Source organism: Vitis riparia, chromosome 16 (assembly GCF_004353265.1).
Source record: "Vitis riparia cultivar Riparia Gloire de Montpellier isolate 1030 chromosome 16, EGFV_Vit.rip_1.0, whole genome shotgun sequence".
In the NCBI taxonomy this organism is placed as follows: domain Eukaryota; kingdom Viridiplantae; phylum Streptophyta; class Magnoliopsida; order Vitales; family Vitaceae; genus Vitis; species Vitis riparia.
Window position 1 is genome coordinate 21,468,937 of NC_048446.1, and position 72,089 is coordinate 21,541,025.

General features: G+C 34.8%; 2 protein-coding genes and 1 pseudogene across 5 annotated transcripts; 1 reads left to right on the forward strand and 2 right to left on the reverse strand.

The window, feature by feature from the left end:
• The first annotated feature begins 19,477 nt into the window (after positions 1 to 19,477).
• On the forward strand, positions 19,478 to 20,140 carry LOC117933404 (lysM domain-containing GPI-anchored protein 2-like). The gene has a single exon (XM_034854765.1). The coding sequence runs from the start codon at positions 19,478 to 19,480 to the stop codon at positions 20,138 to 20,140; it is 663 nt and encodes a 220-aa protein (XP_034710656.1).
• A 23,335-nt stretch (positions 20,141 to 43,475) lies between these two features.
• Positions 43,476 to 60,306, reverse strand: LOC117933405 (annotated as a pseudogene).
• On the reverse strand, positions 52,437 to 59,698 carry LOC117934051 (DNA mismatch repair protein MSH3-like). Of its 4 annotated transcripts, none has more exons than XM_034855643.1 (10): positions 59,436 to 59,698; positions 59,020 to 59,267; positions 58,166 to 58,264; positions 57,268 to 57,432; positions 56,813 to 56,911; positions 56,486 to 56,737; positions 55,811 to 56,065; positions 55,562 to 55,693; positions 53,594 to 53,686; positions 52,437 to 52,701 (listed from the first exon to the last, which is right to left on the reverse strand). In XM_034855643.1, exons 3-7 carry the CDS (start codon positions 58,208 to 58,210, stop codon positions 55,949 to 55,951), a joined length of 678 nt encoding a protein of 225 aa, XP_034711534.1. In that variant the 5' UTR covers positions 58,211 to 58,264; positions 59,020 to 59,267; positions 59,436 to 59,698; the 3' UTR covers positions 52,437 to 52,701; positions 53,594 to 53,686; positions 55,562 to 55,693; positions 55,811 to 55,948. The 4 variants fall into 4 exon arrangements, with proteins under 4 accessions (XP_034711534.1, XP_034711533.1, XP_034711531.1 ...); XM_034855642.1 differs by having other exon boundaries at positions 59,020 to 59,286; XM_034855640.1 differs by having other exon boundaries at positions 59,020 to 59,301.
• Positions 60,307 to 72,089: the final 11,783 nt, after the last annotated feature.

The window sequence follows — 72,089 nt, forward strand, 5'->3', positions numbered from 1 at the left end:
GCCCCACTTTCTGAGTGGGACATGGTTCGTATACTATCTCGAGGGACATCTTCAGACAGGATCATTATGAGGAAGGAGCTTCCCCCAGGGATGCTCCTAGTTGATGTGGTGCTTCGCACCAATCTTTTTCCTCTTCAGCATAGAGTGTAGAGGCGAGGAGCCATTCTAAAGGCGTTACTTCGTATCTCTAAGGGCTACTACTTTGGCCCCCATCATTTGATTATGGCTTCCCTCCTCCATTTTGAGGAGAAGGTGCATAAGAGGCGTCTTACGAGGGCAGACACCATTCTTTTACTTTTCCCTCGACTACTATGCCATGTTCTGGCACATACCTTGTAGACCCTCATTCTAAGATCCGCCGCCATTGTCGAGAGAGCTTCTCTCTTGACCAATGGAATCAAGTATTGCTCTATCAGCATTCCCCAGAATTTCCCGAGCCAAGGGAAGTTCCTCCACAGCCCTTACCATTTATATTTGCTCCGTCCACTTCAGCTCCCTCGGAGCCCGTACCAGAGGCAACATCGTCTGATGCCCCACCTGCTGTTCCTCCTACCTTAGAGCCGCCCATTACTATCCCTGGTGTAGAGTATCGTGACTTGCTCGCTTCTTTCTAGACTCTGACCACAACTCAGACGGCCATTATGGAGCGGATGGACCACTTCCAGCTTCGGTAGGACCAGCAGACTCTCATTCTCTGTGAGATTTAGCAGCACCTCGGTCTTTTGCCACCAGCCCCACCTGTTGCTCCTGTGCCCTCAGAGCCTTCTGTTCCAGCTGATGATTTTACTCCAGCTGATGATGCTACACCTGTAGCGGTACCTTCCACAGTTGCAGCTGAGGACCCCTCCTATCCACCAGAGGAGCCTACTACTTGATCATACGATCACTCCTCTCCCTTTTTGTTTTGTACCTATATTCTATGTTTTTGGATGTGATATATATATTGGACTACTTTTATACTGGGATTGGATGTATTCCATGTTTATCTTGTATATTGTACTCTCTCAGTTTATATAGACATCTTCCTTTTTGTGTATTTTAGCTTTTCCTTTTTATTTCCTCTACTCATCACTCTTATGATTTCTTTTTCTTTTACAACATGTGGTTTCTCCTGCCCATTCAGAGTCCCTCACTATCAAGAGGTATCACTTCCTCCCTTTTATTATCTCTTGCTTTTGGAACATTGGGGACAATGTTCATCCTAGTTGGGGGGAGAGTTGAGGAAGTAATTTGTTGGATTTTTGGTTAGGTTATTTTGCTAACAAATTTTTGCAAACTCTCTTTGTTTCTCAAAGATAAATTCTCAAAAGTAAATGGGAGAAATTAAATTCTTATCTTATTGCCATAGTCTCAGAGTTTGTATTATGCTTATTAAAGTTGATAAATTGTTGAAGCTCCTTTTGATTTCAATCTTAAGTCTTCCACTCTAATCTTTTCACACACTGAACACATTAGATTCCAGTTATAAGATGGAAAACTTTCTCACCCCCTGAACTTAGGAAATTTTCGACTTGGTGTCTTTGACCTCATTCTATTAGTGTTGGGACACCTTATAAAAGGCCAATGTGTCTTATGAAAAAAAAATTTGCTTCACTTGCTTTGGAAACCCGAGCAAGGTCCGAGGGGTATATGGTGAAAATCTTTGAAGCCTGGTGCCCTAAGCCTTTATTGGTTGGGAGTCACCGACCTCACTGCTCGTTACATGGGTGGATGGGTGGAGTTTAAAATAATAATAATAAAAAAAAAAAAAGGTGTGTTCTTAGCCTTTTATATGGGGGTTAGTGTTGCTAAAGTTAGAGAAAAACCTTAGTTGGGGGAAGAATATAGTTTGACATACTATAACTGGAAACTAAGCACCTTAACACTTAGATTTTTGTGGAAGATTAAGAGTTGGTCCTTTGGGAGTGGAAATTATTTTGATACTCAAATTTGCATAATGCCCACTCTTTGTATGTTGTGATAAGTAAGTTATTTGATGACTCTTGTTGATGATTGAGTTTTATATCCTTGACTTGCCATGTGAGAGTTTGATCTAATCATGCCACTTGATTATTTTTTAGAGTGATCAGCATGATTTTGTAAATTATTATATTATCTATTTTTCTTTCTTTTTCTCTACTTCATTGCTCAGGGACTAGCAATGTGTCAGTTGGGGGGAGTGATTACTACCCAAAAAGTGCTATTTTGCACCTTTAATTCATTATGTTTTAAGCACTTTTGTGTAGTAGTTCTCCATTTTTATTCCAATTGGCATGTTAAGGACCTAGCAATGACTTTTAATCATATTTTTGTCTAGTTTTAGTGTTTTGACAGCTTTTTGGATCATTAAGACAAGCCAAGTAAAGGAGAGAAGCAAAGAGGAAAACAGAGTGAAGAAAATAGAGGACAGCAGCTACAGTCTTCCTTCGCACTTTTGGAGTACTTTCCGAAGTCCATTTTCTACATGCTATAAACCATTTCAAAGCTCAGGAAGTCAAGAATCCAACGCTTCAAACCATGTACGATTTGGAGCTGAAATGAGGAAGATATGGCCTTCGGAAGACAACTGCATCAAGTTGAGAGACAATTCCGCACCTTGCGAAATTGGAACTTTAACGTGCGAATTTCGCACCAGCCCAAGCAAGTGCGAATTTCGCACCAGCCCATGCAACTTTGGTGCGAAATCTCTTCTATTCTGCCAACTCCACATGAGATCTTTTCTTTTGTATTTTTTTGATGTAAATTCCTTTCTTATCCTTGTAATTAGCCAATCACAGGCTTTGCTTTGTAAAGACTATAAGAGGGGTGGAAATCATCTCTCGAAAAAACTTATGTATATTTTACACTTAGTAAAATTTTCCTCTCAGGAGAAATACAGAGTTCTCTTTGCTTTCCTTTTCTCTTTTCTATTTTTCTTTTTCTTGGAAGCCAAACAACCTCTGAGGATGTTTTCCTAGAGGATGAGAGGTTAAACCTTTGGTTTCTTGGAGTGAAGGAAGCTAGGTGAAAAGTCCAGATGCAAAAGTGGAAAACTCTCGTGCATTAAATACAGGTAGTTGGAGTTCATAAATGGCTTTTAAATCTAAAGTTTTGCTTTAAATCCCTTAGAATCACTTTGAATGGCCAATACATGATAAGCTTTAGGTCTCTGTGGATACTTATTGCTAGATCTACATCAGACCATTAGTTATCATGTATGATCCATTGGAAAGTGGCTCAAGGTGAAGACCCATAGTGTCTAAAGCCATTAATGGAACTTGACCACCATTTCTATTGACTTTTTATGGATTAAATCTTCATTGTTAAACCTATACCGGTTCGGGAAACAACCATCCTTTATGTTGTTGTCCCCAATACGAGGAGAAAAATCCAGAATTTCCCACTTTGCATTCTGAACTTGATCCTAGCAACCTTTAGCTCCGGGAGACTTTCTTTCTTCCATTTTTACCTAGTTCTATGTTAGTTTAGTTCTAAACACCACTTTCAAAACAAATTTTATTTTCTTTTAAACTTTAAGTTTTTGACAAAGGAAATCATCAGATTCAATTTCTAATCTTGAGTCTATCAAGGTAGAATGAAAACCCATCCCAGAGTTCGACCCTAGAGCTGCTATACTATAGTAGCTTTGCTACGCTAGTATGAGGTCATAGGATTTATAAATATTTTTTTGATTAAAATACCCAACTGGGCACGAATCACCAACCTTATATATGTAACCTCTAATCTCCACCAAACGGCCATCAAAGTACAGCCATGAAACTTCATTACATGGCTAAAAATTAGCTAAATCCAATTCCATTGATTTTCAGCTGGGAATTAACATCTTTTCAACTTGAATTTCATCCATTAACAGCCATAAATTTCATAACTCTCCATAAAAAAATTCAACTGCCAAAGATCAATTATAGGGTGGCCTTAAGGGTGGTTGTGGGTGCATGGTGGTGGTGAGGAGATCATGGGTGAGCTATGGTGAAATGCGTGCTGCATGGGGTGGCTTTGGATGAGTCGTGGAGGCCATGGGTGAGTTGTGAGGTGTACGGGCTGCATGTGGGTGAGCGTGCGAGGGTGAGGTGTGCATGAGTGATTACTACTCAAAAAGTGCTATTTGATAGCTTGTAATTAATCCTTTTAAACACTTTTGAGTAGTTGTTATTGCCTTTTAACCCAATTAACATGTTAAGGCCTCTTGCAATCAATTCTAATCAAATTGCTTTAAGTTTTGGTGTTTTGATAGCTTTTTGATCACCAAAGCAATATGAGATTAAGGAGAGTTATTTGGAATCCTTGGCAAAGCAATGGGAAGCTCAAAGGCATGAAGAATCAAAGCTTTTAAGTCCTTTGCCATAAGCAAAGTGGAAATGCAAGGAGGGGAAGCAAAGAGAATCCAGTCATGAGGCATTCTTGATGACAGTCATTTCAGCCACTTTTGGAGCACTTACTGATGTCTAATTTAAGCATGCTATATGTCATTTGAAAGCTTAGGAAGTCAACAATCCAATGCTTCAAACCGTGTACGATTTGGAGCTGAAATGAGGAAGTTACAGCCTTAGGAAGACAACTGCTCCAAGCTGAAGGAAGGATTTAGCAAAGTGCTGCGAAATCACCCTTTTGTTGCGAAATGATTTCGCAGCCTTTTTGCACAGTGCTATGGATTTCCCCTAAAGTTTCAGGACGTGATGGAAGCCAAACACCACAAGATGAAAGCCAACTTCGCAGCGCTGCGGCACCAGCCTTTTGCTGCAAAGTAATTTCGCAGCCCTTTTTGTTTGTCTGCGAAATTTCGCAGACCTCTTTTTCACCTGCAAAATGGTCCTTAGTGCTTCCCGATATTTGTAACCGACACTTGGAGATATTTTTCTTCAGATTTTTGTTGCCTAAATCCCCAAATTCTCCTTGTATCCCTCCATTTATAGGATTCCTTAGCTTTTAAGTTAGGAAAATGGCTAAATATCCATGTAATAGCTATTAATGTAATTTTGATATAAATAGAGCCCGAGGAGCCTGTTCTGAGGGTGATGAACCTTTTGTAAAAGTTTCAAAGGAAGTAAAATACAGAGCTTGAGCTCTATCTTACCTTCTCACTTTGATTGTATTTTTCATTTACTAAGTTATGCACTCTCTGAGGAGCTTTCCCCAGAGAATGAGTAACTAAACCTTTTAGTTCCTTGGAGTTAAGGTTGCCGGGAAAGGTTCCAAGTGCAAGAATCAGAAGCTTTGTGGTTTCAGCTATGAATGAAGAGAAAGTGTGTCCCATGAATAGTTTCTATATTTTTAGTTAACTTAAAACGCCTTGGAGTCACCTGGGTCAACACTTGGTAAGACAAGTGATCTCTAACCATGGAGATGCACTAGTTTACCCCTTGCGAGCCTCTGGGAGGTGACTTGAAGGTAGGATTTTCTAGAATTTCCAACACTTGGTAAGCTTTTGGACTCTAAGGAGACATCCATTAGTTATCTCTTGCGAGCTTGTGAAAGGAAGTCCAAGGTTAAAGATCACCTTGAATGGTAAAGGCTAAGTGAGAGGCTCGAACCATTGCAAGTTGCATCAGTGAGAGAATTAAAACTGAAATCCAATTGAGGGATGCATTTGTGCAGCACCTGTTAGAGAATTGACTTTATGTTAATTCTCTAATAAGAGGGATTGAACCAACTGATCGGAGCTATGCTATTGCATGAGGAACCTCCCCTGTAAACCTGAATCTCCAAGGAATGCTTTTCTTCTTAAGTAATTTTCATCACTTGCTGTGTTGTTAATCTAAGTCCAAACCTTTTTCAACCAAAGTTTGTGTTTTATTTCTTAAGTTAATCTTAAAATGAAACAGCACCAATTCACTTTGAATTGGTATCATTTTCAGCTTGGAAACCCTTCCCAGTGAACGATCCTAGAGCCACTATGCTATAGTAGCTTTTTCTTTGCTACCCTAGTTCATGGTGTAATAGGTTATAAATTTTGTTGATTACTCCCGCCATCAAGGAGCACCAGCTGGACACAAATCAGCTGAGACACCAATTAGACATGAATCAATGGGTGAACCGTGGGCTTCATGGGTGACTTGTGTGGGCTGTGTGAGTGAGTTGTGATGAGGTGTGGCTGCATGGGTGAGCTGTGTGGGCTTTGTGAACAGTCGTGGTTGCATGGTGGAGGTAAAGTCCTGTGGGTGAGCATGTGGTTGGGGGCGGCTGCATGGTGCTGAGGGATGGTTGTGGGTGAGCTAAAGGTGAATGGTTGTGGCCATGATGGCCATGGGATGCATGTGGGCTGCATATGGGCTGTGTGTAGTGGTTGTGGAAGCCGTGTGTGAGCTATGAGGAAGGTGCGGGCTGATCACTTTCAGTCTCAATATCAAGCAAAGGGTTGTACATAGAATTATCCCCTTCACCTTCCAAACCTATTTCAAAAAAATTGCATTTGTACATCCAGGATAGAAGTAGGAAATTGAGTGTCTTCCAAAATAGTTCCAAATCTTCTTTTAATAGTCCATTTTGAGCATACCCAGAAAGTCATCACTATCCTATACCAGAAACTTGAAAAACTAATGATGTCGGGCATAGAGTTGGGGATAAACTAGAGATGATGGTGTGGTGGTGAGTTCGGTGAACGGGTTGAAGGAGGTGGGTATGGTGGGCTGGGAAGATGAGATCAGCAGAATATGATCCATAGAAGTAAGGATAATAACAAGATGTCTAGATGACACAATAAAGCTGAAACAGAGCCATGATGATCTCAAACCAAACTCACAAGAAAAGAAATGAACCAGCAAAAAATCAGCTCACAAGCAATTCGAAAATTACATAGACAAATCCATATCTTCTAACATCCATACCCAACCAAATAATCCACAGATATAGCAACAGAAAGGGGAAAACATGTGACAATGAAAAAGAATAGGGGATTCGTGATAGTCATACATGAGAAAGCTCTCGTTCAATAAGATCAACCCGACTTCAGGTGACTATCCTCCTTTCTCTTCCTTCTCAATCTTTCTTGCTGAATACCTCTTCTTTTCTCCTCAAAATGTCTTCTTCTTCTTCTTTCTCTTCTCTTTCTCCCTTCTCTCTCTGGATGCAAAGCGCTCAGAGAGACCAAGAATCCCACCCACACTTTCAGTCATCCCACAGTAGAGTATCACTCCCCAGAATTTCAAAAACCTTTTTTCTCTTCTCTCTCTGAAATGCCTTTTATACCAAGAGCCCCTCCTCAACATCTGCACCACCTCTTTTTTTTTTTCCTTTAACTCTGGAATCCCCCACCATCAACCTTGGAACCCAAGCTTATTCAACTTCTCCTTCCAGTCACGAGGTGGTTAGTTGCCCCTCATGAATCCCCCATTGCTTACCCATTAAGAATCCACATGGATTTGTGGTGGGTTGCAATCAACCCATAAACTGGTCAATCCAGTTGAGAAAAAATCTCTAATTTTTACAGAATGTTCCTTGAAGAGTAAGGAATCCAAAAAAAAAAATGGTGTCAATTCTAAGCTCGGATGAGGAAGAAAGACTAAAATAAGCCAGAGTGTTCCAATTTGGATGGGCTTCAGTGAGCTACCCCGATGAACCAGTTGAGCCGATTGCAAACCAGTCGAGCCGGTTGTGACTAATTCTCAAATTTTGACAGAATATTCCTTGAAGAGTAAGGAATCTAACAAAAAAAAGCTATGCACAATTTTGAGCTTGGATGAGGAAAAAATGACTAAAATAGTCCAGAGTGCTCCAATTTGGATGGGCTTCAGTGAGCTACCCTGATGAACTAGCTGAGCCGGTTGTAAACCGGTCGAGCAGGTTGAGAAAAATTCTCAAATTTTGAAATAATATTCCTTAAAGAGTAATGAATCCAAAAAAATGGTGCATAATTATGAGCTCGGATGAGGGAGAAATGACTAAAACAGGCCAGAGTGCTCCAATTTGGATGGGCTTCAACGAGCTCCAACTGAACTGAAGTTTTTTGTGGAGACCTTAACCTTTACCCTATAGAATGATATGAACCAAGGAATTGACCATGATGGCAATGACATATAGATGTGTAAAGATCAGTTATATGAATTAGATGTGAAGTGTTTGGTTTGAGAATTTTTAAAAAAATTATATTTGCTCAAAGCTTAATGTCAACCACTACAATGACATGAACAACTAAAGGTGCTATGAACTCATGCTATTGTCTCCATCACCATGTATATTTTAGGGTTGTTCATTGACCGGGTATGGAGAAGGGATAAATAGTCTATCATGAAGACTCTAGGCTTGATGAGCTTAAAGACTCCATATTTGGGTGTAAGTAAAACCAAAAAAACCAATAAATTGATCCAAATGAACCAAAATTAATCCTATTAGTTTGATTTTCAATAATAGAAAAGGTTGGTTTGGTTTGAGAATTTATAAAACCGACCTTCTTGGTTTAATTTTCAATTTTCTTGTCTCATAACCAATATAAATTGAACCAAACCAATATTCTAAAAATTATATATGATTGTTTGATATTTGATAAGTTTTTTTTATATTAGATTCTATTAAAATAATTCATTATTTTTATATTATAGTTAAATTAATTCTAAATGTATTTAATATATTTTTAACATCAAATCCTAAGTAACATAGGATAAGTGGTTGTTAAGAGGTTTTCACTGTTTAATTCATTTTATTTTAGTGCCATGATGGCAATGACCAATGATTCTTCCTTGCCCCTAAACAATATTTATTTATATTCTACTTTAATCTGTAATCTTGTGCTCTAGTTGGATCGGGTTTGTTGAGTCCTATTCATAAGTTGGTTTCTGGTGGCTATGATAATATTGTGAAGGTGTGGAAGTTGTATGATGGGAATGGGAAGATAGACTATTTCTATATAGGGTTCAACCTATTAGTATTCACAGGTGGTGAAACATAGTTTCCTTGTGGAGTAGATGTATTGATGAACTTGTTTTTATGATGCCACTAGAAAATGGGATAGTTAGAACAACATTGAACACTTGAAGAAGGTTACGAAAATGGGAAGTAGTCTTGGGATTACGATGATTTCTAATGAAGTTTTCATCTTTCTTTTGGTAGTAAACCTGAATGACTAGTTTTTTTTTAATGGAAAGGGTTTGTGTTAGGAAATGAAAACCAGATTCTTTTATTACTGTCAGTTTTCAGGTTGTTGCACATTGAGAAGAGAATAATGTGACGGATTTGTAATAGATGAACTTAATCCCACAAAGAAAGTAAAATTGGTAGTCAATGAGAAATTAACAAGTAAGCCTCTCTCTATCGCAGACTACCAGCAAAATCCCAAATCTTTTTCTCTTATTCTTCTAACAGCTCAGAATCCCACTTTTTTTTCCTTTTCTTGCTTTCCAAGCCATTCTCTCACAACCCTTAGCTCGCTCTCCTTACCTCTCACAACTCTCAGCTCATGAAAATCCTAAAATCCCAAAAATCCTCCCAAAATGAAGATTGTACTCTCCTTCCAATACCCTAAAATCCCCACTTCCAAAAAAATCTCGGACATATGATCTCTCCACCTCTAACTAACTAGTCTTTAGAACCCTCTAAATGTAACTGCTACTTCCTCCTTTCAAACGGACACTCCTTTCACCTCTTCTATATTTCTTTCTTTTCCCACCAAGAGATTTCTCCCAAAAGATCAAAGCTAAAAAAAAAACCCAAGATCCTAATTGAAGCCTTTTTCCTTTCTTGAAATGCTCCCCACGTGATATCCATGTCTCACCAACTTTCTAGAGACTTCCTAACTGCTCAGAATTTTCCAGCATGCCACTAGTTCACACATTTTTACCTGAATGCTCTTCATGCTTTTCCACGTGAATACCTTATCTTGCAAAACTCCTTTTCTTCTAGAGTTCTTTTCCCAACTTCTTCTAATTCCCATGTTTTTCGAATGTAACCTCACAAAGAAAATCTATGTATTAATAACCATAAGGCAAATCACACTGATTACTACCAAAAAGTGCTATTTTGTAGACCTAATTATAATGGTTTTAAGCACCTTTGAGTAGTAATCATATTCATTTAACCTAATTAATTCATTAAGGTCCTTAGCAATTGGTTTTAACCATTTTGTGGCAAGTTTACATGTTTTTATCAGCTTATGAATCAATTCAAGCATGTCAAATGATGGAGGAGCTACTTGGACAAGTTAAAGCAAGGATTTTGGAAGTTTACAGGCTTGAATTTCAAGTGGAAACACGAGCACAAACAAAGGGATAGCCATTTCGCAAGGCAAGGCAAAGTACCTTGCCAAAATGCAATTTTCCCAAGGTGAAAATGCACCTTGCCAAATTTGGCAAGGATAATTTACTCATGATGCGAAAATATGGCACTTCGCATCATGAGTAATTCACCTTGCGAAAATTTCGCAAGTAACCTTTTACCTTGCCAAATTTCCTCTGTTTCTCCACGCACGCACCACCGACTTCCCAGATATTTTTAGCTTGATATTTTCTCGTGTAAATTCCTTTTGTAACCTTGTATTCAGCCGACATAAGGCTTTATCTTGTAATTTTTCTATATATAGAGGTGCACAACGCCTCCAAAAGGAAATTATTGGGGGATCGATCCTTTGTACATTAACTTAGAAATATATAAAGCTCCGTTTTTCTCTCTTCTCCGGTTCTTCCCCATTTCTATTTTCTTAGTAGCCAAGCAGCCTCTGAGGACTTTTCCTCAGAGGATGATTGGCTAAAACTTTTAAGTTTCTCAAAGTATGGATGTTATGTGATGGCTTGGATGCAATCCCATGGAAATTTCTCGCACCTGGAAGGTAAGGTAGTCGATTTTCATTAATGGTTCATTAATGCAAAGTTTGGTTTTTATTTCCTTTGGACAACTTCCAACGGCCAATACTTGATAAGTTTTTGGATTTCTATCCATTAGTTATCTCCTACGAGCTATTGGAAGGTGAGGTTTTCAATTCCAAGTTTTGCATTAATCTGTTAGAACCAATTTCAATGGCCATTGAAAGGTGAGTTTATCACCTGGAATGACTTTGAGTTGCCAATATTTGGTAAGCTTTTAGCTTTAGACCATTAATTATCTCTTACGAGCCCTTCAAAGGAAGTCTAAGGTGAATAACCATTGATGAAATTCACTACCATCTGTTTTGCCATTTTAAAGGATTAAAACTTGATTTGCTAAATCCATACCAGTTCGGGAAGCAAGCATCACCATAGTTGCAACCCCAACGCGAGGAGCCTATCCTGAGATTTCCAATTTGCATAAGAGCCAGAGCATAGCTATCCTATCTTTGAGAAACTTGTTTTTACACCCTTTCATTTTAGTCTTTAATGTTAGCTTAAATTAGTTTAAATCTCTCTAAAACATTTACATCTTCTTTTAAAGCTAACATCCATAAGAAAATCACCTATTTTCCTAATTTGAATATCACTTGTGTTTGCGAAAACCCTTCCTAGTGAATGATCCTAGAACCACTATGCTATAGTAGCTTGGCTACTTTAGTAATAGTATTTAAGGTATAAATTTTGTTGATACGCCTTTAAAGCTAAGCTACCATAAGTCGCATCACACACACTAACAAGAATTAGTTCTCATGCAAAATTTAAATATATTACAAGCTAATCCAATTGGTCATGTCGTCCCATTTTATCTGATTAGGATAAAATTAACCAGATCTTCTCAAAAGGTTCAACATGGATGAAGCCAAAACAATGAAGACTCCAATGAGCTCATCCATCAAGCTTGATAAGGATGAGAAAGGTAAATCCATTTACTCAACTATGTATAGAGGCATGATAGGTTCTTTGCTATATTTGACCGCTAGTAGACCCGACATCATGTATAGTGTATGCTTGTGTGCTAGATTTCAATATTGTCCTAAAGAATCTCACTTAAGTGCCGTAAAATGAATTCTTAAATACTTGAAAGGGACAATGGACATAGGCTTATGGTATCCCAAGAGTGACAACTTTGAATTAATTGGATTCTCGGAGGTCGATTTTGTCGGTTGTAAGGTTGAAAGAAAAAGCACTAGTGGCACTTGTCATTTCCTAGGACACTCACTTGTTTCATGGCATAGTAAGAAGCAAAATTCAATAACTTTGTCAACGGAGGAAGCCAAATATATAGCAGTCGGTTTATGTTGTGCACAAATTCTTTGGATGAAACAAACACTTAGTGATTTTAATTTGTCTTTTGAGCATGTTCCTATTAAATGTGATAACACTAGTGCCATAAATATTTCAAAAAATCTCGTGCAACACTCTAGGACTAAGAATATAAAGATTAGACATCATTTTCTTAGAGACCATGCACAAAAGGGTGACATTACACTTGAATTTGTAAGCACAAAATATCAACTTGCAGATATATTTACAAAACCTCTAAGTGAAGAACAATTTGTTGATATTAGAAGACAACTAGGGGTGATTTCTTTATGATCTAATGATTGCTTAATGAATTCTTGATGAATATACCTTCTTATTGCATGAATTTCACGTCATATGCATCATATAGACATATACTTAAATAAATGGTCAATTTTTGACCAAAAATCAAAATTCCCTTGGCATTGGGCATCAAAAATTAAGGATTTCAACTGAAAAGGACAAGGGGAGGATCACGAGACTAGAAAATGCACAAAAATTGAAAAGTCAAAATGCATTTCTTCAGGGTTCTTCAAATTAGATCAGGACCAATCAAGACCAATCGACCAGTTCATCAGGGCTGGGAATTTAAAGAGCCTCTCGCGCTTCATTTTCTCACATGATCGATTCTTGAACGTGAAAAGAAAAGGAAGTATTCATTGTCGCCAAGTGTAACTTACTTACCCATACTACAATCATTTCTCACTAGTCACAAACAATAGAAGAAATGATTCTAGCAATATCAAAACCATAGATTAACTAAACCAAGTAGTATTAAATTTCCCTAGTGTTGGGTTACTTCAGTTATGTTACAATGCAAGATTTAGAAGGTGATAATGATACTTGCACTGTCTTGTCTTGATCTGAAGAATAATGTCACCACTTTGCTCAAAGCTTTTTTGGGGAATGTCAATAACTTCGAGAGATAGTTAACCTAGTAAAAAGTTTCATTTCAAAGCACTTTGTCATTATCCAAATAGAAAATGAATTCAACTTTAACATTGACTCTAAGCTGAATTTCTTGTTTGGTCTAATGGTTTACCCCCTTTTTTTTTTTTGCTAAATAGTGGTTTACCTATTAATTTTACAAAAAATGGTGGGCTTGTGGTTATGATCAAGGTAAATTTTAGACTAATATGGTTAGGTGTTGGACTAACAGGCCTAGTGGATTTTGCCTATTTAGATCCTAACGCATCATCATAAGAATTTACATACCAGACTTTCAATAGGTTTTTTTTTTATAGACCTACTTGTTTTATCTAACAAAGAACTCCCAATTATTCCAATCACATAATAGTTAACTCCTTGTTGACCCACATGACCAAAAAGGCATAGAAATTGTCCTTCTAAATCTCCTTGTTGATAATAACTTATGATTCATTGCCATAAAAATGGGATAAAGAAAATCCACTAGTTTTCACAATCAAAACATATCATAAAAATGCTCTTCTAATGTAACTACTTACCTTGAGCACTACTAGAACCACCACCCCAACACCCATCTTAGGATCATGCCAACTATTAAAGAACCCATGAGTGACTCTCTATGGGATGTAGAAGACCTTCCTCTGAAGTTCTCTCTTGATAGAGACTTTAAGATTAACGAGGATCTTGATGCAGCAACAAGACAAAGGAAACTCATTGAAACTCTAACCCACATGGCTTCTTCTAATAGCAATTATAGTGTTAGCCACAATCCTGGCAAAAAACAGAGGTTATATGTAATAGATTGGTATGGTAGCAATGGAGATAGCATTAAGAGATTACCAACAATTATAAAAATGTGATGAAAGCTATAAGCTCTAGTTCAAGCTGAATAAGATTTGTACTATTAACTGGTTTGAGTTTCCACGAGATAGTAGAAAAGTAAGAGGTTGACAAGTGAACTTAAAAGAATTTGATACATTTGTTTGTAACAGCAAGAGGGAAATTTACTATACATGGAGGGATTTGGTATCTGATTTGAACTATGAATACTTGTCAATGGTTGACATTGTCGAGTGTCCAATATGTAGTTGTAAGTGTTACTCTTATAGAGTGAAACTAGAAGCTAATGTAAGACTGTTATGAACCACTCCTTGTGGAAAAACTTGTAGACGATAGTACCTCGAATATGAACTAGTTGATGCTCTGGTACTATATTTCTAATAAGAATTTAAATAAATAAATGACAAACTCACAGAATTGATGGTTTACACCAAAAAGATGCGGATGAGAGGTTTCCGTTGTTGCCTTGTCCATATGCTAATTGCATCGAGTTTGAATGTGGTACACTTATCTGCGTTAAGGGCCCAAGCATTATTTAAATCACAAAATTTAGCACATCTAATATATTTTAGACTCAATTATCAATGTTAAGAACCAAATAATGATGGAAAGGTAACTCTATATATGTATTACATCAGTCAACATATGTATAGCATCAAATAAAGACACTATCAAGCCCAACATGGTTTTCATAAAAAAACACTATGCATGTTACTCAAATTATCTCTCAAGTCTATCAAGTTTGTTAGGCATCTATTATACTGTTAACCATCTTGTAAAAATTTACCTTTTCAATGTCTCTAAATGTTTATCAAATGCATTCTAAGCAAGAAAACACATTTACCTTTAATTGATTTCCCAATTTGGCCCTGTAAAGAGTGCAAATAATCCACTTCTCCTACTTTACCAAAGAAGACAACTTTGTGTTCCTTTTCTATGTTCTTTTTATCCACTATCCTAAACCTAAGCTACAGTTACACACCCATTAACAATAATATTCTTCCTGTACAATGATTTAAAAAGCTATTGAGGCTTACACCTTGACGTTTGCGTCAAGGCAAGACTATGCAAATTAGCCTTGAGGCTATAGCCTCAAGATAGGGTAATTGAGGCTTAAGCCTCAAAGCTATAGAGCCTTAAGCCACAAATATTCAAAGGATTTTAATAGGTTTAGTTCTTTTTTATACATTTTATAAGATGTTCAAGCCTCAATATTCAATAGAATTAATGAATTGTGCTTTTGTTAGGTTTTGGTATACATTTATATTTTTTTCTTGAGTTTAAGACTAAGGTTAATGGGCACATAGATGATCTTTAAAGATTATGATAAGATTTATTGATTGACTTAGCTCCAAGTAAGGAGAAGGAGTTTGTTTTTTGTTTTCATTTTTTTTTACTTGTCTAATGGTGTTTATTGTATACATCATGTATACTCTAGTGCGCTCTTTTCTTAAGTGTTGTTAATATATATCCTATTTTATCTTCAAAAGAAAACACTAGTTTTAAATGTTTTATGAAGTAAGAGCTTAGTTAGCAACCAATTAATCCTTTAAATGGAGACAGAATAAAGGGAATAGGAAGAAGAACAACCACTATAACTAATGAATGAAGAAGAATGCTTATACATTAACATTGATGTGGAGGATAATATAACAATCAGATATGATTATGATTCTCTAGATGATCCTTACTTGTGATTGTGATACTAGTGTTAAAGAAAATTTGATAAAGCCATGAGAGAAAGTTAGATTATGAAATAAAGAAAGAGGAAATAAATTAGAAACTACTGATGATGACAAGCAAGTAATTTGATTATTATGAATTGTATGATTTTTCTTATTGTTCAATTTTCATTTAATTTTTTTTTTTTTTAGATTTTTTTCTCTTCTTCTTCATTATTATTTATATTTTTTTTCTTTAATTAGAGGCTTACACCTTGTTTCGCCTCAAGGCTTAAGCCTCAATCACCTCATTTGGGAAAAATGACTCAACACCACCTCTACCATTTTAAAACAGTACTGCTTGTGTAGAACATGATATGTATGTCGCATACATGCATCATATGTAAAAGCAACATTAAGATATCCTAATTTTCAATTTGGACCACATAATTATCAGTTGGCTAAAATCAACACAATTGACCAATTCAAATTTTCATTACACTGTTTTGCTCAATGAAGAAAGAAATATAAATTGGCCTTGTATACTAGAATAGGTTCACTCATGTCCTACTTTTGGCTAGTTTGGATATGATAAGCATGCATAAAAATAAATACATGGTGTTTTAGCTCTGTCCTCATTTTAAAAAGTCTAAAAATTTAGGATGAGTGAATATATAGGTTAAAAGGTAAAGATCATTTAGTTTAATGCGCTAAAAGGGTAAGGTCCATGTAGATAATGGCAATAGAAACTGCTAACAGCTAACTGCTGGCTGCTACCCATTTCAGCAAAAGGCATCACAAACTTAAAGTTCAAAAGCTCTTTTTCTTATACACAGTATTACATAGACCACATATATGATAATGATATGCTTTAATCATGAAATAACTAAGAAGACAAAAGGAAGATGAGTTATTAATAAATTTTCATGATAGCTTAAAGTTATGTTTGATTCTCAAAAAGTTTGAGGAAAAATATAAGGAAAAAAAATAGAAAGGAGAAGTAGAATGAAAGAAAAAGTTAAAGAAAATAAAAAAATAAATTTAAAGTCAATAAGTTATTTTTATATCCTATTTCAAATTTATTTTACTTATTTAACTCTTTTGTCAAAATTAAATAATTGCAAAATACATACATCTCTAACTAATTTGAACTATATTTGATTTTATTTTATAGTTTTCATAATAAAAACAAAAATGAGAAAAATCATTTTTCTTGATATTTTCTTTCTTTCCTTCATACTTTTTGAGAACCAAACATAACACATTGGCCTCTAACTAATTTGAATTATATTTGATTTTCTTTTGTAGTTTTCATAATAAAAACAAAAAGGAGAAAATCATTTTCCTTGGCATTTGTTTTCTTTCTTTCATACTTTTCGGAACCAAACATAAAAAAAAAAAAATTAAAAAAAAGTATGAAGGAAAGAAAGAAAATGTCAAGGAAAATTATTTTCTCATATTTAGGTATCCCATGGAAAACATATAAAAAATAAAAAAAAGTCAAATATAATTTAAATTAGTTTAAAACTTATGCATTTTCAAATTATTTAATTTTTATGTTGATAAATTAAAATTAGTTAAATAAGTTAGAAATAGAAAATAAAAATAATTTATTGATTTAAAATTTTTTTTTTTTCCTTCACTTTTTCTTTCCTCATTTTCCTCTCTATTTTCTTTCCTCATTTTCCTCTCTATTTTCTTTCACCTTACATTTTCCTAGAGCCAAACATAAGCCAAAAGAACAAGCTGAAGATAGAGATGGTTGAATATAAAGAAAGAGTTTTGGTGATGTACCTGGTGATCGAGTTTAAAGCTTGAGATAGGTGTTGGATTCTCTCAATTTTTTATGGTATGGCTCCTCTGCTTGGTTATGTGCTGCATCATCATGGCTTCTTTTAATGTCCTTTGCTGTTGATCTGTTGTCATCAGAATTCTCAGGAAAATCTAACAACGAGTTATGATTCTGTTGATGATCTTGAGAGTATATAAGATGGACCCCGCAACTTTTGGTTTTATTCTGGCTACCAAAATTAGAACCATAAAATGAAACCTCGAGGTCCATATATTGATTGGAGTGGAACTTGTCTCGTAATCATAAGCAATTTTATACCATATTTTAGTGGATGAAGAAAGAAAAATGCAAATCCGAGGAACTGGTCATCTTCATACCAATTCATAGGAAACTCTATTCTTATTTTCCTTCTCATTTTCTGATGCAGTACCCACCCTAGAATTCCATGACTTCCTCGATAAATTTCTCTCCTTTGCAAAGGAGGCTGTACAGTTAAAAGTAGCATGTAAATTAAAAGTATATGTGGTGAGTTAAAATAAGTAGCAAAAAAAGAAAAAAAAACAAATGTGTAGTAAATTGGTAGTACTTGGTAATCTTTATTGTGATTGAACTAGTGGCTAATGGAATGTAAACTCAAAAAAAAAAAAAAAAATCACCCAATTTACTAAATTATGTATTTTTAATAATATCTAGTAATCTCTACTATGATTGAACTAGTAGCTAATTGAATTTAAGCCAAAAAAAAAAAAAATTCAATTTACTAAATTTCATATTTTTAAGTATTTTTTCATTTTATGAAGCATAATGCAAATGAGAAAAAAAGTAAAAAAAAAACAAAACAAAACTTTCCCTACTTAAAAAATGGGGGTGGGGAAAAGTAAAATTGTGGCGTTTTTACCTTCTTTCCCTCAATATTTTCTTTTTGTACTATTGTCTATATTATTCAAAAATAAGGAAATCATTTCTCGTAACATTTTTTTTCCCTTGGTTTTTTAAAAACAAAATATAGCCTTAGTGAAAAGTTAGGTTTCTAATATTTAGGTTTTTATGAAAATTTGTTGATCATTTCATTTATTATAAAAAGTTTTTTTATTGTTTTAAGAAGAAAAAATTATTATAATGCCTAACAAATGGGTAGCTACAAAATCGTCATATTAATCCCATGCCAACATGGTAGGAATAAGAAGATTTTATGCTTATCTTGAATAAGTAGATCAACAAGAGAGACTAATTGCGGATTTCTTTTGGAGTAATAAAAAAAATTTAAGATCAAAAAATAAAATTAAAAGATCCTAAAAATTCAAAAGTAAATATTCCTAAAGAAAAATTGGGATAAGTTGTAATGAGATGAAAATATTTGAAACAATTATTGATAATTTTTCACCTTTTTAATCTAGAAAGTTTAAAATGTATTTCATTTTATTAAAAAATTAAATTAAATTAATTGCCCTTTGTAGACCCCCTTTGAGGTTGATATACCGGGCAGCAGTGGGGGCCCTCTTCTCCCGAAAAGACTGGCAGCATGGGCATGGCAGAGGCCATGCTGGAGTTGGAAGAGCCTATACCTGCTGAGAGATGAACAGGGAAGCAGGTCCATGACTTGCGGGAGGAGTTTTGACCGAGAAAAAGAAGCGGGGACATCCAAAAAGGAGGGGGGGCTTCGACTAGAGAGGAAGGAGGAAAAAGGCTTGCCAGAGAGAAGGAAGGGTAGAGGGAGGTCACGCGTGAGGCTTTCAGGTAAGAATATCTTGAACTTGAGGCACCCACATTTGCTAATGTCTGGTATATTTTCTATCGATCTGTGAGTATGTCTCTGTTGCTTGCTGTGGGCACTGAGGGCCACAGGTGTGGTTCTGATTGAATGGGGTCACTTGAACGAAAGGCTCTTTTCTCTTTTATTGTTTCTCGTTGATGCCTATATTTTGTGTACATGCATGGCTATCCAATGCTCTGCCCAGAATTCATTTTTTTTAATACCCTGAAATTCCCCCGCTCCCGTGCATGGAGCTTTATGTGCACGGTCGTCTTCGCCCTCTTATCCTCCACTTCTCCCATAGTGTCTATATATATCACCTCTCTTCAAGACCCGGCTTCCAGATTTTCCTTTTCCCCCATCACCTTTTCTTTCTCCATATTATCACCATACCCATACTATGCCCGTTTTCCATTAACACCTACCCCCGACCATGGGTTCTACTACCATGCTTCTCGCCCTATTCTTCATCTCCTTGCTCACCATTGTGCCCATAGTTCAGGCAGCCTTCACCCGTGTCTCCATCACCAGATCCGCCACTCGCAGCGTTCTCATCAGCTGCATCTCCCCCAGCACCACTACTCTATCCGCCATCCAGACCCTCTTTGACGTCAAACACCTTCGAACTCTACTCGGCACTAATTCCTTTCCGACCTCGACCTCACCGCGCCAAAGCATAGCCGCAAAGGATAAGGTCATCATCCTCTTCCGCCGCCGCTGCTCGAACGGAACCAGAACCTCGAACCATCGACTGGTGTGCGCTGTGCAGAAGGGCGACGGGCTGTACCATATCGTGGCGGAGGTGTTCGCGAGACTGGTGGCGTATCAGGAGATTCGAGCAGTGGACGATATTCTGGACGTGAGCTTGATTGGAGTAGGATCAGGGCTGTGGATTCCGGTGTCGTATGGCTGTGGTGAGGTGAACAGATCGAAGACGGTGCACCACGAGCACGTAGCGGAAGCCGGGAGCTCCATGGGGATGATTGTGGAGGAGTGTGACACCTATCATGAGACGTTGTTGAGGCTCAACGGCACGGCATCACAGATCCCAAGGATCTTCAGCCGTCTAACGTGCAGGTGTGATTCTGGGGAATAATTGGGCATTACAACGTGAGCCATCCCAGTCCGAGCATATTGATAGAGGACACTGTTCTCTTTAACAAATGGGCTGTGTTGGTGATGCTTTGGGCTTGTCCATGGCACGAATGCGGGCTTGAGTTGGGGCTCATGCCCAAAGTTGATGATGGAAGGCCCCATTGCTCTTTGTGATTGCCACTCTCATAGCCTAGGTCCATGGTAAGTGAGCCCATATAGCTACCTCATGTCTTAACAATTGTTAGTTTTAAAACTTTAGTTTTAGTAAGCTATTAATTTACTCATGCATTTCCATTTTCCTTTTATTTATTTATTTATTTATTTATTTTATTTTTATTTTATCTTCACTAATTTAGTTAGCTCAAACTTATTGACAAATTACTGATTATATTTTCATCTCAAAATTTATACTATTCAACTTCACCAACTTAAACATTATGATTATTAATTATTATTATTATTCCGTATGTATCTATTCATCATATTTTAAATCTCATTCGTTAAAACCTAATTCTAATTCTTCAAAATATTTGTTTAAATCATATTTTCATAAATCAAATCATTATCCCGTATTATTATTTATTCAAAGTCCAATCTATCAAAAAAATCACATGTTTTAATTTAATTCCTCAAATACTCTTTCAAATCTCATATTTATCAACTAGAATTATTATCCTATATTCTCCTATCTATCTATGCCAATCCTTCAAAAATCCTAAGTTTTAATTTAATTCTTCAGATGCTTGTTTAAATCTTATTTTCATAAATCGAATTATTATCCCATGTTTATTTAGTTATTTAAAATCTAATCCTTCAAAAACCCCTGTTTTAATTTAGTTTCTCCAGATACTTGTTTAAATCATATTTTCCTCAATTAGGATTATTATCTCATATTCGTCTATTTATTTAAAATCTAGTTCTTCAAAAATCTCTTGTCTTAACTCAAATTTTCAAATCCTAAAAATTCTATAGTTCGTCTAAATTTTATCCTCATCAATTAGAATCATTATTCCATGTCTCTTCAAAGTCCAATCTTCCGAAAGTCCCATGCCTTAATCAAAACTAAAATCCCAAAAATTATACTATCCATCTTTGTTCGCTTAAATATTATTCTCGTTAATTAGTATTATAATCCCCTACCTACTTATTTATTCAAAGTCATATCCTTTAAAAATCCAACGCCCTAATTCAAATTCCCAATTAGAAAAATTCCACTATTCTCCTTTTTATTCGTTTAGACATTATTTTTGTTAGTTAGTATCATCATTCCGTGCTTATTTATTTATTTCAGTCATTAAAATTCAATTCTTTGAAACCGGATTTTCATATTTAACCTTGAGACTCAAAAATTCCGCCATCCATTTTCATTCATTCAAATATCATCTTTGTTATCATTGTTATAAATTTCACGTTTGCTTATTTCTTTCTTCTAAAAATTCCAATGATTAGAGTCCATTTGTTCAAAGATCCGACTTCCCAACTCAATTTTCAGAATCTCACTATCCACCTTCATCCGTTCAAATATCACTTTCGTCAAAAAAATCCAATTTTCCAATTCAATTTTTAATCTCACAGACCCCACTATTCGCTATTCATCCGTCCAAATATCGTTTTGATTAATTAATAACATTATTCCATACTTACCCATTTATTTCTCTCAAAAATTTCAATCATTAAAGTCTAATTCTTCAAAATTCCGATTTCTAAATGTAGCTATTTGAAAATCCAATTGTCCTATCTCCGAACTTAATCTTCAGTTTCCCATGCTCTAATTCCCGTATTTACTCTGCTACTTATTATTATCATTATCATTATCACCTTATTTATTACTTCTATAAATTCTGCCATCAAATGATTTCTAAGATCTTCGTTTTTTTATACATCAACTTTCATAATTTCTACATCCCAAATAACTTACGATTCTGATCCCTTAAAAAAAATTTAACTCCCATAATCCCAATTTTCGTAACTTAATCTTTCTTAACAATCCCGAACTTTCAAATAATTCTTCAAAATCCCAATTTTCTTTCAAATTTAATTTCTAAAGGTTCTCATTCTTACATTTAATTCTTAAGAATCCAATTTTCAAATAATCTCTAAGATTCCGATTCTCAAATGAATTTCAAAAATCCAGTTTTCCTTCGAACAATTTTAATCTCTGTTTAGTGATGCATGTGATATGTTTTGTGCCCTATATGGTGTACTAACCCTCTCTATTGATAGCACATGGTGGCTCGTAGCCCGGGTATGTACTCATTTTCTCTCTAATCGTTGTCTATACATGTCTCGATTTTTAAGTGTGCTTGATCATTCAGGATATTCATTGATTTACTCATCAATTGCCACGTCAGCTTCATTTTATTAGTAGAGACCCGACTTTAGGGACTTAAAGGGGTGCTACGGTCTGTACCGTACCTTCCCGATAAGTAACCTGACCTCCGAACCAGATCCGGTTTTTCGCAAACCGCCTTTTCCAAAATAAGGAGTCACACTTAGGGTTTTTCTTTCTTATTTTGTTTACCCTTTTAAAAATAAAACAAAAATAAGTGGCGACTCCAAGTCAGTTTTCATAATCAAATAAAAATCAATTTTTCAAACAAAATTCGAGCTCGCCATCGAGTGGAAAACGCATGAGCCGAAATGCGGGGTCCACACCCTTATTTTTTTATAATGACTAAAACAAACTGATTTTAACTTTTTATAAATATGAAAGAAATAATTAATGTGATATAATCTATATCATTTCAATCTAAAAAATTATTAAAATAATAAAAAATTCTAATATTTTCTAATTTAATTGTAATAAAAAATACAAAAATAAACCATAATTTTTATTATCTTAAATTAAAATATTTTTTAAACTCTTTCTTTGTTCTCTATAAAGTTATTAAGGTTATACTCCAGTAATTTTTCTATTTCATTTTTGATAAAGTTGGTTTGAGCATAATAATATTCTAATATTTCTTTTTCTTTTAGTTATCTATATCTATAAAACTACAATAAGGAGTATCACTTTGTCAGCAAGAAGTTTAAAAGTAGAAAATAAAGATGCATGTAGATCACTTTAAGTGAAAAAAATTTCCTTATTCAGGAAGTGTTTGATATGTATACTCTTAATTAGCACTATAATATTTCTTATTAAACCACCTCATCATCTTATCATATGAAATTAGAATTTTAGGAAGCCTCTCACTAATTATCTTGAATAAAAATTAAATTAATTAAAAAATATATATTACGTTTCCTTTTTATTATTAGTGAGAGTTAAATAAATAAATAAAAATTGAAATAATATATTAAAATGATTTATCGATTTTAAATCTATTTTAAATTTTCATTCATTTTATTTTTTATTTCTATTTTCTTTATATTTTCTTTCAAGCTTTCCAAGAACCATAGTCCAAAGGTAATAAACAGGGCACATGGATGAGGAGAAATGGAAAGAAAGTTGTCATCTACCACCGTATTGAATGCATTTATAACAAAAACAATTTTTTTTCTAAACTTATATCCTTATTAAAATTTGTAAGTATTGTTACTAAATCTCAAGATGCAACTCTTTTTAATACTACATTTCTTAATTTTAAAAAAAAAATTATAAAAGAATCCAATGTGACAAAGTATCTAAGAAGAAGAAAATAAAAAAGAAATAAAGCGAAATTCCATCTACAAGGAATAATGGCTTTTAGTTTTATTTTCTTCTATTTTTATTTTTTCATATTTAGTGTTGACACGGTGGTTGATATTGAATAGACTTTTAATTTATTTTTATTTTTATATTTATTCAATTTTATATAAGCGAATTGATGAGTGAATTTAGAAGAGGAAGAAGGAGGAGGAGGAGAACAAGAGATGATTTGGGTGTTTGTGGAAGTCATGGTTGTTTTTTACCCTCCTTTTTGTGTCAAAACTACGAAGAGATTTTGAAGCTTGATTTCTCTTCAGGCTATGAGGCAGGGGTGGCTTAGCATTTAAGCTATCTCTTGAGAACAGTTAAGGGAGGTATGTAGGGAAGAAGGTGGGAGGAACTGAGGAAGGACGTCGCCAGAATTTTCAGGGAAGAAAGGGTAGCATTGAGAGTCAACCCAATTATAAAAAGATAAAAAGACCTGGGGCCGTTTGGCGATTATTTCGATAACAGTTTTTTATTATACAAAAATAAATAAATAATAAGAAGATATATTTGATAACCAAAAACTATTTTTTATTGTTTATTTGTTTTTAAAATAAGATGTTTTCAAATTTTTTGTTTTTTTTCTATTGTTTTCACTTTTCTGAGACTTGTTTTTAAAAAATAATTATATAAACATATAAAATGATTAAAAATAATAAACTAGACATAAAAATTATTTTTAAAACATATTTTAAAATATTAAAATCGGTTAAAAATATTTTAGGTTAATCCCTGCCGGCTCATGATAGTGTGAATTCAATACGTATACCCATAATAATTATGGATATGTGTAAAATATAAATAAAGGGTACCAACTATGTAGAATGCTTTTTATAAAATGTACTAACATGGATATTTATAACATAGTATACGTGCAATTTGGATATAAACGAGTTATCTAATGCTCAAAGCCTCATGGAATAAAAATTATGTTACAAAATAACCTTATTTGAATATTATTTTGCTACCCATTTCCTCAATAATGATATTCAGTACCCAATAAAAGCAAGATGAATTCGTTTCTATTTCCCTACCAGTATAAGAATTATCCGGATATTAATGTGTATATTGTGGTTATAATCACCTTATATAGCGTAGGGTTAATACAGTATAAGATTGATATACGTATAATATTATTATAAGCATCTAGTGTTAGGCACTAACCCTAAAATTAATGATTTGCTATACATTAATAATTTCAACAATGTAATGGAATATGCAAATCCATATCCATAGCTTATGCAATTTATTATTAGGGATAACTATAATAATATCCATTTTATCAACTTATCCTGTCTTATATTGCATGATAATTATTGTAAGTTGATAATATACAATGTAGTTTAGGAATATTGCATTAACAAACATTATCCTGTGTTTCACGGGTTTACTGCCTAAGACCGCATCTAGTATAATCATTCATAGCATCAATGGTTATCCTTGACATTTCCTTGTTATTTAAAATATATTCCTTCAACCAAGCTTTATATAGATAATGATATCCTTGACTACCAACATTTTACTATAGAGGTCACAGGATCACGAGTCATTGATATCATCTACAACCCTGAGTTGTTCATAGCATCCAAAGACATTATAAGCACTGTAAATAATATAAATAAAATAATTTAATAATTTTAAAATATTTTCGTTATTGTTATCAGTTACTAGCATTACATAATTACTATCGTTTCGTTCATGTCATCCGTAACACTAAGGAGTTCATAGAATCTAAGAGCTTAGGCTCATGATGCAGAATCATTCAAATCATCTATAACCCTTAGTGGTTCATAACATCTAGAGACTTGAGCTCATGGGATCCTGATTCGATATTTGGATATGAACAATTTTACTTATATTAAGAAGCCAAATGTTTGATTAATGCTAGGCTCTTTCTTTTAGTGAGCTTTTTGTCCATAAGAGATATTCATGAGCAAGTGGGATGGGTCCATAACCTAGTCAGGATAATATTATACATAATGAATGATCATATCCATAAGAGATAAAGGGTTATGGATGCTGTGAACAACTCAGAGTTGTGGATGATATGAACGACTTAAGATCCCATGAGTTCAATCCTCTAGATGCTATGAATTACTTAGGGTTGTGGATAATATGAATGATTCTACTTCCTGAGCTCAAGCATCTAGATGCTATGAACATATCAAGGCTATGGAATACATGAATGACTCAGAGTTGTGATCTCAGGGCTCTAGATGCTATAAAAAGCTCAAGGCTGTGGATGAAATGAATGTCTCCGGGTCGTGAGCTCAAAACACTAGATGCTCTCAACAACTCAAGGCTATGGATGACATGACTAACTCCAAGTTATGAGCTTAGAGCTTTAGATCTTATGAACAGATCAAGGTAGTGGTTGACATTAAAGACTCTAGGTTGGATAAAATTGATCGGGTATGGAGAAGGGATAAATAGTCTGTCATGAACAACCCTAAAATATACATCTAAGGGCTCCTGGAAGACCACAGTCAATTCCTATGTGTTAATGTCGTTGGCTTCATAAAATGTTTTTATGACATGCGAGTAATAAACCAAAATTGAATTTATATGATACTCTTTGAATACTACTCTAGGTTAGATTTTCTTGTTAATAATAATGGTCACGAGTTCAATCACTTTCAGTCATGATTATAGCTTAGTAATAAAATTTCATATGAACCCAAAATAATACATTTATTTCATTTTATTGACATTTCTCATCCTAATTGGGTATGCAAACTCCATCGCACTTTGTATAGACTCCAGCAGGCCTTAGGGCTTGGATTCAATGCATCCACTTTTTGTTTCATCAACTTGGATTTCACTTCTCCAAAGTTGATATTTTTCTCTTCCTAAAGTTTGAAGGTAGCCACTCTCTCTAAAACTTTATTTATATGGATGATATTCTTGTCACTAAGAGCTCTTCTACTTAGGTGTAGCACTTCATCATGCAACTTCAAGCCTTATTTGCCTTGAAAGATCTTGGGACTGCGCCCTATTTCTTTAGGCTTGAACTCACTTTCACTTTTTAGGGTGTTCTTTTATCTCAACAAAAATACATCACTGAGATCCTCCACAAAGCCTATATGGATCAAGTTAAGCCTACTCCTACTCCCATGGTAAAAAGAGTCTATCTCTTAGCCTATTTAGGCGATCCCTTCGTTGTTCTCTATCTTTATCCCTTCATTCATAAATGACATGTCAAATTCCACTAAAGGGATTGTTATGACCATAGATTTCATGATCATAAGTCTTAAGGATTATTCAAGGGGGCATATTATATCAAACTCGTGAGATATTATGGTACCTTTATTAAAAATACTTATTATCACTTGCCTAAATCATTAGTTACCTAATCGATAGGGAATGTGTAATCACTCTAGTATTTCTCTTACAGGTTAAAGTGACTAATGACCTTAATACTAGCGTAATGTTCTCTCTAGGTTCAAAACTTGGTAACATAGTAGCTTGAAGTAATCATGACAACCTAGTAGTCATTTAATTATGAGTCTTCATCAATGTTGTTTGATATATAACCATATACACTAGAACACTCCCTATGAGAAACTCATTCCAATTGTCAAGACAAGTTTTCCAACCAATCTATTGGACTTCCCAAGTCCATGAACTAATTTATCAACTTGTAATAAATCCAAGATTTGAATCTTTCATGTAGCTCATAATGTACTCAAGTCACATACAATACAACTTATTAGACTTAAATTCTTAAATATAACAATTAGTGCAAATAGAATAGAAAAGAAAGTTGATATCATATATTATGAAATTAAATGTTACATCATATCACCGCTTTGAAGGGTTATATCCTAACAATCCCCCGCTCGCCCTAAAAGCAAAATGGGTGTTGCAAAAAGAATCTGCTCCATAGTCATATTACCTTTTTGAACTATCTCATGAAACAAAATATACTTCATCTTAATGTGTTTACCCTTTTGGTGGTTCCTTGGATTTTTTTTATTGTGTCACCTATTGAGACATAACCCTTAAAAACATGACATGATGTAATAAATAAGTATTTAGTTTTCACTATTTTATCCCTAATTACATTAATGTTTATTTGAGCATTTAAGTATGTATCACATCCATTACACATGACTTAGTGTATTAAGAGTTGCATGAAAGATTCAAATTATAGATTCATTTCAAATTGATGAGTTGTTCATAGTTGGTTCATAGATTTAGGCAATCTATCTAAAGCTATAGTGCACTACCTCTTAATTGGAGAGATGACTTATGATTACTACTAAAAAATAACACATTTTAAATAATAATTATCATTAATTTCATACTTTTTGAGTAGTAATTATGCCTAACATACCCAATTAATACATGTTGCCCTTGCAAGAGATATTAATGATTTTTGTAAAGTTTTAGAGTTATTTTAAGGTGAATATTGATGCATTGAGTGTCAAAAGAAAGAAATGAAATTGAAGATGACAAATAAACTTTTGAGGAAGAAGGAACGTAATTGGATTGGGATTTGGAGTCAATTGAAAGTAGTTAAAGTGGAGTCAAAAGAGAAAAATGAAGGAAGTAACAAAGAGGAGCTTAAAAACCATATGATGCGATTTCACATGATCATGCAAAAATTTCGCATCACTGTGCGAAATGGGCCAAAAGAGGGATTTGTATTGTAGATTAAGAAGAATTTACAAGTTGATTTCGCATAGTCATGCAAAATGGTCTAGGAAGCTAATGAAGTTGCTATTACTCCATTGATTTCGCACAACCATGCAAAATTGGTTTTCTTCATGCAAAATGGTTATTTTGCTGATAAACTCCAAATTGCTGAATGGAGAAACTTCTAGAAAATCTCTTAGATGATGTCAAGTGTCCACTTGACCTTGGCCTACAAATAGAAACTTTAATTTCTCATTAAAGGACTTTTAAGACATTTTTTATTGTAGAATTTTCTATATTTTCCCTCTTAATAGAATTCTCTATTTTCCTTCATTTTCTCACAAGCCAAACATGTCTTGTGAGACCAAATCTCCAAGCATGAGTGGCTAAATCTCGTTTTTCTTGGAGGAAAAAGGATCTAGAGGCAATATCCATGGTGAATTAAAGAAATGAGTTTGAATTACAAAGGTAATTTGATCCAATTGATTGATTACTTAAATTTTGAGGATTTTTTCTTCAAATTATCTTGAGTGACTTGTGGAGCATTTGGAGAAGAGGATAGAGGATCTTCTTATTGAACCAAGGGCCAACTCCAATCTTCGAGTGGGAAATCGACATTTTCTCAAGAAAACTCCACACTAGTTTTTGAAAAAAAGAAAAAATGAACCAATTTTACTTTAAGGTTTCTTCAAGCCTTGTCTTCTCTTTAAATTCCTCTTGTTTGATTGAAAATAAAAAAAGAAATCAAAATTTGGGTTCAAGTAAAAAAATTTCCACAAAGCTAAACCTAATACAATAATGTAGCTTTGGAGCTTTTTCATTTATGAGAAAACCAAACCTACATAAAATGTAAGATCAAAATTTCTCTGTCTTCCTTCATTTTTCTCTATAACCAAATAGAGCACAAAAAAAGGGAAAAAGAAAAAGAGATAATAATCTAATCTTTACCTCTAGTTTGAATCATTTTGTTTTCATCAGATCAGAATATTAGAATGAATTTCAAATTCGTTGGTCCCCATAGTCTCTTCTTCACTGTAGAAATAGATATGATTTGGAATGGGAAACGAAGCGAATAGTGAAAAAGCATTTTTTTTTTCCACTTCCAAGCGCGCACACACCACTCCTTTACCATTAACCGTTTCATATACTCTTTTCCCCTCACGATTTCAAAGTTTTCTACAATTGGATTTTATAATTCATTTGGAGCATAGTGGGATACATGGTGAGGGGTTTTCATGGAAAAGGTTTAAGGATGGGTATTGATTGAATGAATTTCCTATGCTCAGTTTCTTTGTTGTGCATGGCTTGAATGCTAAACTTATTCAATAAAAATTATTTGCCATGATTAAAAATTTGTCATAAGAGTTTATAGAAATTATTTATCACAAATCACAAATTGATAGTATAATTAAATTTATTTATTTTTATTATGAATACAAGATATTAAAATTTATTTGTTTCAAATATATTACGTGGCTAAATATAATTTTTTTACCATGAATAAAATTTTTATTACCATTGCAAAAGTCTTGTCTTATTTATTTATTATTATTATTTTTTGTGTCATAAGATACCTAAAAATGAAAAAAATGCATGATTTATTTTCCCCTTTCCCATATTCTTTTTTTTTTATTTATTAAAGTTCAAAATATCCTACTTTAAAATTATGATTCAGCTCATTAATCTCATAAAATTTTCTTAAATTAAGCAAATCTGTTTTAAAACATAAGCCACAATAAATGGGCATGTTGGGTCTTATTCTACCTTTAGCTCAGTGTATTAAATTTAAAAATTACATCCATGAAGTCATTGGGTTTCATCTTTCTTTTGAACTATTAGAGAAAATTTAAAAGTCATCATATATAGATTGGTTGAGTTGATTCAACATTAGCCCGTTAAAAAAAAAATTAAAAGTTTGGGCATTAGACATCACCAATATTTCACCGAGTTTTTGCTGATATACCGTTGATATATCATCCAAATTTCAACAATTTTTTTCCATCCAGGACCGAATATTTTATTATGTCGTCAATTTATTGGAAATCATTAATATATCATCAACATTTCCTAATAAAATCCAATATTTACATCGGTCGATATATCTTACCTATAGATCATATACATTTTATTTGATATGTGATATATCGATGATATATTGCCGATATATCCTGATATTTTCATCATTCGATGCTACAATGGGGAACTAGAACCCATTTCAGAGGGGAAGTGCAGTTTTAATTTACCAAAGAGAAAATACATAAGATTGAACAACTTGTTTTATTGTTTGTTCACAGGCAAGGAACACAAACAAACCATGAATTTCATATATATTCCAAATTGTGTAAGTAGCATAACTGATTTACAATCTGAAGTTACAACAAAGCAGATTTGTTGAAAAGAAGAAATACAGAATTAAGAATTGAAACCCAAAATATCTCGTAAGTTATTTTCACATTAAATTTTAACAAGAATAAAGAGATTGGCTTCAAATTGGATACTTTTCTCATTAACAGAATGTAGTATATATATACACATATTTGATCTAATCTTCTCCTAAATTATAGCTACAGAATCAGAAATATAAGGCTAATTATGCTCCTATACAATCAGCTAATTATGTCAAGATAATCATACAATAACTAACATATAATTTCCTTAATACTCCCCCTCAAGTTGGAGAGTGCAAATCAAGAACTCCCAACTTGGTGCACAAAAATTCGAACTGCTCCCTGCCAAGTGCCTTTGTAAAAACGTCCGCCAACTGCATCTTTGTAGAAACATAACACGGACGAATTACCCCAGCTTGAAGTTTTTCTTGAACTATATGACAATCAATCTCAATGTGTTTAGTACGTTCGTGAAAGACTGGATTAGCCGCAATATATAAAGCTGCTTGATTATCACAAAACAATGGTGCTGGTTTATCCAATTCAACCTTCAAATCTTTAAGTATGTACCTCAACCAAGTCAATTCCAGGCAAGTATTCGCCATTGCTCTGTACTCTGCTTCTGCTGACGAACGTGAAACATTCGTTTGTTTTTTTGATTTCCAAGAGATGAGTGATGATCCGAGGAAAACACAATAACCAGAAACGGAACGTCTTGACATACGACATCCTCCCTAATCTGAATCGCAAAATGCGCTGAGTGTTAAATTATTTTCAGATGGAAGAAAAAGACCTTGACCTGGTGATCCTTTAATATATTGGAGGACCCGTAATGCTGCTTCCCAGTGTGGCTTCCGAGGTGTGTTCATGAATTGACTTAGTGTACGTACTGAATACACTATGTCAGGCCTGGTTACAGTCAAGTATATTAATCTGCCAACCAGTCTCCGATACCTACTTGGATCATGAAGTAACTCGCCATCTTCATCAGTCAATTTCAAGTTTTGCTCCATCGGAAATTTTTCGGGCTTCACTCCTATCAATCCTGTGTCTTGCAAAATATCTAATGCATATTTTCTTTGAGACATAAAGATTCCCTTTTTAGAGCGAGAGAATTCTATACCCAAAAAATATTTCAATTCACCGAGGTCTTTAATAAAAAAACACTTGAGCATATGAGTCTTGAGCATCTTGATTTCATGCAAATCATTACCAGTCAACAGGATATCATCAACATAAATGAGAATAGCAGTGAACTTGTTACCTTGGGATTTAGTAAAAAGTGAATAATCTGCTTTGGATTGTATGTAACCCGCAGACTTAACAGTAGCTGTAAAAGTTGAGAACCAATTACGTGATGCCTGTTTCAAACCGTAAATAGATTTGCGAAGCCGACATACCAGATTCTCCCCCTGTCGGCGAAGACCAGGAGGTGGAGTCATATAAACCTCTTCTTGTAAATTGCCATGAAGGAATGCGTTGTGCACATCAAGCTGATGGATGTACCAATTTCTGGAAGCTGCGACAGTCAGCAAACAACGAAGAGTGGTGAGTTTGGCAGTTGGAGAAAAGGTTTCCTGATAGTCGATACCGGCGACCTGTGTGTAGCCCTTGGCAACCAAACGGGCTTTATAGCGTTCAATGGTTCCATCATAATGGTATTTGATCTTGTACACCCAGCGACAGCCAATGGGTTTGTGTCCCAGAGGAAGAGGGACCATCTCCCAAGTGTTGTTTCGTTCTAGAGCCTGAAGTTCGGTGGACATGGCTTGGCGCCAACGTGGATCACAGTCAGCTTGTTCAAAGAATGAAGGTTCGGTTTGGGCTGTCAAAAGAGCTAAAAAAGCACGATGATGGGGTGAAAAACGAAAAAAAGAAAGGTGAGAAGAGAGGGGATACCTTGTACCTTGACGAGAACTTGATTGCGTGGAAGAATGATTAAGCTGGGCAGACATGGCATAGTCGTGGTGCCAGGCAGGAGGCTAAATATGACGAGTGGAACGTCGAAGAGGGGGTTCATGGGTGGGGGAAGGGGCGGACGTGTTGGAGGGTACTGAGGGCATGGAAGGTGGGGAAGAAAGCGAAGAAGGAGATGGAGTAGAAGGTAAGGGTGACGCAACTGATTCTGGGGATAAAAGTTCGGGAACATCAGTATTAGAGGAATGTGGAGATGATACAGGATTGTGATGCGACAAGGGAGGAGTGGAACTTGGAGAAAAACGAGGAAGAGATATCGGCTGAGGTGTGGAATCGAAAGAAATGGGAAGTGGTAAAGGAAGAGAAGGTGAATGTGGTTGAGATTGAGAAGAACTAGAATGGAAAGGAAAAATATTTTCCCGAAAGAATACATCTCGGCTGACTGATATTTTTTGTGTTTGCAAATCGAGTACTTTATAGCCTTTTTTTCCATGTGGATACCCCAAAAAAACACAAATAGATCCCCGAGGGTCAAATTTCTGTTTGGGGTGAACATTGGTCACATAGCATTCACAACCAAAAACTCGCAAATGTGTGAGTGAAGGAGGTCGATTATATAAGACCTCGAATGGTGATTTGTTTGAGAGCAATGGAGTCGGAATGCGATTTATCAGATAAATGGCTGTTAAAACACATTCCCCCCAAAACTCAAGTGGGACATTTGATTGAAACATGAGAGAATGGGCAACATTTGAAATGTGTCGATGTTTGCGTTCTACAACTCCATTTTGTTGCGGAGTGTAAATGCAAGAGGTTTGAAGTTCGATTCCTTTATTTTGAAGAAAGATGAGAATAGGAATAAATTCTGTGCCATTATCCACTCTTACCGTTTGAACATCTGTGTGGAATTGAGTTTTGACGAATTGCACAAAATTAGTTAACAAAGATTGTGTTTCTGACTTATGATGCATAAGGAAAATCCATGTGCAACGAGAAAAATCGTCAACAATTGTAAGGAAATAACGTGAACCAGTATGTGCAGGAATTTTGTGAGGACCCCAGACATCACAATGTAAAAGAGAAAAAGGAAATTTTGTAGTTATTGAACTTTTGGGAAAGGGCAAGCGTGTCTGCTTAGCCTGTGGGCAAATTGGACAATGATTTCCTAATTCTTTATGAATATCTGGAAGCAAATGTGATAATAATTTAAAACGAGAAAAAGAGGGATGACCCAGGTGTAAATGCCATAAGTCAGACGGTTGAGAAACATGAAAGACAACCGATTTATTTGTTGATGGATGCATGTAGTATAGACCACCACGCTGTTTACCCGAGCCAATCATCTTCCCCGAAACCAAGTCCTGCAAAATACAATAGTCAGGAAAGAATATGATGCAGCAATTTTGATCTTTTGCGAGTTTGCTAGCCGAAATTAAATTCAAGTTAAAGGATGGGACACATAAAACATCTTTAAGGGTCAATTAGGAATAAAAAATAAGGGTGCCAGTGTGTGTTATTGGTGATGCTGCACCATTTGGTAAATTAACAGTTGTGACATTAGAAGGTTTGAGATCAGTGAAAAGAGACATGTGGGAAACGATGTGATCCGTGGCACCTGTATCCAAAATCCAAGAACTTGTACTACTAGAATTAACAGACACAAGAGTTGATGGAATCAAACCTGCAGCATTTGCATATGCGTCAATATTACCGGAATTACTGTGATTTAATGCACGAATTGCTTGAGCCAACTGTTGTATTTGTTCTGTAGTGAACCCCTGGACTGTACTAGAAGAAGTCGAATAAGACATTTCCTGGGATTCTGTCGCGTTTGCTGAGGGCTGATTCCCACGACCAAAAGGACGTTGTCCTCGGAATTGTCCCGCTTTGTTATTGCTCCCATTTTTCAGTCGGCATCTATCCTCCGTGTGACCTCTTTTATCACAGAACTTACAGTGAAATTTAAGAGTCCGACATTCATCTATGGTATGTCCGGATCTGTTACAATGGTCACACATTTTCTGTCTTGGATTACCTCCTTTTCCCGGGACTGCGGCAGCTATTGAGAAATTCTCGGTTGGCTCAAAAGAAAATTGTCGTTGCATCTCTTCCTGGACAATTAAAGAGTATGCTTGACGGACATTGGGCAATGGCGACATCATCAAAATATTGGATCTCACTACCTTATATGACTCATTCAAACCCATTAGAAATTGCATAAGACGGTCTTCCTCCCTTTGCTCGAGATGTGCTTGCCGTTGGTTGCAGGTCAGCGGGGAACGGTATGTCTCAAGCTCGTCCCATAAGGCTTTGATCTTTGTAAAATATGCAGCTACTGTCATCGTTCCTTGCGACATGATGGCGATTGATTTCTGTATTTGAAAAACCGCTGGAGCATTCTTTTGAGAAAACTGGTCGCGTAAATCAACCCACACTTCGCGTGCTGTTTTAGCATGGATAATTCCTTCAGCAATGTCCGATTCAACAGCATGAGTTAGCCAAGAAAGTATCATGCTGTTGCATTGATTCCACTGTTCAAACATAAAGGGTTCATCTTCCTGTGATGGTTCTTCAACTGTCCCATCGACGAAGCCGATCTTCTTCTTGGCAGTAAGGGCATGAATATCTGCTTTGCTCCATGATTGATAGTTGACCCCATTTAATTTGATGGGCACCAAAACATGGCCTGGTTGATCTGAATGATGAATATAGAGGGGATGTGAAGGATCGATGGTCTTGTTTTCTGATCCAGAAGCCTTCTGACTGCCAGCCATGGTGGTTTGTTGTTTTTGCTCTGATACCATAACAAGAATAAAGAGATTGGCTTCAAATTGGATACTTTTCTCATTAACAGAATGTAGTATATATATACACATATTTGATCTAATCTTCTCCTAAATTATAGCTACAGAATCAGAAATATAAGGCTAATTATGCTCCTATACAATCAGCTAATTATGTCAAGATAATCATACAATAACTAACATATAATTTCCTTAATAAATTTTGAAGAATATATCTTAGAGAGTTGATTAGATATAGAAATAAAAAAATATTTGTACTTCAACATCTAATCAAATCTAAAACATATTCTTCCAAAGTTAACATCGAAATAAATATAATTTCCGTTCTTCCTCCTCCCCCAGCAAATTGAAGTTCATCCATGGTTGTGGCAGTGGCCAGGGGCAGGCGGGCTGGGGGTGTAACTGCAGGAAGAAGGCTTGGTTGGCGGTACTGGACCATTTTGATTTGGAAGTGTGGACGCTACATTAGCACTCTCCTTCGGCTTCTCTCCCAAAGTCCTTGCAGCTGAGAAAGATGCAAGACCTGTAAGGATCAAAACCAGAAGGAACACCATTTTTGCACTACTCACGAGTGTGTCAACTCTCAAGGAATACATGTTTTCGGGACAAAGAAGGATCGATGGTGGATTGTGTGAGAGCTGAGCACGTTTATGGGGCTTGTTGAGAGTGGTTGTGAAGGTAGGCTATATATACTCTCTGCAGATCCATATACTGAGGTAAGGATTATATAATCTAGCTTAAGAAGTCTTCATGGAAGCCGGGGGTGTCAATATTTTCAAGGAAGCCCTCGAACCAGGCAATAATATCTCTATCGGTGGGCAATTTCCTGAGAGCTCCATGAGCATAATCATCTTCCCATCCCACGAAGAACCAAACTCCGGCAATTTTTTAATCTTTTCTGGGAAAGTGATTACCCATTTCGATGAACATACGTTTGAGTTGGTTAATATTGACGTTTGGAAGTTTTCAAAGGTATATATAATTTGCCTCAAGAAATACTGATGAAATTCAATTAATCAAATTGCTAAGTCAGTTGTGTTTGGTTCCCGGGAAATTTCCAGAGTGAAATATGAAGGGAGAGCAATAGCATTAGTTGCCGTGTAATGCCAGCTACGTATCTCTAAAAGAAAATTTTTCTCTTACAAATTGAAAAATTCTCAAATCACTGCCATATGCGGACAAAATTAAAAGCCTGGGAATCTGAACATTCAAAGCCGTGAAGATATCCATTGGCGGCAAGTGGGAAGTTCCTTCAAGATCCGCCTTTGAAAATAGATATCATGAACAGATCTCTCATGTCCAAACTTCTGATCACGCGTACACTACATCTTCCTGGAAATAAGCAAGAATTAAATAATTAAACTACCATGATGATGATATGAGGCCGCACAAGAGTTTTCGCGGCCGGTGCTATGAAATGGGCAAGAAGAGAAGTGAGATGCAGAACCACTTGTGCCGTTTTTCTAGGAAAAACATAGAATTAGAGTTGGGCACGTCGGACATTTGTTGGAAATCAAAGCATGCATCCAAAGCTAGCTGTAAGATTTCCATTGCCGACATCCAGTGGGGAAATTCCTTCACAGAAACATCGCAGAAAAATTTGGACTAATATCAAAAGCAAGCTGTAATATGATCCAGTGCCGACGTCATGCATGCAGTGGCAAGTTCATTGAAGAACCCTCGTTGAAATTTGCCAATAGGGGAAACTTCCTTGAACACCCATAGTTTAAAAAAATTACATCCCAATATATCAGAAAATGTGTTCCTAGCTCAAAATAAAAATAAGAAAATAAAATAAAACTAACACCTGGGGCATTTCAAATAAAGCTTAGTAATGACTCTTAGGTACACAAAATAAGAAAAATAATCATTGAAGAGATAAGAGGTTATAGTTATCTAGTTATAAAATTAGTTACACACCGTTTACTAGGGATGATAATGGGGCGGGTCTTTTCGGGTACCTGCCCCGCCCCACCCCTAATGAGACGGGGTTTAATTTTAATAAATGGGTTTGAGACGGGTTTGGAAATTTTTTTAAAAACCCGGAGTGGGTTCGGGTATTGTCCCACCCCGCCCCTCCCCACCTCGATTATATATAAAATTAAAATTTAAAATTAATTTAATTTATTTTTTATTTTACTATTTTTAATATATAGATAATAATAAAATATTTTTAATAAAATAAGTTATAAAAAAATATAATAATTTAATTATTTATAAAATATATTTATTTTAATATAATTAAAATTTTTCAAAGTAATTTTTTTAAAAAATTAAAATAAAATTAAAAAAAAAAGTTAAACGGGATAGGGATGAGAATTGTTTCGAATAAACGGGGCGGGGTTGGGATGGGGGCGACCCTTCCCGAACCCGCCCCATTGCCATCCCTACTATTTACCTGTTAGTTATACATTGTTAGAAGTAGTTAGATATAGAGAGGGTCATTTAAGTTGTAAACTCTGTTTTCTCATCAACATGAAATACCCATTTTATCAATTCTAATATGGTATCAAAGTCATTCTAAATGGCTGGAGAGAATTCATTTTCTTCTTCGTTGGAGAGCTCTCCTTCCATGGCAAAATTTGTTCCAATTGTATTTGCATGCTCATTGTCAATCAAATTAGATGATATCAATTTTCCTCTCTAGAAATAGCAAGTTGGAGTTGCAATATGAGCTCACAAACTGCAAAAATTTATTCTAGAAAATGAAAATCCACCAGAAAGGTTTCTTACGGTTGGAGATCATGTTCAAGGGAAGATAAATCCAGAGTATCTTAACTGGAAACAACAAGATCGACTGCTCTGTTCATGGCTACTCTCTTTAATGACAGAAGCGATGCTTATGCGAATGGTTGGGTGTGACACTTCACGTCAGATCTGGAAAACTCTTGAGGTGTTCTTTGCCTCACAAACCAAAGCTTAGATATCTCATTTCAAGACTAGGTTCTAGAACACAAAGAAAGGTGATCTATCAGTAAATGATTATCTATTAAAGATTAAATCCCTAATTGATCGTCTAGCTTCTATTGGATATGTTGTTACAACCAAAGATCATATAGATGCAATCTTTGATGGATTGTCTTATGAGTACAATACGTTTGTTGTTTCGGTGAATTCAAGAAATGATTTGTATACAGTTGCGAAGATTGAATCATTGTTGTTAGCACAAGAAAACAGGATTGAAAAACATTCTAAGGAGCTTGATTCAACAAATCAAGTAAATATGGCGAAGATTTCTAACAATCAATAGTCCCATAAAAAGTTTAATGGAGGACAAGGTGGTTTTCAATGCAATTTTACTAGACAAGATAATTACAAATCTCAAAATTTCAATCCTACTTATGGCAGACAAAATCAATGGAAAATATACAATCCTATATGATTGATGGCTATAGAATATACCCAAAATATACATAATCTGGTCTTATATGATTATCCAGGGTATCATTTAAAAATAACATATTATGATATGTTATAATATGTAATTGCCAATGAGAAAAGTAGAATGCTTTGCATCATATTATTTATCCTTTATATACATAGTTGTATAATTTCCATATAATATAAATCAATACATCCAGCATAATGTATACAATATAACTAATCTATTTAGAATAACTACTAAGTAATAAATATGTATTATTTTAGGATTATGTATAGGGTTTGATGCACCATGCTATAGTCTCCATGATAAGCTGTATATTTTATTTCCATAACTTATGTATATTTTAATAACCCTGTGGCATGCATCAAGGCATGATCTTTGTCATTTTTCAAGAATTGGATGAGAACTACAACACCCATTTTGTGTTTTGTTTAGATGCCGAGAAAATAATTGATTTTATAATGGTGAGACACATACAATGCATGAAAGAGCACAAGGAAGAGCACCATTACTCTTTCTAAGCCATTATTGGTTTTCGATTTCGTGGGTTAGCACCCTATAAAGGTCATTTTAAATATTAGAATCATAATATTACCAACTAGCTCTTATGCATCCAAATTGCAATCCTTCTAGGGAAATCAGTAGGATTCTCAAACCTAGAGTTAGCCCTATACTGTTTGAACTAACTTTGATGTCTTGTAATAGCGCTTAAGAAGCGGTCCAGGTATGTACCCTAAATCTTCTTTATGATTTGTAATTGGTTTTCTTGTTTAGCATGCTATTTTTTGAAGTCACCTTAGTCTACTTAGGTACCCTCAATTAACCAATTAATTGCCCCAATTCCCTCAACTTAGTCAATAGAAACCTTTGTAGGGCTTAGAGGGGTGCTACCTTTTAGAGGTACCTTCCCAACATGTAACCTGATCCCTAAACCAAGACTCGGGTTTTTTCCAAGACAAACTTTTCCAAAAACTATGGAGTCATTTCTAATAACTCCATATCATACAGATGCAGATATATTATGGGGGAGGAGGAAGAACGGAAGTTATAGTTATTTCATTATGCTTTATACTATATTCCTAAACGTTGATTATACCCTATATGTATCATTATTTAAGTTTGATATTTATTATAATATTATTAAACTTTATTATATGTGCTATTCATATAAATAAGTTATCCTATCAATACATAATTATGACACTCAATTTTTAAGGATCTATCAAATCATTTCCAAATTAATTTGTTGCCATGAACTCAATTGGAGGGTATATGAATTTGGGTGATTATTTTGCAATAAATATGCATGTCAACAAATTATGTTTAGTTATGCATGTGATCTATATTTTTAAACTTTATGAACCCAAAACCTTTTATTTATAGAGGTAATCCAAACATGGTAATTATGTGATATCCACAAGGTGTCATGAATGGGTGCAAATAATGGGTCATAAAGTTGTGCAAAAAGTTATTGAAACTATACTGATCCATTGATAACATTGAGTAGGTCATTGATTCTGGTCAGATTATGGTTTGAAATATAATGTTAGTTTTAGGAGCCATTTATGTTGGGTTATCAATTCTTAACTGATATATTTTGATAGTGGGTAACAGTTATTAGAATTTATATGTTCACCATATAAGGCTTATGTTATTATGTTACCATGATCAGATTATGGGTTAATAGTAATTCCGATGCTTCGAATGATAATTTAACTAGTTCCTTATTGATTATAACCCTAATAACAAAAAGATTAAAGTATGATAATTAATATATATTCATGGGTCATTATCTAATAATTGTCATGGTGCCTACGTCATGAAGTTAAATTATTATGGTATTGTCATAAAAAACTCAGGGTTACGCACTGAACAATCTGATCTGTTCATAATTATACTATCATGTATATTTAGTGCCTGATAAATGGTCCACTTCTTTAACCATAATCGGTGACAATATACTCTGGGCATGATCATATATTATCGAATCAATGGTAATTATGTAGGCCATTGTGAGGATAATTGATCATGAGTTCATAATACTAATACTGATGATTGTCCATTAAATTAAATGGACATACTTTCATTTTATGGTTTGATTATACTCAATCAATGTTAACTTTTGCGTGTATCTACTAATATGTCAGCACTCATGCTATTGTCTCAATGATATGCTTTAGGATAAAGTTTGACATGACCTTATCATTAAAATAATTCCATTAAGAACACTTTTTATAAAACATGAAATAAATATGTATTATTTTGGGTTCTCAAAACCATCATCTGTATTGCTCCTATGTTGGTTATGTCAAACTTTCTTAAAAGCCTTAGGTTAAAGTGTGATACATTTAGGAATGAGGAAAAAACAGTGTTATTACAAGAAGGCAAGACCATAACCTACATAATTAAGGCTCAATCACCCAAAAATCTTGTCATTTCTTCATATAAAAAAGAGATGCTAGTTGTTGTTATAGTTGTACAAAAGTGGAGACCCTAGTTGATAAGAAAGCACTTTAAGAGAATCATTGATCGCTTAAGTTGGAAGTATGCACTAGAGCAAAGGATAATGCAACATAAATGGCTCACTGAATTGATTAGATATGATTATGAGAACATCTATAAGAGTGGCAAAGGGAATAAGGTAGTCAATGCATTATCACTTGAGTTGAGTTTTGTGCTCATAACTCTCGTGAAATGATACATGTGCAATAAACTAGAAACCATAAAAATTCACTTGATCTGAACAGGTGAGATTTGTGAAGAAAACTAGACATGAAAATGACGTGATTGATCATATAAGTGCAGTCTACGTCAAAAGCAAAATTGAGTTGTCATGACCTATCAAACTAGGTGTCATCTGTGACGAAAACCAGATAGGTCAACAATGTGACTAATCATTCAAGTGCGGTCTACGTGAAAAATGATATTGAATTTTCATGACCGATCAAATCAGTTGTGAATTGTGACATAAAGACATATAGGAAAACAACGTGTCTGATCATATAGATGTAGTCCATGTCAAAAATGAAACTGATATATCATGGCTGATCAAACTAGGTACGGTATGTGACGAAAACCAAATAGGATAGCGACATGACCAATCATATAGGTCCGGTCTATGTTAATTATGCTCTATTATTTGCATTCTGTTTTACATTTGTTAAGTTCTATTTGTTAGTTGCAGTTTCCTTGTATTTCGGTTTGTAGTGCTTGGCTTTGCTTATTTAAGCAGTCAACGTTCTCATTAATAAATCATCAAGTATTTGCATTCAAAAGTGTGGTACGTTCTCACCGGAAGAGGACAAATGTCTTAGTGTTTATATTCTTTGTGTTGGGACCTATAATTGGTGACAGTTTGTATTTCAAATTTAACACAGGGACTACAGGCAGAAGGACCTAATTAAACCCAATAAGCGGGAGCTTCTATTTTTATCATCTTTTATATTTGTTTTTATTATGTTTTATTTATTATTTATTTAGTACAATTTATCATAATTTTCATTCCTTGAAATTTCTGGCTTATGATTGTTATCCCATCCCACAAACATAATATTTAGTATCATATTGACATACCAATTTTGTACCCATACATCAACTCTATCCCCAACAGACCAAGCATAGGCTCCAATGGCTGCTCTACGTCTCTTCCTTGTTCCTTCAAATTGTATAGCAGTCATAGGATGGGCAAAGCGTATTCTGGGTACGTGGCTTATCTCCTTCACTTTCAAGTGCTACCCATTCCTTTAGCTGCCCTGATCCTGCAGAGATACGAAATAGACATACAAGCCAATTCGATAATGAATCATCAAATGCAACAAACAGATACAAATGAATGAAACAGTGATTTGGATTTTTTTTTGGGGAAGCTAATGTTCTAGAAGGAGAACTCAGGAAACCAAAACTGTCATAAGCAGTGAAGATAATTGTCTTAGCTAGTAATATATTCAATGAAGATCAAAAGCACAGGTGTCGCATATACACAAGGCATATGCATGATTTGCCCAAACACAACACTGTTGAGGGAAGCACTAATACACATGCTCTCCTTTGAATTGCTCCCAACCTAGAAACCATTCGTATCATCGTATGGGCACCTCAAAGTTAATTGATCTAGACATGGATGACCCAAATGAACCACACTGTTACATGTCAGTTAAATGGATAACTACAAAGATCCAGAAACAAAAAAGGTAAACAACATGCATTTAAAGTTTTCAGAGATGACAAAGTGAATCAAGACTATGACACTTGTAAACTACAATGTCAAGTGAAAGAACTTATGATACTCCACAATCAAAATTATTACAATGCACAAGTAGAAAATTCTAATCACTTTCCGGTCACAAACCTCTACAAGGGAGCCCTCCTTGATGCTGTTCTCTTTCAAATTTTCTGTTGTCCTTTCATATTCATTCTGGACAGCAACGGAATTAGATCTTGATCCAACCTCAGATTCAGGAACAACACCAATGGTTTTGGCCAAGTCAGAAACCTTACGTCCCTTTTGCCCTCTAGAATCCTTTTCACTGCTAGTAACAGAACTTGGCATGCCATCTACCAATCTCGTGTGGTCCTCCACCAACTCCCTGGACATTTCCCTTCGAGTAAGTGGCTTCCCATGGTTTACCATGTGTGTTTCTTTCTTATCAGATGGAGACACTTTGGGATGTTTATCAGGACCTTCTTCAACATTATTACCACCCTGTACTCTGTTCGTGTGTTTAATCTGTCAACAGGCTCAGACAATACTTGGGATGCTTTCCAGTAACCCTCTGGACCAGCTTCAACTAGCTCACTTAAGGGCAAAGGATCACCCATAGAAACAATTTTCCCAGCCTGTGAAACTGCCTCTGCAGCAAGTTCAGCAGCTTTTACTAAGGCATCCAAATTTTCAGCTCGCTTTGAAGCAGCCGAAGCAGCTTCAACCCTCCTCCTTGCAGCCTCCCCTGCAGCAACAAGAATAGAACTGGAACAGTTGGTTCCATCATCACCCTTCAATATGGAAGCAGAAGTAGCCTTTCCCTAAATACTAACGCCATCAGAACTTTGACCAGGATGAAAATTTGCACTTGAAACCAGTGCTTCATCAGCCATCAATTTTGCTTGCAATGCAGCATTTGACGCAATCCTAACAGCTGCCGCAGCTGCCGCTGCTGCCTTTGCAACAGAAGCAGCAGCTGATATGGCAACAGCTGCAGAAGCTATTTTTGCTTGAACATCTGAAATCAATCCAGAATTCTTTTGCTTATCCAACTCACTTCATACCCCTTGACTATGACTAACTGCGGCAGCAGCAAGAGCAGCAGCATCCTTGCCTGTAACTTAGCTCCTTGACTTTACCAAGAGTCTCTTCAGTCAACATACCCCTCTGTTCTGCATCTCGACTCCCTAGTTTCATTTGATCAGATGAGAACGTAGGAGATGCAGCAGCAACAAGTTTCCCGGTATTACTTTTAGAAACCAGGCTTGCAGAAGTTGTGATGGAAACAGATGTAGAAAAATGACTCGTAACAACAGGATTTGGTTCTGTTTGACATTGAGATGGCAAAGAGATCTGGCCAGACCTCAGAAGCAGGAGTCTTTTTCCTCCTTCCAGGCTTTGGGTCAGTAGTGGGTTGGCCAGGGGATGCTGTTGCCTTTTTTGCACCAAGAAGAGGTGAAGTCCCAGCAAAAACACTTGTAGGACCTCCACTATGACCCATAGGACCAGAAGAGACATGCTTCACACTGGAAGAATGTGGCACAGTTGACTCTCTAACAGGTGTTAATTTAGCTGTTTCTGTTACAGGCAGGGCAGGAAAACGAACACTGGCATCAAGTCCAGAAGTCTGAGAGGGAACCCAGGGACCTGGAAAAGTAGGCTGAGATATCCAAGAAGTGTTATGTCCAACAAAGTTCTTACAGGTGGAGTCTGATAAGGATGCAATGGAGAAGTGCCGGATGATGGTCCATAAGTCCACCTCTTGGCAAACCACTGGACTGCATAACATCACCCTGAGTAGAAATACTCAAAGTGGTGATGGAAGAGGCATCATGGGATTTACGTCGTCGAAGGGGTACCTTGCTGCTGGCTCTACAACAGGTGAAGGAATAACTTTACCTTGAAGTGCACCTTGTTGAATGGATGCTTGATCAGAAGTTCTAGCACCTGCAAATATTAATTCCAAAAATGTAGTCAGACACTTAAGCAAACCACAAAGGGAATTTTACCTTAAAACAAGAAGTACCTGATCGAGACTGCAAAGGGGTTTCAGGATTGCTGGGATGGGATTTTTGTCCTTGAAGCCTTTCTACAGAAGCATGCCATGCATTCTCCCACAAGCTCCTTCCACCATCTGAGCACAAGAGATCAAGAATCAGCAACATGTGGGCCTAAGAGAGTTAAAGAAAATTTAGGAATAAAAACTAACCAGGTGTTCCAAAGGCTGATGCCATGCACGCTTCATCGGGTGCCGTTCCTTGGCTGCAACAGGCAATCAAAACGCAGTTAAATATTTCTTTATATAATAGTCATATATTCTATATTCTATGGAAAATTCCAAAATTCCCTTGTTATGATCAAATCTGTAATTGAGATCATGATGAAAATTACAATCAACCTCCCAAATACAATCTTATAACTTTAGTCAGCTTCCCCTTCATGCTATTCAACACAAAAACACAATAAAAAAAAAAAGAAGAAACAGAAACAGCCGAAATTGGCACATAATAATAGCCATCAATCTATCAAGTTCTCTTGGTGGGAGTAAGATAACAGGACCCATAGACTGAACAAAAAACAGCCAGTTCTCTCCCTTCCCTTCATGCACCCAGTGTTCTGGCAGTGGTGTATTAAAGCCAAAGCACCCAGAACTCTTCTTGGTTAACCCTGCTCTCTTTATGCAAATGTTATCTAATGCTACCTATCATATACATGGAAAACCAAAAAATTACTTAATCAATGATCCATAAACAAAGATCTGAGCACGGCAATTGCACTTGCTGTAAGTCTGTGAAAGGCTGTTGAATATTGCAGATGGAAGCGGAAGTTTCAAATCCGGAAGGTTAGATGTGGGTGTTGTAAGAGTACACATGATTTTGTACTGCTGCGCTCCATATTTCCAGTGTGTTGCATCTCTTTGGATTGCACATACTGAGTAGCCCCTGATGGGCTTGGAGACAAATTGCCAGATTTGTCCACTCTCTCTGGTGGCTGTCTTGCATGAGCTGTATCTTTCACATTGCTGCCTTTCTTAGCAGTTTCTTTCCCAGTTGCCTTGCCAGATGCGCGCTTTGTTTTACGTTCAGTACCTTTAGAACTACCAGATGTGATCCCTCCAGATGCTCGAGGGCTTCCACGAGAAATTTCCTGTGCCATCTTAGGATCCATTTGGCCTAAGACTGATGTTGAAGGAGATCCCTCGACAATATTCAAAAAAGAAAGACCAAAAAATTGTTGATGAAGATCATCAGAAAAGAATCAGGACATAATAGTAAACAAGAATTAAACGATATGGGATCCATCTAATTCTTCAGAAAAGTATTATAATGATTTTCTGACAATACTCAGGTACTAACGAAGGAAGCAATCTTTTAAAAACTATAACGACAAAAATAAAAAAGAAATTTACCACAGATGTTTTGCATGCTTGAGTAGAGAATGGTTGCCAACACTTGCCATCTTCTCTTTCAGGCAGATCTGCCAATGCACCACTCAAAGGAGAAGCTTCTCTCATCTTTGGAGGAATCATCTTCTTTAGGATCCTGAGACATAGAAGAACCTTTTAGAGGAACCCATCATTTACCTCTGGACTGGAACATTCTGACTACAGCACTCCTTACTCCTCTGGGATTCTTTTTCACTCTGGGGAAGGTCGATGCAACTAATGACAGTAGGAGAGCCACAATTAGACTTATCAGAGTCTGCATTGTTCTCCACCTTCAGTCACATGAAGCTTAGCATCATGTTTGACACTGAGCGGCACTGAAGGAACCTTCATGGCCATTTAAAGCATCACCTGCAAACTTAGAAACCCAATCTGGTTGGAATGATTCAAGATGGAATTAAGGAACAATTGATGCTGAGATTCAGCATTGTTACCCCAGTCCCAAGGATATGTTTGGTCAATTAAACAGTTGCTAAAGTCCTATAATTACCTAATGGAATTTACACCACACACATTATCTGAATCCTATTTGGAAAAAGAAAAAAAATCTACAATTTGCTTTTTCTAAATCCCACCATGGCCGATTAAGTTTCTCTAATCCAGTTAAATATTATAGCTTTACTTGGAACCAAGTACCACTATTATAGAGTTGCTTTCCAATGTTCTCAACTTGATGGTCAAATAGATTTTGTATTTGGTAATGGATGATTGGGTTAAAAACATCCATGGATGAACAGTTGTATGTGGAAAGATTGCATTTATCATAGTCTCTGTTTATATATTAAGATCAACATAGTTAAACCCAAGTTCTGTCATATCCCACCCCCTTACAACCGAAGTAAAGAAAAATGAAGTCAAAGATGAACAGAGGAAATGACAGACAGAAACTATTAATAGTCTTAGTTCTAAAGAAGGATGAATAAGAAGGATAAATCATAATGTATCAACTCACTTCCAGTACTTGAGACAGCTGTCTGCTGACGCTTATCTCCAGACACTGAAGTAGCTCCATTTTCCTCCTGAACTCTTTGCCAATATCAGAGCAAGAACCCTCCGAGGAGAAAGGCACAGGTGGTGTAAGCATGTGTCCTTTTCTTGAAATTTCCACATCTGACAAAGAAATGTAGGCATTAGTCATACAGAGGTTCAATATCAGGACAAAGGAAAACAATTTGAGAAGAAAAACTAATATTTCTTCATAGAAAATTCCATATCACATCAATTCAAACAACAAACACAATAGGCCAGTGCAGAAGGGCAGATAGACGAACATAACCACACGCATTTGGGATAAGTAACACAGTGCAACAAAGACTTAAAAGTAAAAAAGCAACGCTGTTTAGAATATCCAGACGAACAAGGCAACAAGGACTAGTAATGTGGCAGAGCCAGAGAAAAATGGCAGGGTGGATATGACTTGAATGGATCGTAACAGCTGGAGTAGTTTGGCAAAGTAGGATGTCCTGGCAGTTCTCAATAGGTAAGGAATAAGGTTTTAATTTGAGGTAAGTATTAGATATTGGCTAGAGATGCCACACATCTCAGAAAAACTTAATTTCAAAGCCCTGAAACTTTTAAGGAAGCCTCATCAAAGCCTTTTGTGGTGCTTCTTCGAATTTTAACAAGTACTGTTAGACATCACTCTTTCACTGTTGAATCACAAGACAGGGCAGACTTCCAACTTCTTAGACTCTTGATCGTCTTTGTCAGTTATCATTGCTTGAGGTTCATTCTGGCTCACTGCATTAGAAATCTCCATCATTTGCAAAGATGAATCGATTGTCTCAGATGGCTTCTCTCCAGCAGTGTCACAACATGCATCTTTTTCATCAGAAGTTGAAACCATCTTACTTCCCACTTTAGAATGCTCGATCCCAGCTGATAAACTTTCTTCCACAGAACCTCCATCTGCAACTTCTTCCTTTCTATCCAAGTGAGTAAGCCCCACTATAAGTGAAGGTGTTTCCTTCCTTTTATGGACAAAGAAATCAACAGTGCTAACACCTAAACCAGAAGGCAAGGAAGAACCATCTAATGTTTCATGTGAAGCCAAGTGAGTATCTTTCAACACTACATCTGGTGCTGCAGAAGAAAAATAAGAGGAACAGAAGAACAGTTAGAAGATCCAGCAACTTTAGGGCATGTCTGAAAACTGTTCTTGAACACAATTTTTTATTTTTTAAAACAAAAAACACTTTCTAACTTTAAAAACATGTTTAACAAATTTTTTACTGAAGGCAGAAAATATGTTGTTTTCTTAGAACAAATTTTAGGTTTTTTCAAATGTCCTTTATAGAGAGTTCTAACAAACAATTGGCATATGGAGTTTGGGAACTTTTGCATTGTACATAAAGTCAACAATACCTGCATGGAGAAAGACATTAGATTTTGTTCTTCAAAACAATTGAAAATTGTTTCTAAGAACTTATCTCAAAAACTGTGCTTTAAGAACTGTTTTTGAAAATATTGCCGAACAAGCCCTTAGATTTTTAAGGATCAAAAATAAAGATTTCATGTGCACCTGGTTCATTCCTAGAAGCAGCATCAGATTGTAATCTAGGAACTACCACCTCATTTTCTTTGCTACATTCACCAATAGGCAAGGATCCACCAATCTCATGTTCCATATTACTCAAATCAGTACTCAACTTCACATTCCCCTCCTCAACAACAGGAACATCTGAATCAAAGTTATGAATACCACTCTGCCTGGAGACTGCATTGTGAATGCGTATTTGAATAGACTCAGATGGAGTGGAAATTGGAACATGGTCTCCAGCATTTAGACCTTCTCCATGAACTCCAAAAGCAACATTTGCACATTTTGCATTTTCAGTTGTATGTGATTCCCACACATTCAGCTGAAGAAGATACCACAAGCTTACTAGAAATATCTCCCTCGTGATGGCTTCCACTTCCATCACAATTACCTTCAGAAAGTTTATTGGTTTCCTCAGATAACAGAGAAGTGTCCAAGTGACTGGTTGAAATCCCACTATTCAATTGGCTCCCACTTTCCAACAAATCATCCTTTTTCTTCACAAAACTGCTCTTTCCATAAGTCAGCTGCACATGAGAGTCCATCTTCTGCTCTAATATGGCACAATTTTCTGCATTTCTGTTGCTGACCTCAACCGCATGCCCTGAAAAACTACTCTCACCTTTTGAAGCAATGGGTGAGCCCCCATGCATATTTCCTGTAAATTGATCAGCCATTTCTGTGTCTTTTGACAAGATCACTTCTTCACATTGATCAGCGTACTAGAAGGTCCCTCCACATTACTAGTACAAGTTTCAACAGCATTTCCTTCTCCCCTAGATTCTTCGGAGTCCAAATAGAGAGGGTGCTCCAAGTTACCAGCATCACTGTCAACTAAACTTCCCTCCAGAACTTCATCATTCATTTGGTCCTCCTTGCTCAAAACATTGTGCTCCTCTCCATCCACATCATTATCTTTTGATAAGGCATCTTCGCTACCATGACTAATATCATTTATATGATCTGGGGGAGCCTTTTGATTGTTCAACTCCTCAGCACTTGTAACGACATTATGCATGGAGGTGATTATATTATCAACTTGCATCCCAGAAGCAGAAAAATCGTCCTGAGTATTGTTATTCAGGGATTCATTAACCAAAGTATCAATTTCCCTTTGATTTGCATCATCATCTTTGCTATCAATTAACATATTTCCCTCAGTGACAGGTAAGTCAGTGGAACTTCTGTAAGCCAATGAGTCACCTTCACGAGTTTGTGACGTATCCTCAATCTGAGGTAGTTCTTTTCCTGCATCTTCGTTTAGAACAGAAAAACTTCCCAGAAACTCATCTGGGCGTATTGTAGGTCCTGAATCTATAACATTACCCACGTTAGAAAGATTGCTATTATCTGGTTTCAGATTATGCTCCATTTGCTTAGTTATGCTTCCCAACTCATCACAGGCACCTGAGTCCTTGACAGTAGTTTGACCTGGAACAATTTCTTCCTGCCCAACAGATTTTAATAGCATTTCAACAGATTCTGAGGACGTGGCCTCAGACCAAACATTGTTCCGCCTGGATATAGAGCAGGATTCTGCAGCACTTGAACTAAACTCTATCCCACTACTTCCCCGAGAGAAATCCTTAATCCACTGGTTGTCTTCTTGACTTTCAATGCCAAGAAAAACCTCAGTTTCAACCAAACTATCAAACCTTAGATGCCCCTGGAGGCTTTCATCAAAATCAAACTTGGGAAGAGCATATGGCCCTAAAACAGGAGGAAATTTGGCACTCCCTTCACCAGCTAACCGAAGATTTTGGCTTTGAAAATCATTGTCATCATAATCCATGGGTGTATCCCTACAAGGAAGCAAAGGTTAGATGAGGAGAAATTTGCATGGGTACATCCATGCACTTGCATGTGTGAGAGACAAACATAGAGGGAAAGAGGGATGGAGAGTATCGTAAAGATATGCATAAGTCAATCTCAAAATTCTGGGAAGTGTACAGCAAAAGAAAGATAATACTACGTAAGAGTGTAAAGTTTTGTGGAGAAAAATCTAAAAGAATGTTGATACTTTATTGCTGCATATAACTGATTTATATGCAACATGACACAACAGTAATTGCCTTTCAGAAACCATTTCAACCATAATGTCAAAATTATTACCGACATAAATGTTGAACCACCATCATAATTTATCTCTTCAAAAAGGAGGAATCAAACTAATGTAATTGACACAGGCCCTCTAATTGAATGTTTAACCATGCAGCTTACACTACACTACTCAGAGATTGCTATAATTATATATTCAAAAATTAATGAGTCATAACTTATTTCCAGCTATAAATTATTATAAGAAATGTACTCAACAGTACATGTTTGCCATGATCCATGGTACTAAGCATGGGAAAAGCTCGAAGTAAACCATTGACATAAGATACTGAGATTCAATCACAGTTCCAAAAACAGAAGAATTATCAGCTAAGAATCCCTACTACAGTGGGATCAATCTGAAATGAACCCAAATAAGAATGTTGATACTTTATTGCTGCATATTACTGATTTAATATGTGCGTGGGAACGGTTCAGATTACTGTTTGAAGGTTTTTTTTTTTAAATAGGCAAAACGAGGACATGTATTAAAAGCGCCTTAAAGAAGGCGAAGCAAGTACAGCGACATATACATAAATACATATACACAAACACATGCCATGCACAAACGCATATATATAGAAGTACGGATTAGTCTTTGATTCACAAATTGCTGGGTGAACTTATCTTGAACTCAAATCTGATTTTCATAATCCCAGTTACTAAATTTATGGACAACTCTGGATAATCAAATATTTCACTACAAGAAAAATGAGAAATAATGACGCTTTTTATGCGTCAAGAAAGGCAAAAGATGACGCTTCTCTAAAGCGTCCTCTTCGGCTCTGTCATTATATGTGTTAGCCAACAATGACGCTTCTAGGAAGCGCCATCTTTGATAAATGCTTTTAATGACGCTTAAAGAAACGTCATCTTTGAATAATGTTTATAACGACACTCATAAAAAGTGTCATCTTTAAACATATTCTAATGAAATAAGTTTTACAAAATTAGTAATCTTGATACTTATTGGAGTGTCATCTTTAATAAAATTGATCAATGACACGTTCAAAAGTGTCATCTTTGATTTATGTTAACTATGACACTTATAGAAGTGTCATCTTTGATCATTTCATATTAAAAATTATATTTATATTTTGTTGTTAAAATAATGATTTCATATATAATTAAATAAAAAGAAAAAAAAACTCAAAATCAAATTGAATATTACTAATAAAGATCTCTTCAAATATTGATATATAATAACCTAGTTCAAACCATTAATGTAGCTACTTATATACAATAATTGCATACAAATTTGTTAATTACATCAAAATATTTCAAACAACAATTTCTAATTTTTTCAACAAGAGTACAAATATTACTGCAACAATTATTAAGATTTATATTCTACAAAAAAATTTTGTTCAACCTTCAAATGACTAATGATGCAATCTTCATGGTGGTTTTCGATCGACATCACCTCCTTTAACAAATTGGGTTCTCTTCTTTTGGCAAACCAGTTTCCTTTGCATCCTATAAACAAATATAGGAAGAATTAAAAACTCATAAATTATACATGCAACAATCAATAAATACAATTGAAACAATAACTTTCATAAAAATTTGAAAGGAAAAAAAAAAAAAAAAACTAGAACTAATATAAAATGAAATGAGAAAATTTTTAGAAAAATAAATGAGTTAGAAACAAATAGTTAGAGCTTATCACTTGAGGATTAAATGTTGTTCACTAATTAAGTAGAAAAACTTTATAATAAAATAGTGATTCCTTAGTAAATAAAATAAAGTAAAATCTTCAAGAGTAACATATTTCCAAATATGATATAACATCAAAAAGTTAAAAATTAATGAATCACGGTACGCCAAAACAACAAAAGGATAAATGAAACATAATATAAATAACTAACCAAAATAAATGTTCCTCAAGCAAAGCTGTGAACATAAAAAATTCAAACATACAAAGGAAATACCAAAGGAATACAAGACTAGGTGGGTGGCTTCTCTAGAGATTCAAAAACTATAAATAAGGGGGGGAGGGGGGTTATCATTAATTTTCATGTTATATTTTCTTAAAAATTTTCAAATCCTGAAATCATGATAGGTTAGACTCTAGACATGACATTTTTTTCATCAACTTTTTTATAGGTTGCTTTCTAATAGAAGTAAATTAATTTTTTCATTCAATCATCACTCATCTTTTTTTATTGGTCAAATGGAAAAAAGGAAAAATAGAAGAATGATATCTTTTTTAGTGGTACACTTCCATTGATATCCTTTGTTATGTCATGCAAGTGCATTCACACACAATATTTAGTGCATAGAAGAATGACAGAACTTGGTACATAGGCACATTCACCCAAAACAATAAGTTAAAAGAAGCAAGACATCTTATAAGTGTTTAACATACCTTTTTGATGATAATATCAATCACTGGAGACATAGGTACCTACTTCTTTACTATCACATCTCCCCAAAATGGAATATATGAAGGTATTGATACCTGTGGAAAAATGTCAAATAAGAAATTAGTTTTTTACCACATTTTCCTTTAATTAGAAACAAATAATTCATTTTGCAAAAAATGAATGTACAATACAGAATTCTTAGAGAGGAACACAATTGCAAAAATAAGACAATGTAGAAGAAAGAAAAATCTAAGAAAATGATAATTATTTAAAAAAATCATGTATACCTTGTAGACTGTTTGAGTAGATGTAACATGTAATTTATAGGATGAATTTTCTGTATGACTAATTGATTTTTGTCAAGCTTAAGACTGGTACTAAATGAAATTAAACATTAGTAGAAAGCCTAATTTTTTAAAAGATAATAGAAAAAATTGAATGTGCAAACAACTAATCAATGTAGTAGATATTGATGTTTAGTCCGTTGTAGTTCATCCTTCCAGAATACCAAAAAAGGAACCTGTACTAGGGTATTGCTTTGACAAGAAACGAAAAAAAAAAAGTTTCACTAAGGATCCAAATTTCAACAAAGCTCTTTTCGATCAATTGCTTATAAAATTGTGGGAAGGACTACAAATTTTGAGTCTTGAAATTCTTCAAATATGGGACTTGGGAAAATTTGTTTCAAAATTTTGATTTCTAAGAGAAACTGAATTTAAAAACTCACTCAATTACTAAGAGAAAAAAAAAATCATAATTTTAAGCCTTGGATTTCAAATTAAGGCCTCATAAGATGTGACTACATAAGTTTGAGTTGAGTTGAGTAGAATTGGATAGACTTTTTATTATGTGCTATCTAAGAAAACTTACCCAGAAATAAATTGAATACTTTAATTCACTCCTGACCAAGAAAATGCAAACTCGGAGACATAAACCCTTATGAAACCTCAAAAGAAGTGATCTAAATGAAATGAATAAAAGTATATCAAAGCAAACCCTCTTAGGACTAGTCATGTAAGTATCCAGAAAAATCCCCACATTGAGTAATTAAACAAATAGAACGAGTAATAGGAATCAAACTGTATGATTTTCTATATAAGAAACCTTAAGATGAGACCCCTTCATAACTTTTCAAGTCTCATGAAAATTAACGAAAAATCAAACAGTAAAAGAAAACTAAATGTTTATTTCTTGTAAATGAATGAAGTCCAAAGTGGTTAATTATTATGTTTCTGCAGTCTGAGAAAGTAATCTCTAAAACCCATTCATGATGAATAACACTATGCACAACAAGGAAATGAAATGGGAATGGAATAATAGTACCTGAAGGCTCCTCAGGGAAATAAATAAACATCAAGGAAGCACTGAGGCAGAGTTTAATTGCCAACATGAAGATCAAGGAAGACCTAAGCCCAGTAATAATGAAATATTCATTGTACCAATATGCACATGTGTGCACACACAGTATGAAACCATTTCAAGTGGTTAATGCTGAAGCTCAATTAGAAAGCCGCCAGCAATTTCATGAAAATTAGGGCATTAACATAATCCAAAACCTACTTTGACAAAAATATGTGTGCAGTCAGGATGCACTGTATGGAGGGTACATTCTAAATGCTAATAGGTTATTAAATACACCCAAAAAAAAAGTCGCAATTATTAACCAGGAGTAAAAAGGAATGGTAAATAAAAAAAGGAAAGAGAATGACTGAAAATCAGTCCTTCAGTTTTCCCACATTAAGCTTCTACAGGACAGAACTAAAATGCTTCCTACTCAATACTCAAACAATTGTTAACTTCAAATAAATCTGATAAAGCAAGGGCTAAAAGACAAGAGGCTTAAAATTGTAAATCAAAGGAAAAAAGTGACTAATATCTAGCAGATCAAATAGCATTAAAATTATTAGAATGCTTTGTTATCTGGCGAGGTACATATATAAGTTCTCGCAAAATTTGTTTCGCTGAACTACCTCTATCAAATGTGTGGTCCCATAAACACTCATGAATTCCAAATTGTTCATTCGAAGCTGCTTCCGATACAATCCAATTAATAAATCCAATTTCTCATTTGCTGATTGAACCAGTGACCTTACTTTAGCAACCTGTGCATAAATGAGGTGTTGAAGTACAAAACAGAGACTAGAAAATATATGAAGACAGTAAAGCATCACATTCACAATATGGAACACAAATTGAGAAGATGAACATTTCATACAAACCTCTGGGAATTGACCACTTGAAATAATGAATAAGTTAGGTAAATCCCCTTTATCAGTTGTTTCTTTGTTTAAGTTGGACAATAGTTTTGCAGCATTCCCAATTATACCAGATGATGAAGCTGTCAAAATCAACTTTCTTCACAAAACAGAGTCCACACTCCTTGATTGCCCCTTCTCATCAACATCTTTCTCTTCAATGTGAAGTCGCTGAAGTTGTTTCCCAGCAAATAAAATAGCTTGCGTGACTGAAATGAACTGTACCATCCAATCATTGTCAACATGTAGTAATAAATGTGCTGTCAAGAAATGTAATTTTGTACAAATGGCTCCAGAATGCTGCAGCTAAGAGGCATTTTAGGAGCAACTTATTTAAAAATAATAAGAATTCAACCATTTAAGAATTATAACTCTAAGGTGGAGGTGGATCCAAGAATTCTAGGTTACTCTAAAAGTTGTTTTGATGATCAATAGCTTCCTCATACAGCAAACAGACCATGACTAATTCAGTCAGTCATAATGACCTTATCATTTCAGTATGGATTTCAAGTCTGTTAAGTAATATAACACCAAGAAAACCTACATAGTAAGGATCACTATAAATAAGACCTTCTAAGAACCAAGTGTTAATTATATACAGATAAGAAAGTCAAACACCAGAATAAGGCATTTATTTACCTCAGATGCAGTGGCTGTTCGGTGGAAAATTCTTGTTAGTCCACGTTGAATATCTGGTGACCTTCCTAAAGTTGTTAAAACTGAAGAAAACAAATAATTAACCTCAGGTTGTACATATGTGACATCAGAGTCTCCCTCATCAATCCCACCAAAATTTTGCGATGCTTTGCAAGAACCCATGGACATCACAATCTTAGAAACAGCATCAAGACGAGCAGATGTCATGTTTCTATCACATAAAAGGTGAGATACCTGTGCCATGCAGTATAACTCAAAAATCAAATTCACGAAAATGAAGACCAAAATTGCAAGAGCAATATCTCATACCCAGTGCCTAAGAAATCTCGAACCAAATATGGTAAGAGTGTGGTTCATGGTATGCAACAAGGAGCCAGACTTAGATCCATCAGAGTGATTATTTAATACCTAAAAGCATTTAACCATTTGGTTAGTGTCAAAACAAGAACAAAATTTTGAAATGTGTTAAAGAGCAAAATATCAATTCAAATCACCTTTTTAATTACATGGAATAAGTGTGAAAATGTCCTAAGCTTCAAAACACAAAATTTGATAATCTATGCTGAATTTTTTTTCACTAGTCATCATCCATTGGTTCAAGTTGATGCCCAGAAATAGATATGGTTATATTCACAAACCCAAACACATTACTTATGTCATTCACAGTAAATGTAGAATAGTATAGAACTTAAAATGTAACTAGTAAGCTTAAAAAATGTCCAACTAATAACATTTCAAAAATACATATTAACAGTGTCAATTACCTCTAATTGTTGAAGTGCATTCGCCAAAAGGGTCATCTCCATGTTGCTTGAAAAGGGCCAAAACGAAGCTCCCATACACAGAATTCTTTCCAAACCAAATTGTTTCAAATGGCGAATGGTTAAGGCCGGTGCTTGAATAGCCAAATCTGGCATGCTCATAATTCCCTTAAAAACCAAAAAATAGACAGTAAAATAAAAAGGTAAATCATTCATAAAAACCATTCATTATTCTCCACCCACCCCATCCAAATAAATAGATAAATAAATAAGTAAAAGAAAAAAAATAATTTTTATTGGAAAAATCACAAAACTAATAAGATAATCATAAAAGTCACAACCTTAGGCGTGAAAATTCAAGGAAGTTCTATGCTAACAACTAAACCTTTTAGGATAACATAGCAAAAAGGTCCAGAAACGATAAATGTGAAATCACTAGAAAGAGGAGAAAGAATCTATACAGCTAATATGAAAAGCAATAACAGTGAATGAGTATGTGTTGATTTTTTAGGTGAAAATTTTCATACATTTGGAGATAAATTGTCAATTTATCAACCACCTCTAAAGCTAAAATTCAATTTGATAGAGTATCTATAACAGATATATAATTGTCAATTTTCTAGCTAAGTTAGAGTTTCTTAAAGGGTCTTTTAGCATTTCTACATGGATGGTGGAACAAAAATAAAGTTAAAAAAAAATGGTAGTATCTACTAGTGGATGCACTATGGAACTGAAATCATAAAATAAGCAAAAAAAATTAGCTTTACAACTAAAATTCTCAAAATCTAGAAGAAATACAAAACACACACACACACACACACACACACACACACACACACCAAAAATTAGAAGAAAAAAAAAGTTTGAAAGCAAGGGAAAAATGAAAAAGGAAGATGATTACCCCTCCATTTTCCATAGCAGTGGCCATGATAGCAGCAACTTCCATCACTCATGATAGAGGATTCCACATAAAGCCCAAAAATTTAAGCAACTTGTTTTCCTGTTTTGAAAAATTGTTCTTACCATATCAGTTTTTCCATCATTATTAATAAAATAAAACTAGGGCACTACTCAACAACATAAAGAATTAGCCTTTTTCTCATCCAGTCTGTTTGGACCAAAGATCTAGAGCCTAGTTTCCCCTTCCTCTATTGCCAAACAGCTTGAATTAGAGCAACAACATGAACAGATTTTCTAAGCAGCTAGAGAGCATTTCAAAGGAAAGATGCTCTTCTATCACCATCAACGTTCTATATTGAAATTTGAGCAGTCTTTTAAACTGCAATATTAGTAGAAACAGAGTCCATCACATTCTCATTAGACTTAAAGGACAAAGGTGACTTGTTAAATGTACTTCTACCAAATATCCAACAATTCCTTTAAGGAAGTTTTATTGAAGATCCAGGCCCAAATTCCATTACAGCCACATTTCCTCAAGTGAAGTAAAAGGGCCCCCACATGGCAGAGGACATTAGAGCCCAATAAAACTATCTGGCAACTCAACACAAATTGGAAGCATGTACTGGGTAGCCCGATTGCAGCCCAGAACTTGTAGCCGTATACAATAGAGTACACTAGGGTGGCCAACACGATTTCTACTAATTGGAATGACTGTGAGAATTCAAGCCACATAAATAACATGCATAACAGCATTAAGTTCTTGAAAATGTTAGTAAACCTAGCTTACAATGTCCTAATATGGTGAAGTATGTGCGGAGCATGTGGAGGAAGTGAGAGAGATAGTAGGCGTATGACCAGAAAAAGGCTTGCCCCGATGGTCGTGTCCCCAGAAGAAAGCATAACAGCCCTTGTAATGGGGTCTTGGACCTCCGCTAGAACCACCGGGTGTCCCGGATCTCAGCGACGACGGAGAAAAACGTCCCGGTGAAGATGACGGCTGAAATCAAGTCCATGGAGAGGCTGTAGACAGCGGGAATGGGGCCCAAAGGCACGGGTCTACCAAAAATTTGAATGCACTTTCACAATGGAATGGTGAGTACACTCTGCAATAGGTAATTCCAACTGAGAAATCGAAATCTGTAAGAATGGTGTAAGGAAGAAATTAAAGCCCTAAAATAAAAGAAATTGAATCCCTAAAATGGTATAAGAGAATCAAAGGCCATCATGAAAATAGTAGAAAAACTAATTTCAAGGGAGATAAAAAGATATACCATGGTTATGCACAACAAATGTCCATTAGGGCTGGGTTTCAACATCACGATTTTTTGAAATCTCTCTCAATAAGAGAATGTTGGAAACCCAATACTGCTAGGATGTTTTGGCAACTCGTGGGTGTTGACAGAAATCATCTGGCTTTAGAACGAACACTTGTTGATTTGTTGGAGGTGAGTGTGAGTATTGCGCATCGAGTGAAAGAACTATGAGGTTAAAGTGGAGATTGCGGGATTATGTGTACTTATAAGGGGAAATAAAAGATGACGCTCTTATAAAGCGCCAAGGTTAAGCTACTCGTTGAATGACGCTTCTAAGAGTGCCATTATTTAAATTTCATCTTACAATGACCCTTCTAAAAGCGTCATTGTTTAAAAGCGCCATTGTTTCTACCTACAAAGTGTCAAGGGAATGTAAGCGCCAAGAAAAGTCATTTTTATTAATAAGCAATGGCGCTTTTTAAAAGCGCCAAGAAATAAAACGCCATTGATTTCATTTTTTGTAGTAGTGTTTCATTTTCATCAGACTGCCGAAAGTTTACTAATGCTGTGAAAGTGAACCTACATCACTCCTTTCTTGAAAAATTGGGAAGATGAAAGGTCATTCCACATTACAGCTTGCTAGGTTGCTAGGTCAACCATGCCATGTGAGCATGAGACAGAGTAATGTGACCAATCATACGCAGATGCAATTTAGTAAATTAAGAACTAAAAATTAGCTCTATTTCACACAAATTAACAAGAAAAGACTTCATTTTTCGCCCTAATCACACCCTCCTTCTCCGCACATACATGTATAGGAAACAAAAACCCTATCAACAAAAAGAGGAAATGAACAGTACCAGAAGAAGTAAGTCTAGGACGCTACCTCTGTAACGCCCAAGTATTTTTTTAGGGATAATTTAGGAAAATAATAAGAATAATTAAATAAGTTAATTAATTAATTTAATAAAATGAAAGAGGGGTAAAAGTATAATTTTATGAATAAATACCCTAGGTATAAACTAGAAATTATGTTCTCCCTGTCATTTTCTGAATAACTTTCCTGTTCAAAATTCTAGAGAACGTAAGGTTGGAGTCAGAATTCAAGGTTTGAAGAACATATTTCTATAGGTAAGATTTTTTTTTCTTCTAATTCTTCAATCTTATTTTCTTAGATCCATCACTTTTTGTGAAAAACTTTAGGTAATTTTTGAAGAAACCCCAATCTAGATTAGGGTTTGTTTAAAAAAAAAAATTGAAAATTTTTATTTTTTTTTATTTTTGTTAGTATGATTGAAGATAAAAAAAAAATCAGAGGAAGAAAAGAAATTTTAGATTTAGATAATAAATAAATAACTCGTTTGTGGAGGCTTTAGATTGAAAAGAAAATAAATTAATAATAGGAAGAATTACATGATTTCTAGATTTTGGAGGGGTGATATAGATACTTGTATTTATGGTATTGGGGCATTATATTTGTGTGCACATTACTGAAAGAAATAATAATAAAAAAAAAGAGGCGTATGCATTGGATTGAAGGAAGGCCTTGGAATATATATATAATGAATCATCATAATAATGATGATGGCAATGGGAACAACTTGCTTTGTTTTATTGGTTTTGTGTGTACCAGAGACAAGTGGGTAATGGTTTAGGTGGCTATTGAATTGGATAATTAATAAAATAATAATATTTAGTTTTAGATTAATAAATAAGATAATAGTAATAATGGTTTATTGTAATAAATAGAATGACAGATTTAGTAAAATAAAAAATAAAAATAAAAATTATAGAATTTTATAATGAAATAAAATTGCAATTTAATTAAATTAGTAATGTGTTATTAGAAACAAATTGGGAATTGATTAATTTTATTTAAATAAGGAATAGATTAGTTAAATTATAGATAAACAGTAATAGTTATTTCTCTTATGTTATATTAGGTGAAGAGTAGATTTTTCCATAATTATTTTTCTCCCAAGTTTTTGAGGACTTCTTTTGAAGTAAGGGAAATTAAGCAGTTGGTTTTTTTTAGAAACAAATTTTTATATACATCATTTGGAAACGTTTTGAGTTATTATTCATTTTATGCATGAGTAAAATATGTTTTTGCATGAAAAGTATGTTATAACCTTATATTTTGTTTACAACGGAGAAATGTGGAGATACTATGTTTTGCCAATTTGAATAATTGAAATAAATGTTTAACTCTAGTTTGTTTGACCCTTGTCAACATGATAAAATAGTTGACTTTTGACTTTTTGGCCCTTATCAACGAGATATAATAGTTGATCTTTACCTTTCTTGATGGGGAATGTAATTGATTTGAACACTAGCCTCTACAAGTTTGGTTAGAGGTTACTAGCACTAGTAGTTTTTGGTTCCGTCCACCTTAAAGGAACAATTTGAAGCCAGCCACCTATTTGAAAAGTCTCACCTAACTAGGCACCATTTGATGTTTGATGATCAGAGTAAACAAATAATTTCAATGTTTTGATTGAATTTGATATGAAAATGTTTGAATCAGAAATGAAAGTGTACAGTTAAAAGTTTTGAATGTATTGGCAAACCTGACTCAAAGGTTTATGAAAATAATTAGTTATAATATCTCCTATTTTGCAAGTGAACTTGAAATATTTGATCCATGGACTGCATTAATGTTCCTTATTGGGCCTTGAGCTCATTCCTATTTGTTGATAATTTTTCAAGTACCCTTAGTTCGGGCGAGGAGTGATGGTTAGGTCGAGGAATGGTCATCATTAAGATTTTTCTTAGGATGTTATTTTTGGACATTGTTAGCTTATAAGTTTATGGTCATTTGGATTATTTGGTTTTTGGAAGCTATTTAGATTTGAACTTACAAATTTTTTTATGATAGTTTGAAGTTGACATTTGGAGATTATCAAAATTTGTTAGGACTTGATTTGTTTGAGTTTGCAATCTATTTGGATAATGGATTTTGGTTGATGGATGCTTAGTTTTAAAGTTAAGTTTGAAAATTTTAGAATTTTGTTCTGCTACTTTGAACAAGTATTTGGTAATTGGTTACTTCCAGTTACAATATGATTGTTTGGATCAGGTTACACTTTAAGCCTTCGGGTTTAAGGTGTGAAATGACTGTCACACCCTTGGAGTGGGTCTTGGGGTGTGACAGAGTGGTATCAGAGCACTAGGTTGTGATGTTGATGGGAATTTGTTTAGTTTATCTTTGGGAATAGATGAATGACACATTAGTTTAAGTTTCAACTTCATCTAGTCTGATTCCTTTTATTCCTTACAATTTTGATTTGCTTATTTGGCTTCTTAGTGACTAATTTAGTTATACCTTTTGCTTTATAGGACACTATGCCACCAAGGAGTCCTGCATCTTCCCAAAACAGTTAGCCTAATGATGATATACCTCCTCCACTAGAGGCTTTGCCTCCTATGAGTACTGAAGGGCTTTATAGATATTTAGGGACTTTGGCTGGCTTGGTTGAGTGTCAAGCTAGAGCTATTGGAAGTAACGGTTAAGGATAATCCTCATCTACTAGGAGTAGCTCCTTTGACGAATTTAAGAAGTTTGGTCCCCCTTACTTTTCTAGTACTTCAGATCCAATAGAGGCAAAGACTTGGATTATAAAGATAGGAAATTCTTTGATGTCATTGATTGTTTTGAGGAGCAAAAAGCCTTTTATGTAGCATTTATGTTAGACAAAGAGGCAGACCATTGGTGGCGTATGATTAAGAGGCTTTTGGAGGATTAGGGGCCTATTGTTTAGAGTTAGTTTAGGGAAGCTTTTTATAAGAAGTACTTTCCTGATAGTGTTTGACAACAAAAGGTGGTAGAGTTTGTCCGTTTGGAACAGGGGAATTTGACTATGGCCCAATGTGAGGCTAAGTTTATCGAACTGTCATGTTTTGCCCCAAAGTTGATTGCTATAGAGGAGGAAAAAGGATTAAAGTTTCAGGATGGACCGAAACCTTATCTGAAGAATAAGACATCAATTCTGAAGCTTAGTGTTTATTCAGAGGTGGTAGATAGAGCCCTTATTACAAAGAAGGATAATGAAGAGCTTCACTAGTATAGGGAACAACAAAGGAAGAGGAATAGAAATGATGGTGCTCATGCTAATCAAGCATAGAAAAAGTCTGCTCCAAGCAGAAACCAGAATAAAGGAAAAGCAACACAAAATTTAGATGGGATTTGTCCTACTTGTGGTAAGAAGCATGGAGGAGGCCATGCTATAGAGAGACAAGAGTTTGCTTTGGTTGTGGAAAACAAGGACATATGATTAGGGATTATCCAAAGAGTAAGAAGTTTGTATTTGGAAAGCTTAAGGAGGAGAATAAAGAGGATAGATAGCAGCCCAGGGCTCAAGGGCGGGTATTTGCTATGACTCATAGAGATGCTCAAGCTACTTCTGTTGTAGTGACCGGTACTCTTCAAATTCACACCTTATTTGCTAGAGCCTTAATTGATCCTGGTTCAATGCACTCTTTTATTTCTGTATCTTTTGTTGGTTTGTTGGGTATGCCGATTGATAACATGGACTTTGATTTATTTGTTGCTACTCCTTTGGGAGATTTTGTTGTGGTTAATAAAATACTTAGATATTGTTGTGTGATGATTGGGTATAGAGAGATGACAGTTGACTTAGTATTTCTTGACCTCAAAGATTTTGATGTGATTTTGGGGATGGATTGGTTAGCTTCATACCATACATCTATTGATTGTTTTGGGAAAAGAGTGACATTTAACATTCCTGGTCAGCCTGATTTTAGTTTTGAGGGGAAGCATGTGGACAAACCACTACGTATGATCTCATCCTTGCGAGCTAGGTCTTTGCTCAGGAAAGGTTGTCAAGGCTTTTTGGCCTATATTGTGAATAAGGAAAATGATTTAAAGTTGGAATACATACCCATTGTAAGGGACTATCCTGATGTCTTTCCAGAGGATCTCCCTGCCTTGCCACCAAAGAGGAAGGTGGAGTTCACCATTGATTTGGCACCAAGGACAACTCCTATTTTGACTATCCTTTCAAGCTTAGGAGGGTTTGTGGTGTATAGTGATGCTTCTCGTAAGGGTTTGGGTTGTGTTCTTATGCAACATGGGAAGGCTGTAGCTTATGCTTCTAGATAGTTGAAGCCTTATGAATGAAATTATCCTACTCATGATTTGGAGTTAGCTGCAGTGGTTTTTGCACTTAAGATATGGAGACATTTTCTTTTTGGTGAAACTTATGAGATATTCACAGATCATAAGAGTTTGAAGTATTTATTTTCCCAAAAGGAATTGAACATGAGACAGAGGAGGTGGATTGAACTACTTAAAGACTATGAATGCATTATTCAGTATCACCCAGGGAAGAAAAATGTTGTGGTTGACACCTTGAGCAGGAAATCTGTTGGTTTCTTAGCAACTATTAGAGGTTGTCAGAGGCAATTATTAGAAGATTTGAGGAGTTTACAAGTCCATACAAGAGTTTTGGACTCGGGAGCTCTTATGGAGAACTTTAAAGTGCAACCAAACTTGGTTGGGAGAATTAAGACTACAAAAGAATGATATGCAATTAGTGCAGCTTATGGAGGAAGTTAAGAGGGGTAGTAAGCCTGACTTTGTTTTATCAAATGATGGGATTTTGAGGTTTAGGACTAGACTTTGTGTCCTAAATGATGGAGACTTAAGGAGAGAGCTTTTGGAGGAAGCTCATTGTTCTAGGCTTGCGATCCACCCAGGAGGGACAAAGATGCACAAAGATTTGAGACAGAATTATTGGTAGTCAGGTATGAAGAGAGATATTGTGCAATTTGTGGCTCAGTGTTTGGTGTGTCAACAAGTGAAAGTTGAGCATCAACGACCAGTAGTGGAACATATTACTATTCCCGAGTGGAAATGGGAACATATTACTATGGATTTTGTAACAGGGTTACCAAGGACCTTATGGGGTAATAATGCAATTTGGGTGATTGTTGATCGATTGATAAAGTTCGCTCATTTTCTGCCGATGAAAGTCAATTTTTCAATGGATCGTTTGGCTTCTCTTTATATTAAGGAGATTGTGAGAATGCATGGTGTACCCGTTTCTATAGTATTTGACAAATATCCTTGTTTCACTTCTAGATTTTGGCATAGTTGATAGAAAGCATTAGGTACTAAGTTGAGTTTTAGTACTGCTTTTCATCCGCAAACTAATGGTCAATTAGAGAGGGTAATTCAGGTCTTGGAAGATTTGTTGAGAGCTTGTGCTTTGGACTTAAAAGGTAACTGGGATGATCATTTGCCCTTAGTGGAGTTTGCCTATAATAATAGTTTTCAAGCTAGCATTGGGATGACACCTTTGAGGCGTTATATGACAGGAGATGTCGATCTCCTATTTGTTGGGATGATGTTGGAGAGAAGAAACTTTTGGGGCCCGAACTTGTGCAGTTGACTGTTGAAAAGGTCTCTTTAATTAAGAAAAAGTTGAAAGCAACACAAAGTAAACAAAAGAGTTATGATGATAATCGCAGATGAGATTTGGAGTTTGAGGTGGGTAATCATGTTTTCTTGAAAGTTTCACCTATGAAGTCTATAATGAGATTTGGAAGAAAAGGAAAACTCAATCCTTGTTTTGTGGGACCATTTGAGGTATTAGAAAGAGTAGGCACATTGGCTTATAAAGTGGTCTTGCCCCCAAATTTAATCTAAGATTAATAATGTATTCCATGTTTCGACTTTGACGAAATATATTTATGATCTCTCTCATGTTGTGGAGTTAGAGCCTATTCAAATTTCAGTGGACTTGACCTATGAAGAGGTGCCCGTTCAAATTGTGGATGTGATAGATAAGGTACTACGACATGTTGTTATCAAGTTGGTAAAGGTCCAGTTGAGCAATCATAGTATCCGAGAGGTCACTTGGGAGTTAGAAGAAGAGATTAGAGAAAAACATCTTCAATTATTTCAAGACTCAGGTATGTCAAGTTTAGAAGACTAAAATTTTGTTAAGGAGGGGAGGATGTAACACCCAAGTATTTTTTTTAGGGATAATTTAGGAAATAATAATAATAATTTAATTAATTAATTTAATAAAATGAAAAGAGGGGTAAAAGTGTAATTTTACGAATAAATACCCTAGGTATAAATTAGAAATTCTATTCTCCCTATTATTTTTTGAATAACTTTCCTGTTCAAAATTTCAGAGAACGTAAGGTTGGAGTCAGAATTCAAGGTTTGAAGAACATATCTCTATAGGTAAGATTTTTTTTTTCTTCTAATTCTTCAATCTTATTTCTTAGATCCGTCACTTTTTGTGAAAAACTTTAGGTAATTTTTGAAGAAACCCCAATCTAGATTAGGGTTTGTTTAAAAAAACATTGAAAATTTTTATTTTTTTTATTTTTGTTAGTACGATTGAAGATTAAAAAAAAATCAGAGGAAGAAAAGAAATTTTAGATTTAGATAATAAATAAATAAGTCATTTATGGAGGCTTTAGATTGAAAAGAAAATAAATAAATAATAGGAAGAATTACATGATTTCTAGATTTTGGAGGGGTGATATAAATACTTGTATTTATGGTATTGGGGCATTATATTTGTGTGCACATTACTGAAAGAAATAATAATAAAAAAAAAGAGGCGTATGCATTGGATTGAAGGAAGGCCTTGGAATATATATATAATGAATCATCGTAATAATGATGATGGCAATAGGAACAACTTGCTTTGTTTTATTGGTTTTGTTTGTACCAGAGACAAGTGGGTAATGGTTTAGGTGGCTATTGAATTGGACAATTAATAAAATAATAATATTTAGTTTTAGATTAATAAATAAGATAATAGTAATAATGGTTTATTGTAATAAATAGAATGACAGATTTAGTAAAATAAAAAATAAAAATAAAAATTATAGAATTTTATAATGAAATAAAATTGCAATTTAATTAAATTAGTAATGTGTTATTAGAAACAAATTGGGAATTGATTAATTTTATTTAAATAAGAAATAGATTGGTTAAATTATAGATAAATAGTAATAGTTATTTCTCTTATGTTATATTAGGTGAAGAGTAGATTTTTCCAGAATTATTTTTCTCCCAAGTTTTTGAGGACTTCTTTTGAAGTAAGGGAAATTAATACAGTTGGTTTTTTTTAGAAACAAATTTTTATATACATCATTTGGAAACGTTTTGAGTTATTATTTATTTTATGCATGAGTAAAAAATGTTTTTGCATGAAAAGTATGTTATAACCTTATATTTTGTTTACAACGGAGAAATGTGGAGATACTATGTTTTGCCAATTTGAATAATTGAAATAAATGTTTAACTCTGATTTGTTTGGCCCTTGTCAATGGGATAAAATAGTTGACTTTTGATTTTTTGGCCCTTGTCAACGGGATATAATGGTTGACCTTTACATTTCTTGATGGGGAATGTAATTGATTTGGACCCTAGCCTCTACGAGTTTGGTTAGAGGTTACTAGCACTAGTAGTGTTTGGTTCCGTCCACCTTAAAGGAACAATTTGAGGCCAGCCACCTATTTGAAAAGTCTCACCTAACTAGGCACCATTTGATGTTTGATGACCAGAGTAAACAAATAATTTGAATGTTTTGATTGAATTTGATATGAAAATGTTTGAATCAGAAATAAAAGTGTACAGTTAAAAGTTTTGAATGTATTAGCAAAACTGACTCAAAGGTTTATGAAAATAATTAGTTATAATATCTCCTATTTTGCAAGTGAACTTGAAATATTTGATCCATGGACTGCATTAATGTTCTTTATTGGGCCTTGAGCTCATTCCTATTTGTTGATAATTTTTCAAGTACCCTTAGTCCGGGCGAGGAGTGATGGCTAGGTCGGGGAATGGTCATCATTAAGATTTTACTTAGGATGTTATTTTTGGACATTGTTAGCTTAAAAGTTTATGTTCATTTGGATTATTTGGTTTTTGGAAGCTATTTAGATTTGAACTTACAAATTTTTTTATGATAGTTTGAAGTTGACATTTGGAGATTATCAAAATTTGTTAGCACTTGCTTTGTTTGAGTTTGCAATTTATTTGGATAATGGATTTTGGTTGATGGATGCTTAGTTTTAAAGTTAAGTTTGAAGATTTTAGAATTTTGTTCCGCTACTCTGAACAGGTATTTGGTAATTGGTTATTTCCAATTACAATATGATTGTTTGGGTTAGGTTACACTTTAAGCCTTTGGATTTGAGGTGTGAAATGACCATCATGCCCTTGGAGTGTGTTTTGGGGTGTGACAACTTCCCTCCATCCGGTAACGAAATCCCTCCAATTGACTCAACTGCACCCTAATCGTATGCTCATCGAGCCTCCACATCCCCTAGGGTAAGACTAATCTCGGGCTTCGAAAAACGTGAACGCAGCCTTGTACAACAAAACCCTAATTCCCAGACCTAATAGGGAAACGTCAACCGTTGACAGAGACAGTACCAATCGGAATCTTAGATTCTGCGACACATCAAAACAGACTTTCCGGCCAAGAAGAAACGACAAGAAAGAGAGAGATAGAGATAGAGAGGAAGAGAGAGAAAGAGAAAGGATTTTCTAGGTTGGTTTGTTTTCAATTTTCTTTTGGTCTCTCGGGAAAGTAATAAGAGAGAAAATGTGTGATCCTGATCAAATTTCAAAATGTGGGGCATTCTCAGCTAGATATAATCGGACGGGTATAAACTTGGGAATATGACACGTGTTAGCGTCCCATTAGGGAGAAAGGAGTACGGACTGAGAAAACCTTCTGAGGGTGACTCTACTGGCGGTCACACAGAAATGGTAACAGCCACTTCTTACGCCGTTCACTACACTTCCTGATTTGGTGAAACGAAGGAAAGAAGGGTGGAGATGGGGCTGTGATTGGAGATGGTAGGAGTAATCTGTAAGGGTGGGTTCCTTTTTATCGTTTTAGAAATAGATCGATGCATATCATTTGAAGTCCACGTGGCATAAAAGCATAAGCACAGGTGGCAATCATCGGGGGAAAGGAAGTAGCATGATTGGAGTGTTATGAACCATTGGATCCCGTATTTAAGCCTTTCGGCAGAGGTCCTCTTGTCTTCTTAACCTTTGAGCTTTGATTTATGAGACGGTCTGATGCCCTGTATTTGAAGGACGGTACGTGAATAAGAAATTTCGACTTATCGATTCATTTATTTAACCACTGCGTTACAATTAAAACCATCCTGCAACCAACGTCATTAGCAACATTAATTGTAATTTTATGAAAAAATTATAATTAATGATTATTTTTATTAAAATTTTAGACTATATTTTTAATAATTATTTGATATTTACTTATGTCGTATCATTTGGTCCATGCTTTAAAAAAATTAAAATATGTAATGATTTATTATTGGTTTTATTGTATCTTTAAATAGATTACTCCAAAAAAAAAGTCATTTGGATTTTTTATTTTTTATTTTTCAAAATAAAAATAGCAATAAATCTTATTTAAAATAGGATTAATTGATTAAAAATAATAAAATGATTTTCATATCTATGAATTTAACATCTTCTTTGTTTTTTTCTTAAGAATAATCAATTTTTGACATAAATATCCTTAATTATTTAAATATTTACATATAAATTTTAAAAGAAATATTTATTTTTACAAGAAATAAATAAGGGCATTTTTGTCAATATATGAAAAAAAATGATAAAGAGTTAGATTTATAAAATTGAGTTTTCAATTACCATTTTAATCAAATAACCCTTTAAAATAAGGGAATTAGATTTTAGTATTAAAAATGTAATAATTTTTAAAAACCTTTATAAGATAAAAATTTTATTACCTCAAATTTTAAAATGATTTTTAAAGGATACAATAATGAATTCATACATTTTTACGTTAGAGTTCCCAAATTTCACATAAGAGTTACTACTATTTCCAATTTTTAAAAGTAAAAAATGGAAACGTGAATGTTTTTTTATACACTTTATGATTTATATTTTCTTAAAATAAGAAATAGCAACAATTTTTTATATAAAATATGGTAACTCTTATATGAAAATATATATATATATATAAACTTAATTACTCTATATATTTTAATATTATTTTACATTTAAGTTAATAAAAATTTGTTAGTGTTTCCATTTTTTGTAATAGCTTTAAAAAACATTATCTTTTCAAAGTAAGTTTTAACGTGTTGTTATATTTTATATAAAAATTATCATTATTTTCCTTTTTAAAAATATAGAAAACATAAAATAAGAAGTGTATCGAAAAAATGATGCAATTTCGTACCACCCATTGTTTTACAAAAGAACTTCTAGATTTGAAACTTGTAAACTTCTTTTATTTGAAAGTGCTTAAAATAGAGTAAAATATACTACAAAAATGTATATAGAGAGAGAGTAGTGACATTGGGACTAAGACACAACCCAAACTCCTAGGGAAGATAGTTATAAGAGAAAGGAAAACAGTAAGATATCAAAGTTTAAATTTGGACAATATGTATTGTAAAATTTATTTCATTAAATAAAAGTATAAACAAATAGAATTAAAATATAAAAGTACAAATAAGGAAGATTAAGGTATAGACGCGCAAATAAATTAGACTAAGATACAAATAATACGACATAAAAATGTATACATATATCGTGTGATTGGTTATAGACGTTGATAGGCTACATGAACATACAACTGCATAGTCCAAGATATTGGCACTTATTAGCTGCCCTTAATTGAGATGATTGCCCAACCGCCTTAAGGACAATCATCATTATAAAAAATGTTAGAGTACATAGTCAGTACTCTAGTGGCAATGTCATAAACTCTATATAAACCTTTTAAAAAGCACAAACAAGGTACACGCACACATATATGCACATTCTCTCCCACAAATAGTCAGAGCTACTTTTGTCTGACATAAGCTTTGGAGGGGCATGCCCAAACTAATCGTCTAGACATCCTTTTATATAGGAAAGAAGCACGTCTGGCTCCAGTACTCAAGAAGCACGAAGTAGGGAATAAGTCTGCTTGACTTCAACGAAGCTAGACGGACCTGACTCCAGTTGGTTTAACGCAAATAATTATATCTTTTTTATAGCTATCAAAGAAAACTACCCTTCTTCATAGTTTAGGTGGAGCCAAAACGAAATACAAGAAAAAGGAAGTTACAACATGACTAGAGAAACGAGAAAGATGCAGGGTTTGGACTTAGGAGATTGAATATTGCACTTGAAGTTAAGCACGTGGGCCACGATGCATAATGTTAGGAGGAGATTGGATTATCTAACTATTTAGCCTTCTAGTCCTCATTTTCACACAAAGGGAGCCACGTGGTTTATTTGAAATTGACTGAAATCCAACACAAGTTTAGTGAAGGATACCCCATATCTGGAGCCCTATTGGTCCTGGCATTGGAATCAAATTCAAGTTAATGGTACATTTTCATTAGAAAAAATTGTAAAAATGATAAGAGGATGGTGAAAGTCTCTTGAGCCCACCTTGCCACTAGTGAGAAGAAAGTTTCTTCATGCTCTTTGTTGGTGTTTTAAGACAAGCTAAGGAAAGAAGACATGATAGAAAATAGAGAAAATATATTAGAGGAAGTCCCTTTTTTATTTCCTCCATCCAACGTACATTTATAGAACTGGGAAATAACTGAAAAGAGAAAAAAAATCTCAAATTCAAAACAGATGGTACATGATCCACAATTTATGAAAGAGGACTCACA

Bases quoted from the DNA above. Each gene is read 5' to 3' on its own strand.
- LOC117933404 (XM_034854765.1), top strand. From the start codon at position 19,478: ATGGGTTCTACTACCATGCTTCTCGCCCTATTCTTCATCTCCTTGCTC.
- LOC117934051 (XM_034855643.1), bottom strand. From the start codon at position 58,210: ATGGAAGTTGCTGCTATCATGGCCACTGCTATGGAAAATGGAGGG. The intron at 56,912-57,267 runs GTAATTGACACT...AAATGCTTTTAG, and splicing joins ATGCACTTCAACAATTAGAG to GTATTAAATAATCACTCTGA. The intron at 56,738-56,812 runs GTATGAGATATT...TGCATGGCACAG, and splicing joins CGAGATTTCTTAGGCACTGG to GTATCTCACCTTTTATGTGA.